The sequence below is a fragment of the Humulus lupulus genome, chromosome 5 (genome assembly GCF_963169125.1).
Source record: "Humulus lupulus chromosome 5, drHumLupu1.1, whole genome shotgun sequence".
Lineage (NCBI taxonomy): Eukaryota > Viridiplantae > Streptophyta > Magnoliopsida > Rosales > Cannabaceae > Humulus > Humulus lupulus.
This window is the reverse complement of record NC_084797.1, coordinates 142,337,148-142,399,987: the sequence shown is the minus strand read 5'-3', so window position 1 is coordinate 142,399,987 and position 62,840 is coordinate 142,337,148. Positions and strand designations below refer to the sequence as shown.

The window sequence follows — 62,840 nt, the reverse complement described above, 5'->3', positions numbered from 1 at the left end:
TATCTTAAGTTTAAATAATTATTTGAATTTGATTTTTTAATTATTTAAATTCAACTAAATTAAAATGATGACAAAATGGTTATTTAATTAAAAATTATTTTTAAATAAATAAATTAATTAGAAAGTTTGTTTCTAATTCATAGGATGGGCATAACAAAGTTCCTAAAGATTAGCAAGAAAGCCTAAAGGAGAGGAAAATCATTCTTGGAGAGTCTTGAAAGCTACATAGGCTTGGATTGCAATTTTATTTCTAATTTTTCCAAGGGTTGTAAATTTTAAAAATACCCAATAGTACTCTGTTCATAATTTATTGTTTATTTATTGTATTTATTGAAATAAATATTCATTGATGTTTGATTGATAACATGATCATGCATTAGTCAAGTACCTACCATTCATGAAACCCCACACAGTTTCTCATTAATCATGCATCTTTTAGAAACATGATTATTTAGAATTGTCCTATTTGTTTATATGAATTATTTTGGAGAAACCAATTGCATGTAAACTACTAAGTATTAAATTAGTTAAAACTTTGTAACTCACACCATAATAGATGCAATATATTTTATAGGCCTTTAAGATAACCAACATTATTTAAAAAGTGTCTAGTAAAGTTAGATGAATGTAATGGGTAATTATCTAAATCACATTAATTATAGAAATAGACTCTTTTATAATTTTAAATGTATTTTGTAATTAATTACATTCATATTGTTATAAATAAACTAGTAATTAATTTGGAATTAATTGATTAGTTTAATAAAACACATTTAATCTAAAATAGTAAGTGGGAGAAGGTGAACATCTCAATGTGACCTATGGTCTCCATTATTAGTACAACAACGTGAGATATGAAGAGGGTGTTGAGGCGGCTTTGTTTCGGTCCCCCTAAGGAAGGTTTCTAGACATATTAATACCAAGGTTGGCTTCTTACGAAGATAGGAAGGAGTAATGTATTTTAGGCTTGACAGACCCTAAGGTGTCACTCTCTAAGTTAAGTCATGAATTCCGAAATAATGAGTTACACTTACAAAGATGCTATAATGCCCTACTTCCTTAGAGTCGTTACTAAGTGAGTTTAGAATGTGCAATTAACTCGCTAATCGAGGTTTTAAGACAAAAGTGTAGCTAAACAATAAACAAAAGTCATACAATTTTAAAATATAATCATTCATTGAAAATTATAAAGCGATATACATTTGCGATCCCAAAATACTGTTTAGAAATGTTTACAACTCAAAATTATGATTAAAGTTGACTAAATGACAAAACTAGGTTTAATACAAACATCTCCCAAAAATACCCCTGGCTGTGGCAGCTAGGCAAGCCAAACATGTACATGTTGCTTCACGCTCTCCATACTCATGGTTGGTCGACTTTCCCTTTGCCCTTACCTGCACCATAGAGCACCCTTGAGCTGAAGCCCAGCAAGAAAATTCCACACAAGCAAATAACATATGCATAACCATCACTCAACACATAACAAAACCACCAACAGGATAAACACATATCGGCCATGCCGTCCCAAGCACTTTACCAGACCCTGGGTTCGCGGTTTACAACGTGAGGATATCCCAGGTTTCCTATAGGGGTCTCACCCTGGCAACTCTCACTCCGAGTGCTTAACGCTGCTCCTGGACCCTTGCCGTACTCGGTCTTGCCGCTCTCAGCCTTTGTCGTTCTCGGCCCTCGCCGTTCTTGGCCTTCGCCATTCCCGGCTCTTGCCGTTCATTCACATATATGCACACATAGCATAATTAAACAAATACTTAAACATGTATAAACATAATCAATGGGGCTACGCCCTACAACACAATCATATAGGGTCGAGCCCTGCAACACAAACTATAGGGCCTCGCCCTGCTCTACGGGTACAACAATTATCTTACATGTGTCCCGAGCTTATCAAGCACCGATATCCTGAGCATAGTCCCCTAGTCCGAGCCTCGCTGAAAACCTAGTCAAAAAAAGTCAACAACATCCATCCATCAAGTTCTAATCCATTAAATAACTTTGGGTTACAATTCTAGTCTCCGAGACCTTGAATTCTATCAATTCGAGTGACAAAATCCATCCCGAGCCTTAACTTTTGGATTCCCGAGCCTAAAACCTCCTTGGAGTCCAAAAACTCACTAAGCGTCACGGCCCCAAGATCTCATGCCGCGGCCCGCCTCAACCAGAAACCAACCCCCAAAAACATCCCATGCGCGCCGCGGCCCAATCTATGATGTGTCGCGGCCCGCCCTTCTTCTTGGCCACCTAAATGTTCTAGAGGGTCGTGTCTCAGCAAGAATAATGTCACGGCCCGACCCTTCGAACCCAGAAAATCCTCCATTTTCTCCACCAAATCCAAGCCAATTTACCTCAAAATCATTCCAACAACCCAACTTAATCACCACAGTAGCTCTACTATAGTCTCAACAACAAAACCTAACAAGAATTAACCCCAAACCTCATCTAGAAACTCAAGAATGATTCACCACCTAGCTCACATGCATAACCTTGAAACACCAACAAAACTTAGCATGATTCAGATAATTAGGTGCTAGAATCCTTACCTTAACTGATAGCTTTGCCCTGAGCTAATCCTCAATCTCCACCAGCCTCAATTCCCTTGATAGGCAAGCCAAAATTCTCCAATAGATCAAAGTCTTCAAGCTTCCAAAGAGAGAGAGAGAAAACTCCAAGATAAGGAGAGGGTCGGTTTATCAAGTTTCTGAATGTTTCCTTATGTTTGTCTTTCTTATCCTAAGTCACTTAAGTTACCTCCAAGGCTTGGGGTACCAAAAACGTCCCCGAGAACAAAATGGTAAATTTTCCCGATATTCCCTCCTAAACATTCTAACTTCAAATATATCTCCAAATATTTATTTTCATAACCCGATAACCTAATAAAATGTCTAATGCTCGAAATACCCCTCGACTCGCCCCGAGTCGGGTATTCGACCCCGTTGTGACTTTCTAGCTAAACTGCTCCCTAGGACTATCTCGGATCGTGCAACACAAATATATCACAATATTCACAATAATCATAAATATTGCATTTATGCCCTCAAGAGCTAAAATTACAAGCATGCCCCTAATAACCAAACGGGGCCCGCATGCATCTATAATTCACCTAAACATGCATTCCTAATTACATACTCAGCAAATTCACATATTAAGATAACAAATCACTTATTGCCCTCCAGGAACGCTAATCAAGGCCCTAAGCCCTATTAGCAAATTTGGGACGCTACAGATGCAATTAAGCTTTTGCGGTGGATAATTGTATCTTGACGAAACCAATAGTACTTTATATTTAAAAGAGTTATTTTAATGCTTTTGAACTTATATTTTTATCAAGAAAATAGTGGTTTAGGGTGTTTCGTAGTATTTTTATTATGGTTTTGTCAAATATTAATTTTATTTAGATATTATTAAATATTAATTAATGCTTGAAAAATATATCTTAAAATGTTGAATTTTGTCTTGACAGATGGTTGGTAGAGTTGTGGATATTTTGAGAAGAATTTAAAGCTTAAAGTGGAATCAGAATTTTGGGATGCTGCATCATCGTAGTAGCATCACGTTGTTACAGATATCTACTTGGGAGGTCCACGTGAGAAATTAAATAGGTGACTTATCCAACTTAACTTTTGGATTTGTTTGATTTGGGCTGAACAGTAATTAAAGTGGTATTGGGCCCTTAATTTCTTTTGGTCCATTGGTCTTAAAAGAGAAAACAAGAAAAGAATAGAAAATGATGGAAGGCCTACGTGAAAGAAAAAGAGAAATGGAATTAACCTAACATTTTTATCACATCAACCTTCCCTTTTTTTTTTTTGGTAGACGCACACGTACAGAGAGAAGAACCAGGACCAGCAGCCATCAAGTGAGAGAAAGGAGGAGAATTGAAGACAAAGAAAAAGAAAAGAAAGAAATAGAGAAGGAATACAAGGAAGGAAGGATAAATAAGAAGAAGGCAAATTTATCTATATACACAAGTGTTGACCCTCGAATTGGTCAACGACACGGAGTCAAGTAAAATGATAGAAAATGAGATGAGATCAAGACAACAAGATAAATGACACAAAAGATTTATAGTGGTTCGGCCCCAATAAGATGGTAATGAACTACGTCCACTTAGTGTTCTTATTGATGTAGAATTCCAAGAACTGTGATCAGTGAACTAGAGTTCACGAGTTTCACAAGCTTTCGGATGAATACCATTATGGTGGATAAAAACACTCTATTTCTCTCTGAGAATTCTGAAGTTCCAAAGTTAAGAGTCCAAAAAAGTCCCCTCTCTTGAGCCCTTTGATTCTTATTTATAGGCTCAAGGAATTCTACATGGGCCAATGGGCCTTAATTATATCTAATACAGACGTATCTAAATAATAATGGAAATTACATTTAATGCGTAATTGTGAGATTACATATCTGAAGGAAATAAATTAAAATATGTGACCAGACTGGTCGTCCATAATTATGATGTCTGATGAGCCAATTCTCTTCTAGTTGATGGTCGAACAAATTATACTTACTTAAACTGCCACGTGCATCCCATGTGTAGGTTAATTCTGCCATGTCATCAGGTAGTCCGTTTTTTGGTAAACATTTGTCCCCCAAGTTTATTTTACTACGACCAGCATAAAGTAAACTTAACCAACTGACCTTTCGTCTGGTCTGTCACATCTCTCAGCACCTTTTCGAAAAAGTAACTAATCATGTCGTTGCAGTTTCCCAAAAATGTTTTGATGGCTAACACATTTCCCCATGTTTTGAAACCTCAACCCCCATCATTACCTTTTTATACGTGCCTCGATCAATATAAATAACTCATTCTTTTCACTTTTCACTACTCTTCTTTTTCTCAAGAACTCCGAAGAACAATGTTAGAAGAACTCAGAAAGCTTTGGTGATCCGTGGTGTGTCTGTCCAGCCGTTTGAATCAACACTCGTGTCTTCACTTCAATCTTTCATTCAAGTAAGTCTCTCGATCAATTCATCTCTGCTATGCCATACAACGTCTACTTCTCTGGTTTTCTGATATTCGGTGCTTTGAGTTTTTGAATGTTCTTTAGGAAAAACAATTTTGGGGTAATCAGGTCGTAGGTAGTAGCATGATAGGATAGGAGTTTAATTTTAAAAAAAAACACTAAATGAGGCTTAGGAATTGGCTTGGGAAGTAGGAATACTGATTTAGGGTGCAAAATCAAAATAAAATTCGATTTTTATGCATTCGGAAAAATCTGGGTTTTTCCCGCCTATTTTCGGAGTCGAAAAGTTCCCTTAAAAAACTTTTCACTTCTGCTTTTTAATCCATTTTTTCAAACAGTTCGCATGTTTTTAGTGTTTATGTTAGAATGTTGTTGGTCGTATAAAAGCTTATCTTTTATACAAGAGCAACATTATCCCAGCGTTTCCACTTCTTCTATCTGTTGGTTGTAGATTCTCATCTCCCATTTTCTGTTCTCAGGTTTTCATGCACTATCCATGGGGAGGTGAGAGGCTGATTGACGATGAATTGCTCGCGCTACTATTCGAGGATCAAGAACAGTCGTCACTGCCATTTTCAGAAGTCCCACCTTCTCAACACAACCCAGCGACCAGATCCCAAACTAGTCAACTGAACATGGGTCGTGTAAAATATATTGCTCAAAGAAGGAAGAAGACAGCCAACCCTTCTTCTAACCATCCTTCCCCTCGCGCTGAGGACCCTTCCACAAATCCACAACCTGTAAATACTGTACCACCCAAAATCCAAACTAAAGCACAACCTTAGGCCAGAGGTCGAATGGTATGTAGCTCCTCCTACCATTATTTCGGCTAGGATGGTAAACAACTATCTGAGGAAGTACGGCCTTCCTAGGATAACCCTCATCAAACCTTCACCCAACCAGCGGGCGAACGTGCCTGGGGGCGCCTTCAGTGCCTGGTCGAGGTATCATATCGAGGCAGGGGAAATCTTGCCTCTGCACGAATTCTTTCAAGGGTTGGCCAATTATTTTGAGGTCGCCCCCTTCCAAATCACCCCCAACAGGTATAGAGTATTATCTGCTCTCTATATCCTTTATAACCATAAGAAGTGGCCAGTACCAACGCCACATGAGATCAACTACTTGTTCGATCTCAAATCCAACCTCAACCACAACAACATGGGGTTCTTCCACTTTTACCACCAAGAGGCTGCTCGCACCTTCCTGAGTGACATCACCCATAAGTCCAATGTAGGGAAGTATTTCAAGGGATACTTCCTTACAACAGACCTAGTCACTGACAACCTAACCTTCACCCAAGGAGGTAAATCTTTTGCTCACTAGTCGCTTCTTTTCTTCTAGCTTCTCTATACCATCTTTTGAATTTTTTGTGTTGTTTAGGTCCATGGTACTGACCAGTCCCTACTCCAGAGATGGAGATAAGGGCAGCTGCCTTGGCCAACATGACAGATATCAAAAAAAGCGTCAAAGAGCTGGTCAAGGAGAGTAACTTAAGGCTGGTCGGCCTTCTGGCGCCTCATTAGGATGTGAGGGAGTCCATAATAGGGAGTGCAACTGGAGGAGACCTCCCCGAGCAGCATCAGGATGTGTCACAGCCCTCAAGAAGGCGGGCTACAGGAGTGACCATCAGGGAACCCTCCAATATTCCACGAGCTACTACTGCTTTGACCCAACAGGGGAAGGGCAAGTAGAAACTTTCACAACACCTTGAGCCCATAATTGAGTCGGCTGATGAGAACGGTACTGACTATCACTCTTAGACAGTTTGCCCATTCCCTGTCATTTATTTGATGGCGACAACAACTTTAAATATGCGACTAACTTAAATTCAGACTTCTTCAAAGCAGAGAGTGAGTGTAGTTGTAATACCATAAATAATGTATCGACCAATTATAGTAGCTTGGGTATACTACTTAGAATTTTCTTACTCTTATTTCCTTGCTTTAGTAAATATCTCAATTTATATTGCCTAATAGTTTGTTTATATCATGCAGGCATGCCTTCCAACGACGCATTTGATCTGTACAGCCAACCCAAAACTACTGCTCCTGCGAGCAGGAAGAAGGAAAGCAAACAGCACCCTAGGGAAGGTAGCAGCAACCCTTCCAAAAAAAAGGGCAAGGACTGAGGACCCTCCTACACTTGCACCTTCCAAGGAAACCACTCCTCCTCCATCTCCCATCGACCAAACTCCTCCACCAGCTCCCGTCGACCCGACTCCTCCACCAGCTCCCGTCGACCAAAATCTTCCTGATCAGTCAAGAAATACTCAAGGAGAGGCTATCATGAACCTAGCCTTCAATTCAACCAACAACAAGCTGAAGAAGCTATCAAGGCATCGGCGCAACTGAGAGGCCATCAACAACACTAGCTCCATGAAGGTCGACCAGATTTTTAGCCTCGGGTTGAACGAAGTACTCATTGTAAGTTACCATTCTTTTGTTGTGCTTTAATTGTAACACCCCAAGTTGCTAATAAGGTTTAGGACCTTGATTAGCGTGCCTGGAGGGAAATAAGTGAATTAATATGATAATATATGAATTTAAATGAATATGTGAATAGAATGCATGTTTAGGTGGTATAAATAATCATGTGGGCCTCGTTTGCATGATAGGGGTAAATTGGTAATTTTAGCTCGTTGAGGGCATAAATGTGGTAATTATATTATGTGGTTTGTACCACGTGGGTGTGGTGATATTAATGTGATGCACGTGCCGAGACGGTCCTAGAGAGCTAGATAACTCAAAAGTCACAACGGGATTTTATACCCGGCTCGGGAGGAGCCTAGGGGTACTTTGGGGAATTTCATGAGTTGAGTTGTGAATTTGTGGTTAATGGTTACTGGTGATTGGGTAACCTGAGTAACCATTAGTAACCGCTGAGAGTAACAAATTTAGATGGAAAATGGTAGAATTGTAATATAGGTTAAAGGACAAGAGTGCCCTTGAGGTTTAGTTAGGAGAGGATAACCATGGGAGGATAGGATAGTAATTTGGTAGGGATTTAGATTACTTTAGCTGAAGGAAAAAGGGAATACGTTTTATACTTAGGCATTATCTTGTTCTTGCTGAAATTGAAAGGAAATCTAGAGGAGGAAAGGGAAAACTAAGGGCAAACCTCTTGGGATCAAGAAGAGAACTTAAGCTAAGGGAACATGGAGGATTACTCAGTGATTGAGGTAAGTAATATTCTGTGTATGTGTTGTGGGATTTAGCTAAGAGTATTATGGAATTGGAACTGAGTTATGTGCTTTGCTTGGAACTTTTGGGATAAATGAGGTTAGGTTCAGCAGGAGGTTGTGGTTTGAGCTTGGGACTTGATTGGGAAGAGCAGCTCAAAGTTAAACTCTTGATTGAGGTAAGGATTTTAAATATGTTTGAATTTTCATATCTAATAAGGTTTAGGAATTTGGAGGTCTGATTTACATCCTACTCAAATTCTGGTTTGAGTTTGGAGAGCTAATGTTAAATTTATGAAATCTTAAACTCAAGTATGGATTTTGAGTGTAAGTGAGTAATTGAGCTTGTTGTTGAGGTTTATAGTTTGTTGAATGGTTTGTTTGGGGTTTTAAACTGATTTTGGGGTTTGGGTATGTGTTGGGAGTGAATTGGGAGTGTTTTGGCTCGGGGAAATGCAGGGGAAAAACCCAAATTTCTGGGTTCGCGAAGGAGCATTGCGGCCTTGTTCTTGGGCGCCGCGGCGCGAGGCTGTTTCTGGGAAGGGGGAGTGCTCTCTGACTTGCTGGGCGTCGCGGCCCTCTAGGGCAGCGCCGCAGCGCTAGGCCATTTTCAGAACATGTAATTTTGTAATTTTGAGCTTTTGCTCCAAGGGTTCGGGGGATGTTTCTGGTGTATTGTTTTAGGAATTTGGGGATTCCGAGAGTGTGGGATTGGCCCTGGGAAGTGGTTTTGGATTGGTTAGCGTTAAAGGGTGTTTATATGTGTTGTGACTAGGTCTTTGGAGAGGCTCGAGTTAGAGGACCGTGCTCGTGGCCTTGGTGCATTGGAAAGCTCGGGATACACGTAAGAAAACTGTAGCACCCGTAGAGCAGGGCTTGGGCCCATAGTATTGTTGCAGTGCGCGGCCCTAGATTGTATCATTGCTAGGATGTAGTTTTTAATGAATGATATGTATATATATATTTGAATGTTACTTGAGAACGCTAAATGTGGTAATAGCAGAGTGAACGGCGAAGGGCCCGGAACGGCGAAGGGCCGAGAACGGCAGTGGGGCCGGGAATACCACTTGGCACATGGAGTGCTTGTGGTTAGGGTGAGACCCCAATGAATACATGGGATATCCTTACGGTGTAGACCGAGATCCCAGGCTTTGGTAACGCTTCTGGGATGGCATGGCCGTGGTTGTGTTTAAATCTTATGGATTGTTTGATTAGATATGAGTTATCTGCTATAGTGATTATATGATATGCATATGTTATGTACTGTGTGAGTTTTCTTGCTGGGCTTCGGCTCACGGGTGCTCTGTGTTGCAGGTAAGGGCAAAGAGAAAGTCAACCAGCCATGAGTAAGGAGAGCGTGGGGGCGGCGCGTACATGTTTGGCCTACCCGACTGCTTTGGTTGGGGGCATTTTTGAGAAATGGCTGTACTAAACTCTGTTTTTGATAATTTATCAACTGTGTATCTATTATGAGTTGTAAATAGTTTACAAACCTCGTTTTGGGATCCCAAATGTTAAACTACTGGAACTTTTAGTGAAATGAAGTACTTTTAAAGATTACAACCTTGTCTTTTTGTTTAATCACACTTTTGTTCTAAAAATCTCGATGAGTAAGTTAATTGCACATTTTAAACTCACTTAGTAACGGCTCTAAGGTAGTAGGGCGTTACAACTTGGTATCAGAGCGAGCCAAGGTTTATTGGTTCTAGAGATTGACCGAACATGTACGCACACTGCCACTGAAAAGCTCGACTCAGGGTTGATTGGTATGGTTGATTAGTATACTTGACTATGTGTTTGAATGCCTTGTTTGCCTGCTTAGTTTATAAAGAGCATGATGAGTGAAATGACATATGCATGAGGCCAGGGCAAGGCCCGTTGTGTTATATGCTATATGTATGTTATTTGGATTGTTGATCTTGGTTTGTTGTTGAAATTAGGAGGTGGAATTGGATTTTGTTATCTTGCCTGATAAGCAGTGTCACTGATTGCAGGCATATAGTTGTAATGCCTTGGCAATCGTCTAGACTCCGCGGCAGTCGGGCCGAGGATGACAATCAGGGTCAGGACCCTCTACCTGCCCCACAGAACTGGCAACAGATATTGGCTAAAATGGAGGCTAGACTGCAGAAAACAGAGGAAGAACTCCGTCAGATGAGGCAACAGGCCCCTTCATAGGTTATAGGGTTGCCAATATAGCAGAATGTGGCGCTAGTGCCGGTTCAGCCTGTGATTGAGAACAGGTGGGAACCCTTGTACGAAAGACTCAGGAAGCAACAACCTCCTACCTTTGAGGGTGGATCGGACCCACTGCGGGCAGAGCAGTGGATGAACATGATTTCTTTGATCTTGGACTTTATGAGGGTCGAAGGAAGTGAAAGGGTAGCTTGTGCTAGCTACATGCTTAGGGAGGATGCCCGCATCTGGTGGGATGTGGTGAGTCAGCGGAGGAATGTTGCAGTCATGACATGGGAAGAATTTAAGAGTATCTTCAATGAGAAATTCTACAGCATAGCAGTTCGAGCTGCGAAGGTTGATGAGTTTATCAACCTGACTCAGAACAGGTTATCAGTTACTGAGTATGCCCTGAGATTCGACAGACTGGCAAAGTTTGTGCCAGACCTAGTGCCGACAGATGCGGACAGGAGAGATAGATTCATACGTGTAACGTCCTACGTTTTCGGGTACCTTTAAACGACTCGGGTCGGGATTTCTCCCCCGGGTTAAGAATATTATTTTAAATAATATTATATTTTGTTTGGAAGTATTCCATGAGTTATTGCTAGCCAAAATATGAATTTTGTGATTTTAAAAGTCAGGATAAGACTTTCGGTCCTGGACCGACACAAAAACCCTGATCGGGTAAAAATCTCGGAAAATAAAATGAAAAAAATCATGGCAATTATATTTTGGGCATAAAATACATTCATAAAAGTTAAAGTTTGGTCAAAAATAATAAACCTAAAAGAAAATGGAAATTTTAAGGCATTTTGTGGTAAATGCCTAATTTTGCCGAAATTGAGAATTTTATTCCATGAATGGACCTTAGGTTAAATTTTATTATGTGATTAATTTAATTAAATTAAATGTGAGAGACATTAAATTTAATTAATTAATGTTAATTTTGGTGATTAAAACTTAATAAGAGTGAAAAAAGGTGTCAAAAGCCAATTTAGACTTTTCTTCTTATGAAACCTTTATTAACCTTTTATTAAAAAAAAATAAAAAATTAAAGATCACATATATGGCAAAGGGTGGCCGTCCATGTGGTCTTTTAGAGTTGTGTGAACCCAATTTGATAAAATTCAAATCCCATTTAATTAAGAAGTCAAGTGGGCAAGTGGGTAGAAAAGCACTCAAGTGTTTTGTGATATTTTTAAGAGTATTGTGAGCTATTCTAACCCCCAAACCGATCCCCACACTCTCTCATTCACTCTCATCTGATTTTTGGAGACTCTCTCAAGTGTTCTCTCCATTTTCAACCCCAAGAACACCAAAGAAACTTGGAAGCTAAGTCTTGGTCTAGGAAGGGTTTTCCCTAAGGTAAAGTCTCATTAATCTAGACTTTTGTCAAGTTTTAATCATAGAGTTTCAAATAGCTAATTACCTATGTTGTTGGGGGAAGTTGGTTAGGGTTTTTGAAAGGTTTTGGAGGAGCCAAAGCTAATAGGAAGGTCCAAACCTTAAGCAAGAACACCAAAGAGGTAAAAAGTTTACTTTTGATGATTTTGTTGTAGGGTTTTTAGTTTTAAGCATTATTTTGTATATCTAATGCTTAAAGTTTCTTGTTGGTGATGTAATAAGGTTATGGTAGTTGTTTAATAATTTTTATGATGCATGTGTATTGATTTTTGAAAATGGGAACCAAAACCCCCAAGGGTTTTGTAGGTTACCCTAAAACAAAACATGTTTTGAGCTGTGACTTCCAAGGGGTCAAGCAACCACTGTATATTGTTTTTGTAAAATTTAATTGTACTGTGATGTTGTTGAGATTGAGTACATAAAATTGAGCTTTTGAAATACAAAAAAATGTTTAGAAATGAGTAAGTTATGCTATTTCAAAGTTTAGGTAAAAAACAGTTTTTTCGTATTCTTATTTTGCAGAACCAAGTTTGGACAGCCACTGTATAGTGCAAATGAACCCAGTTTTTTCTAAAATTTTGTGGACATATTTCTGGCATAACCTATTAGTCCACTGTAAAATTTGGTGAGAAAATATTGAACGGTTTGAAAGTTATTAACTGTCAAAGTTTGGAAAAAATAAGAACTTGAAAATAAGGTCATTTTTACCTCATTGTTGGAAAATGATTTCACCAATCAAAAATGCTCATTTTGACCTAATTTTTTACAAAGACCTAAATGGCATACCAAAAATGGAATTGGGAAATTTTGGTAAGAATTGGGTAAGTAAATTTCAAGTTATAAACTAACGAAATATGTAGTTAAAAATGTAAAAAATAGGATTTTCACACTTAGTGTAAAAATGAGATTTTGGAACATAAGGTAAAAAGAAAAATTTTGCTTATTTCAATATATAAATTGGTAAGTCTTGAAAACATATTTTCACTAAAATTACCCCTTTGAGTTTAATGTGAATTATTTTTATTAAAGAGTTTTTATTCTTTTTTAAAAATTAAGAGATTTAATTTATTAATAGTTAATAAATTAAAAGAGGATTTAAAACCCTATATTTTGAGAAAATAATTTAATGAATTATTTTTCTAGTAAGTCAAATTGATTAATTGATTTTGGAAAATTAATTAGTCAAGATGGGAAATTTTTAACGGTTTTCCTAATTAAGACAAATTAGGCAATTTTCTTAAAACGGTTTTTAGATATTAAAAACCTTAAGAAAAATAAAAGGAAAATTTAAAGAGTTTATTTTCTTTAAAGAATAATTAAGGAATTTATTTGTATTTTCTGGATATAATACCGGCTAAAATCTTACATATTTTAACCGACTAGTCGAAAGTGCGGGTTAATAGCGATACCTTGAAAGAATAAGATTTTTAGCGGATTGTGGGAAATACCATTGTGATACCCGAGCCTAGGTATCAAGACCTTAGGATAGGTCTCCCCGAGACTTAGGGTTTAGTCTCGAATATTTTGTATGACTTTCCTTAATAGGTTTAAAACCAAATAAGGATTATAAATCCTTACAAATGACTTTTATTAAAATGACCAAACTGCCCAAAATAATAATAATGAATTATGAGTACCATAATTAATCCGAGTATACTGTATGGATAACTACAGTATTGGCTAAGCATAACTGGACTGAACGTTGGAGGGTGAAAACTTGCTGAGCGCTAAGGACTCCAAGTAAGTCAACTTATATTGTATGGCTGCAACATGAAATGATTATTGTCTTGTATGTTAGTATAGGGATACTTGCATATACATAGGCTGTCATAGAAAGTTGCTTAGAGACGTTAGTCTAGTGAGTGCTGAATTAGAAAATATGAACGGTAGAAGTCCGTCATATCCTAGACGGTTGATCCCCGTCACACTGCTTGATTTTATGTATGTCCGGTTCATTACCGCGACGAGTGGCCATGAGATGAGGATAAGCTGGTTAAACCTAGGGGCGCCAAGATAAATGGGACCTAGGGGCCCTCATGCTTACTTAATCATTGGACGGTTAGAATCCGAGCAAGTGCTCTGATAAGTTATTCCCGGATAGCAGCCGTGAATATTGGCCATTCCGTGAGAGTGCCTAGAGATACTAGGGGTTGCCAAGTTTGAGTGAGGCTGAACACCCTAGGGGCAGCTGCTCACCAGCACCACTGATTAACATAGAAGTCTCCGTGAAACCGTGTAAATTGGATTACACTCTCGAATAAGTAGCGATGCCCTAGGTAACACGATAGTTACCCTTGATGAGAATATTTATTGGCTAGATCTTAGTGTGGAGACTCGGTTCTCTTTTACAGATTAGCAATTATGTTGGAGGGCGCGTTACGCCTGAATTGTTGGAAATTGTCGAGCGTTGGTCTCGAATTATATTGTGATATAATATATCTGCTTGCTCTGGGATTTTCTGAGTGCAGGATTTTTATCTAGATGTGAATTAATTTATCCTTGGTTATCAGGCATGACCATAAGTTTGCCAGGATGCTTTAGCATTCTTGAAATTGATTGTGTAGGGTCCGGATGGGTCCGGATCCCTATTTCTCTATCTGCTTTGTTTAAAAGTTGATCTTACTAAGCGTTTTCGCTTACCTAGTTGTTTCATGTTGTAGGTAAGGGCAAGGGCAGGGCAGAGCAGTGAGCGCTGGAGTCTTCCTTGCAAATGTACATGTGGACCGACCTTTTGGGAAGCCTTTTTATTTTTGGAAATGTTGTGTAATTTTCCTAAACTAGGCTCACTCTAATCTTTATAAAACATGTTTGTAACTAAATGTTAAGTATGGCCATACGACTTTTTAAAAAGTTTTTTTTTCTATGGGTTTTTGAGACATTTTGTTAAATGAAAACATTTATATTTCCGCATTATCGAGTCTTGAAAATCTGGGTCGTTACAATACGGGGGTTGAATGTGATGATCGCCCGTGATGTGAATATTACATTGATTCCAGAGACTACTACTTATGCACAAGCAGTGGATAAGGCCCTTACTGCGGAGAGGGCTGAGGATCAGATATGGAAGGACAGCGGTGTTAGGCGCGATGCTAGGAGGACGGTGCCTCCTTTTGTTGGGTCTAGTCGGGACAGTGGCCCCAGTGAGCAGAAAAGAAGGGTTCCAGATTCATTTACTCCTCCTAGTTCTGATAGGAGAGTACGGGGTTCTGTTGGTGGCCGTCAGGGCAGTGGTGACAACTGGAGGAGTTTCCCAGTGTGTCCTCGATGCAAGTGATGACATCAGGGTGAGTGCCGGATTAGGGCATGTTTCATCTATGGGAGTGCCAACCATTTAAAGAAAGACTGCCTGCAAGCTAAGAAGGAAGAGCCAAAGCAGGGAGACAGTCTCGCTCCCGCCAGGGTATTCGCTTTGACTCAGACTGAGGCCAAGGCTAGTCCCTCGATTGTGACAGGTCAGATCTCTAGCGCTGGTTCTTTGTATACTGCATTGATTGATTCAGGGGCTACCCACTCATTTGTATCTGCTAGGGTGATAGACCAACTTTTTAGACCTTGTATTGTGTATGCTAGGAATTTTCAGACTTTGTTGCCAACAGGAGAACTGGTAGTCTCTAGGAGATGGGTTAGAGTAGTACCAGTAGAGATAGATGGTAGGGAACTATTTGTTGATCTTGTTGAATTAGATATGGATGATTTTGATATGATATTAGGGATGGATTGGTTAATGAGGTATGGAGAAACGATTGATTGTAAGCGGCATATGGTGACTTTTGAACCAGAAGGTGAGGTGCCTTTTGTATTTGTGGGGACAATGAATGGACCGCGAGTGCCTATGATTTCAGCACTGAAGGCTAGGGACCTGATGCAGGAAGGCTGCATAGGATTCCTAGTGAGTGTTGTAGATACTTCTAAGGTGGTGACAGTGGGACCGAATGAAACCAGATTGGTATGTGAGTTTCCAGACTTATTTCCAGCGGACTTGCCGGGGTTGCTGCCACAGCAAGAGATTGAGTTCGTCATAGAGTTGGCACCGGGGGTGGAGCCAGTTTCTAGGGCACCCTATAGAATGGCTCCAGCAGAGTTTAAGGAATTAAAGATTCAGTTACAGGAGTTATTGGATTTGGGGTTCATCAGACCGAGTTTCTCGCCATGGGGTGCTCCAGTGCTATTTGTTAAGAAGAAGGATGGGTCGCTTAGGATGTGCATTGATTACAGGGAGTTGAATAAGTTGACCATTAAGAACAAGTATCCACTGCCTAGGATTGATGATCTATTCGATCAGCTTCAGAGGAGTACGGTGTTTTCAAAGATCGATCTTCGGTCAGGCTATCATCAGTTAAGAATTAAAGAGGAGGACATACCGAAGACAACTTTTCGGACAAGGTACGGGCATTATGAATTTCTGGTTATGTCCTTTGGATTAACCAATGCCCCAACAGCTTTCATGGATATGATGAATAGAATTTTCAAGGACTACCTAGATAAGTTTGTGATTGTATTCATCGATGATATACTGGTGTACTCCCAGTCAGAGACAGAGCACGAGCATCATCTACGCCTGGTGTTACAGCGACTAAGAGAGCACAAGTTATATGCTAAGTTTAGCAAGTGTGAGTTCTGGTTACCGCAAGTTACATTTCTGGGCCATATCATTAGTAAGGAGGGGATACTGGTTGACCCAAGTAAGATAGAGGCAATGAGAGATTGGCCTAGACCGAGCAATGTTCCTGAGGTCAGAAGCTTTCTTGGATTAGCAGGGTACTACCAGCGACTTGTAAAGGGGTTCTCCAAAATTGCTACCCCATTAACAGAGTTGACAAGAAAGAAGACTAAGTATGTGTGGACAGATCGGTGTGAGAATAGCTTTAAGGAGTTGAAGCGGTGGTTGATTACTGCACCAGTGTTGAGCCTGCCGACAGACAATGAGAAGTTTGTGGTTTATTGTGATGCTTCTAGACAGGGTTTAGGATGTGTGTTGATGCAAGCTGGGAAAGTGATAGCTTATGCATCAAGACAGCTAAAGGAGTATGAATAGAGATATCCCACACATGACCTGGAGCTAGCTGCAGTGGTATTCACGCTTAAGGTGTGGAGGCATTATCTGTATGGTGAAAAGTGCGAGATATACACTGACCACAAGAGTTTAAAGTATTTCTTTACCCAAAAAGATCTGAATATGCACCAAAGGAGGTGGCTAGAGTTGGTAAAGGATTACGATTGTGACATCTTATATCATCCTGGGAAGGCTAATGTGGTGGCTGATGCATTGAGCCGGAAGGGCCCAGGACAGTTGTTTAGTTCGAGGCAGGTATCGGACAGGCTGGCTGAGGAGATGACCAGGGCAGGTATAGAGTTAGTGGTTGGTAGGTTAGCCAACATAACTCTTCAGTCAACGCTCCTTGAGAGGATTGAGGAAGCACAGGGAAAGGATCCCCAGTTAGTTGAGCGTAGGGAGAATGTCCTAGCTGGAACGATTAAGGACTTCTCTATCTCAAAGATGGGCCTATTAAGGTACAAAGGACGGATTTGTGTTCCGATTGATCCAGATATTTGACGAGAGATTATGGATGAGGCTTACACCACCCCCTACTCTTTACACCCGGGTACTACGAAGATGTACCAAGATTTGAAAGTTTTGTACTGGTGGTCAGGCATGAAGAGGGATGTGGTAGACTATGTGGCAAGGTGCCTAACTTGTCAGCAGATTAAGGCTGAGCATCAGCGGCCAGCAGGGTTGTTGCAGCCTCTAGGGATTCCTGAGTGGAAATGGGAGGATATTGCAATGGATTTTGTGGTTGGATTACCGAAGATCGTGGGTCAGCATGATTCGGTGTGGGTAATTGTAGACAGGTACACTAAGTCTGCCCACTTTTTACCTGTGAGAACAACTTAAACTGTGGAGCAGTATGCTGAGCTTTATGTGAAGGAAATTGTTCGACTTCATGGGGCTCCGAGGTTGATAGTATCCGACAGAGACCCCACCTTCACCTCCAAGTTTTGGGAGAGCCTGCAGAAGGCAATGGGCACACAGCTACGGTTTAGTACCGCTTACCATCCTCAGAAAGATGGGCAGTCTGAGAGGACAATTCAAATACTGGAAGACATGCTTCGAGCTTGTGTGTTAGATTTTGGGGGATCTTGGAGTAAGTATCTCCCATTGATTGAGTTCTCGTACAACAATAGCTATCAAGCAACTATCGGAGTGGCTCCGTATGAGATGTTATATGGGAGGAAGTGCAGGTCACTGATACACTGGGATGAGACAGGTGAGAGGAGATATTTAGGACCTGAGATGGTTCAGTGGACCAATGAGGCAATTGAAAAGATTAGAGCTCGTATGCTCGCCTCCCAGAGTTGTCAGAAGAGTTACTCAGATCTGAGACGCAGGAATGTGGAGTTTCAGGTCGGCGAACATGTGTTCCTCAGAGTTTCACCCCTGAGAGGAGTGAAACGATTCGGTGTTCGGGGCAAGCTGAGTCACAGGTTTGTTGGCCCCTTTGAGGTTTTGGAGCGAGTTGGTGAGGTAGCTTATAGATTAGCAATGCCTCCAGCTCTATCAGGGGTTCATGACGTGTTTCATGTATCCATGCTTCGGAAATATGTATCAGATACTACTCATGTCTTTAGCTATGAGAACTTGGAGTTGGATTAGGATTTATCATACGAGGAGAAGCCTGTTCAGATCCTTGATAGGAAGGACAAAGTCTTGCGAAGCAAGACCATCGCCTTGGTTAAAGTTCTGTGGAGGAACAACAAGGTTTAGGAGGCGACGTGGGAGCTTGAGTCCGATATGCGGGAGCGGCATCCCGAGTTGTTCAGGTAATTTCGAGGACGAAATTCTTGTAAGGAGGGGATAATTGTAACACCCCAAGTTGCTAATAAGGTTTAGGACCTTGATTAGCGTGCCTGGAGGGAAATAAGTGAATTAATATGATAATATATGAATTTAAATGAATATGTGAATAGAATGCATGTTTAGGTGGTATAAATATGCATGTGGGCCCCGTTTGCATGATAGGGGTAAACTGGTAATTTTAGCCCGTTGAGGGCATAAATGTGATAATTGTATTATGTGGTTTGTACCACGTGGGTGTGGTGATATTAATGTGATGCACGTGCCGAGACGATCCTAGAGAGCTAGATAACTCAAAAGTCACAACGGGATTTTATACCCGGCTCGGGAGGAGCCTAGGGGTACTTTGGGGAATTTCATGAGTTGAGTTGTGAATTTGTGGTTAATGGTTACTGGTGATTGGGTAACCTGAGTAACCATTAGTAACCGCTGAGAGTAACAAATTTAGATGGAAAATGGTAGAATTGTAATATAGGTGAAAGGACAAGAGTGCCCTTGAGGTTCAGTTAGGAGAGGATAACCATGGGAGGATAGGATAGTAATTTGGCAGGGATTTAGATTACTTTAGCTGAAGGAAAAGGGAATATGTTTTATACTTAGGCATTATCTTGTTCTTGCTGAAATTGAAAGGAAATCTAGAGGAGGAAAGGGAAAACTAAGGGCAAACCTCTTGGGATCAAGAAGAGAACTTAAGCTAAGGGAACTTGGAGGATTACTCAGTGATTGAGGTAAGTAAAATTCTGTGTATGTGTTGTGGGATTTAGCTAAGAGTATTATGGAATTGGAACAGAGTTATGTGCTTTGCTTGGAACTTTTGGGATAAATGAGGTTAGGTTCAGCAGGAGGTTGTGGTTTGAGCTTGGGACTTGATTGGGAAGAGCAGCTCAAAGTTAAACTCTTGATTGAGGTAAGGATTTTAAATATGTTTGAATTTTCATATCTAATAAGGTTTAGGAATTTGGAGGTCTGATTTACATCCTACTCAAATTCTGGTTTGAGTTTGGAGAGCTAATGTTAAATTTATGAAATCTTAAACTCAAGTATGGATTTTGAGTGTAAGTGAGTAATTGAGCTTGTTGTTGAGGTTTATAGTTTGTTGAATGGTTTGTTTGGGGTTTAAAATTGATTTTGGGGTTTGGGTATGTGTTGGGAGTGAATTAGGAGTGTTTTGGCTTAGGGAAATGCAGGGGAAAAATCCAGATTTCTGGGTTCGCGAAGGTGCGCCGCGGCCCTGTTCTTTGGCGCCGTGGCGTGAGGCTGTTTCTGGGAAGGAGGAGTGCTCTCTGACTTGCTGGGCGCCGCGGCGCTAGGCCATTTTCAGAACATGGAATTTTGCAATTTTGAGCTTTTGCTCCGGGGGTTCGGGGGATGTTTCCGATGTATTGTTTTAGGAATTTGGGGATTCCGAGAGTGTGGGATTGGCCCTGGGAAGTGGTTTTTGGATTGGTTAGCGTTAAAGGGTGTTTATATGTGTTGTGACTAGGTCTTTGGAGAGGCTCGAGTTAGAGGACCGTGCTCGCGGCCTTGGTGCATCGGAAAGCTCGGGATACAGGTAAGAAAACTGTAGCACCCGTAGAGCAGGGCTTAGGCCCATAGTATTGTTGCAGGGCACGGCCCTAGATTGTATCATTGCTAGGATGTAGTTTTTAATGAATGATATATATATTTGAATGTTACTTGAGAATGCTAAATGTGGTAATAGCAAAGTGAACGACGAAGGGCCGGGAACGGCGAAGGGCCAAGAACGGCAATGGGGCCGGGAATACCACTTGGCACATGGAGTGCTTGTGGTTAGGGTGAGACCCCAATGGATACATGGGATATCCTTACGGTGTAGACCGAGATCCCAAGCTTTGGTAACGCTTCTGGGACGGCATGGCCGTGGTTGTGTTTAAATCTTATGGATTGTCTGATTAAATATGAGTTATCTGCTATAGTGATTATATGATATGCATATGTTATGTATTGTGTGAGTTTTCTTGCTGGGCTTCGGCTCACGGGTGTTCTGTGTTGCAGGTAAGGGCAAAGAGAAAGTCAACCAGCCATGAGTAAGGAGAGCGTGGGGGCGACGCGTACATGTTTGGCCTACCCGACTGCTTTGGTTGGGGGCATTTTTGAGAAATGGCTGTACTAAACTCTGTTTTTGAAAATTGTCAACTGTGTATCTATTATGAGTTATAAATAGTTTACAAACCTCATTTCGGGATCCCAAATGTTAAACTACTGGAACTTTTAGTGAAATGAAGTACTTTTAAAGATTACAGCCTTGTCTTTTTGTTTAATCACACTTTTGTTCTAAAAATCTCGCTGAGCGAGTTAATTGCACATTTTAAACTCACTTAGTAACGGCTCTAAGGTAGTAGGGCGTTATATTAATTGTTTATTTTGTCCTTTTATTTCTACTAACAACTTCATCTTTTCTCTGATCGCAGGGAGTTCTAACCTTGAGTACTGGCTGGCATCGGTCGAAGGCGAAGGCTACCGAATGCGCTAAAGAGACTAAAGTTGTTGAGGAGAGGCTTGGCAAACAACTCCAAATGGCCGAGGCCAAACATGCCGAGCAGCTCAAGGCGGTTGAGGAGAAAAATGTCGAACAACTAAGAACTGTTGAGGAGAAGATTGCCAAGCTGGGTGAGGAGCTGAAACAACATAAGGAGACCCTGGTCAAAGTCACGGAGTCTAAAGAGAGGTACAAGGATTCTTCATTGTTGAACTACAAAGAGGCCTCCAAACTCCAAGACGAACTGGTTATCAGCAGGAAAGAAACTACTGAGTTGGAGGAGCGAGTTAAATTGCTCGAAGAAACCAACGCCAGTGACTTGGAGAGATTCAGGGGAGCAACACTTAACTGCTTTTATATGTTATGGAAAAATAACCGCGAGGCGAACTTTGATTACTTACCAGAGCGTATGAAGTAGGCTGAGTTGGCAAAGTGCGTTGCTCACTTTAAAGAGGAGACAACTCAGGGATCCCCTGAGATTTCTTTGGCCACAGGTATTAAAGGCGTTGACGAGAGTGTTGATACCACAGTCGACCAGTAGCCTCAACAAGATCCTCCAGCTGCTCCTGCTGCTTCTTAACTTTATTTATTTAATTTGTAACTAGGACACACGAACCACGGTTTGTGATGTCAAGACAATTTTTTGCTGTGTAGGCAGCTTTCCTTTTAATTAACAATTACATCCGAGTAAAAACTGCTCGCGGTGTAAAACATTTTACTTTTGATATTATAATATTTGCATTTTATTATAACATCTGTTCGCATGACCGAACTTAGCATAGTACATTGTTTTTATTTAACAAAATTTTGAAAAATACTCTACCGTAGTATGCTTTCCCTTATTTTGCTTGTGTTTACATATGCCTGTTGATATGCTTTGCTTGCTTAGTACCTTATATGCCCCCCAAGTGATTGAGGAGCTTAAGGTCCTTGGTCACTTGCCAAGACCAAGACCTGTTCGAACATTACTACTCGTAAAAATACTTATAAAAAGTGATTATATAGCAAAATAACACACGTAATGAGCAAATATTGGTAATAAATACAATAATTGGCAAGAATAACTGGCTGCGCACAGTTCCTTTTATTTCTCATAGTAAATGGACAATCGTGTCTGTACGAGTGATAAAAAAACAATTGATCTTACAGTTATAAGCGATTAGTCATATGATTGACTAACCCTTGTTCATAAACTTGTAAAAAGTGAAATTAATACAAGTCAATTCTTTAAAAAGAACTGTTTTATTGATAATACTTGCATAGGTGTTATCTTTTCCAATAGCGAGGAATGAGATCTCCATTTAAGCGAGCAATTTTATAGGTGCCTGGTTGGAGGACTTCTTCAATTTGGTAAGGATCTTACCACTTAGGTCCAAGAACGCCAACATCTTGATCGCGGGTGTTGAGAAAAACTCTTCTAAATACTAATTCTCCCACGTTAAATTTTCTTTCGCGTACTTTAGAGTTGAAATATCGAGCGACCTTTTGCTGGTAAGCTGCTACTTGGAGTTGAGCTTGCTCGCGCCTTTCATCGACCAAATCCAAAGATTCCATTAATAACTGACTATTAACACTCTGATTGTAGGCCAACCTTCTATGCGATGGTGTATCTAATTCAACATGCAACATAGCTTTATATCCATAGGCCAAGGAAAAGGAGTATGGCATGTTGCTGTTCGATGGGGCGTTCTATACGACCAAAGGACTTCAGGTAATTGTTCTGGCCATGCCTCCTTTGCTTCTTCAAGCCTTTTCTTCAAGGTATCCTTTAGTGTCTTGTTGACAGCTTCAACTTGTCTGTTTGCTTGCAGATGGGCTATTGCAGAAAAACTCTTGATAATCCCGTGCCTTTCACAAAAATATGTGAATAGATCGCTGTCAAATTGCGTGCCATTATCTCGAATTTATTCACATGAGAAACTGGGTCTCCGAATCCATTGAAGTTGGGTAAGATCGGCATCTTAAATTTGTTTGGGATTTCGGCCATTGCTATTCTTTGTATGAACGGAGTGCCTCTTCTCCGATCATATTCAATGTGGGATGTTTGACTTCTCACTAACTATTGGACGACCTGATTCAACGCATCAAGTTGGGCCTGTACAGTGTCTGGTACTATTGGGCGACTGGTGCTGGAGGGGCATACTCATCATGCCTTTCCCACTTGTCATTGAGTACGTCCCTCAAATCATCATCCCTATGCCTTTGCTCGCTAGCGCCCAGTCGATCAAAGACGTTAGGCTGCTCCCTAGCATTCTAGCTCGTTGGCCGATTTTCTCTTGGTGGGGGATTCCGTTCCTCACCCCTCTCTCCTTGCCTTTGACCAACATTTCCTCTGCCAGAATCAGCTTCATTGTAGTCATGCCCATCCCTGAAACGTGACCGACTATGGTGCGACCTGTTGATCGCACTATTTCCCCTCCCCTTGCTGGCACGTCTCGTCCGTCAGGTGGAGGCCTGCGTTGGTCGATGGGTCCCCAGGCATTATTATGTCGTGGGGGGCCCCTGACTACAGAGCCTGACTCGACCTGTCTCCTGCCAGCAAAAGGACGTTGTCTCCTGCTTGGTGGATTTGGCTCCTCAGCAATTTGGCGTCTAGGGCTTCGGGGAGGTTGCCCGGCCCTATTCTGCCTTTGCTGTTGAGGATTATCTCGACCAGCGGTAGAGGGAGGTTGCTGGTCAAGATGTTGGAATGGAATATCCTGTTGAGCAGCAGGAGGCTGCCCCAGCCTCTGAGGGCTTGTTGGTGGAGGCAGAGTGTGGTGATGTTGTGGACAATTTGAATGTAGATCTTGTTGTGGCAGTACACTGGGTGGCTGATCCGGCTGAGAAGCTGGCGCGGGCTGTCCTCGAGCCAACTGAATGGCTGCCTCCAGGGCGGTAGTGGCGTCCCTCTGTCGGTGATCCATGTCGGCCTGCCTCTCATTCAGTTCTTGGCGTTGCCTATCAATTTATCTCTGCTGCAACGCCATCGTTTTAGCCACATTTTCCTTATTTGCCCTCAGATTGGCTGACTCTTCTTGCAACACAATCAATGTCGTCCTCAAGGTCTCAGAATCCATTTCCTCCTCTTCAAACTCCACTTGTGGCTCATCCTCAACCACATTTTGTGGACGAGGCTGAGATGGTGCAGCACCAGAGGTTTGTCCAGTCTTTCTAGCCGTTTTCGCCATTTGATCTTTTTGAACGTCTTGAATTCAGCTCTCAACGAGAACACCAAAATGTGGCTGAGGATGAGCCACAAGTAGAGTTTTTGTCTTCTATTTCATATTTTCTAAAGCCATGGATATATTTTTTTTTTTGTTATTTTTATATTATTGGGTATGAGCTAATTTTCTTTGTAGCTAGAATAATTGTTGAACCCTAATATGTGAATTTGGTACGTTGTTATTGATGCTAAATGTTATTTGCGTTTTATTCATTCAAGTATTTTTCATGCTTAATAGGTTTGTTATTGCTTGATCACCTTTAGTGAGTAATTGAATTAATTGTGGCTGCTGACACTACTACAAAACTGGTCTTTCCTGACACCCAACCACGAAAGCCAACGTAATTACTTAGCGGGACTCTACACCGACAGTTAAAAATTGTAGGCATAGAAACCAACGCCGACATTTAATAACTGTCACCATTGCTTTTGACTGTCGGTATTAACCCCAACGCCGACATTTAACTCGAGACCAATGCCGACAGTTAAAAATTATCGCTATTGACCCCAACGCCCATAGTTAATTCAAGACCAATGCAGACAGTTAAAAACTGTCGTTATTGACCCTGACACCGACAGTTAATTCAAGACTAATGCCGATAGTTAAAAATTGTCGCTATTGACCTCAACCCCAACAGTTAATAAAAGCCCAATGATGATAATTATAAAATGTCGCCAAAATTTAAATAAAAAAATGTAAAATATAATTAATGAATAATAAAATTTTAAAAATAAACTAAATTATGTAAATATGTATTTATCAAAATTAGTCCCCATTCACTTATTCTTTTCAGATTTGGTTCTTTTCATATTTGGAGGTTAGGGCTCAATTATTTTCTAATTTTTTCTCAGCAGCACTTAAGAAGCCCAGCCCAAAGCCTATTCATTTCCCTTAAGAAGCAGCACTTAACATTTTCCCTCTCACGTTCTCTCAGCCGCTCACTCTTTTTCCCTCTCCCTCTCTCTTCTATCTTCGTTTCCCTCTCGGCACTCTCACCCTCACTCTTACAGGTGGATTGATGGGGAGGTCGGAAGGGTGTAGTGATGGCTTGGCGACGTGACGACGGGCTACTGCGGGGAGGCACCGCAAAGTGATGAACGTCTGCTTAGAGGCTCGGTGACGGGACAATGGATGATGGGCTTCTATAAACGGCAGCAACGACTTCGGTGATGATGGCATTGGCTTCGACGACAACAACTTCGACGGAGGGCATGAACGACACCAAGGTTTTTTTTTTTTTTTTTTTCTTCTGATTTTAATTTGTTTCTTTGTAGATTTGTTCAAGTTCGGTTTCAATGCAGACAAAAAAGGTTGTTAATGAACTTTTCTTTGAGTTAAATATTTCTTTGACATATCAGTTTGTGTGCTTAAATATATTAGGTTTCTAAGTATTTTGTTTGTGTTTAAAGTATATCAATTGAATGAGATGAGCTTCAGTATATATAAGCTTAAAAATAGAAATCGAAATCAATGTAATGTTCTGATTCACTTTTCTATGATGTTGCTTGTAAATTAGTCATATAACTTGTTTTATTATACTAATGTATTAACAATGTCTACGTTCATATTCATTACGATTTTGGCCTACTTTCATAAGTTTAGGCAAACAAATAGTTTTAAGTTTATATACACAACTAGGTTTAAATTTTAAGAGAAAGTTAGTCTTATTATTCTGGTTGCACTTGCTTCACTGTAGTCTCAATGATATTACTTTGGTTCTTCCATTTTTAACTCAATTGCTTTGTTTTGACTTGTTTGGGGCATCTCTTGTTCAAATTTTGTATTGACCTGGGCCTCATTTCTATATTCCTTTAATGAACTTATAAATATTTAGTTTATCTTTTCAAGTAACTAGAAATGCTTTTATTTTATTATTTTAATTAAATACAATTTTATGTTCGTAATTATTTTACAAAATAGAATTGATGAAAATTTAAGCAACTATATATATACACACATATGCTTATATTAAGAATATATGTAATCATATATATACTCATAGTAATTTCACAAATAATCATTGTCGTTTATATATACTTTATTTGGCTTTTTCACTACTTTGTGAATTAAATAGATGCCTTTAAAATAGATTACTGTTTGAATGAATGGTCAATCAAAATTTTCCACATCTTATTTTGTATTACTCTTTAAGATTTTTAAAGAGGTATGAATATTGAGAAGAAATAAATTTATAATAGTGACAATTAGTTTAAGAATGTATGCATTTTTTTTATTTGATTTGTTGTTACTTTGATGTTGTTTTACCCTTATTATTTTTTCCTTCTAGTTGTATGTGTCTTGTTTTGGACTTTTTGGGTGTTGTATCCTATATTATATTTAAAAATTTACTTCTGGAGATTTTGTCTACGTCCCACCTCCCTAGTTGTGAGAATAATTTACTTAGCATTTCAGTTTTTTACAACAAAAAAAAATTATTCTGATCATAGGTAGTTATTTCTCTGTGAATGTCAGTTACATAACATATCTTTATAGATTTATGCGGGCACATGTCGATGACTTTATAGGTTTCACATTTGCTAAATGCTTTGTTGTATTATTTATAATTAATATTTATGTATTTGTTCAAAAGTGACCCATCTTCAAGAAAGATGAACACACAATAAGATGGAAACACATTGAGTTTAGAATTGGGCCTTTTATTGTTTGTTAGCTTGAATTAGTATGTGGTATCTTGTTTCTTGGTTTGCTTTGCTATACTCGATGGGTGTCTTGTTTTTCTTTCATTGTTTAGTGAGTGGCTTTGTTTATTGAGTTAATGAGTTTTGTTTCTATTTAATGTGCTTCTTAGCTCACCCTTAGGTGTGGTATGCCCTTTATTATTTGACAATTGTTTTCCTATTGATTTGTTTGTGTTGATTGTGATAGATGGCTAGGCTATTAAATTAGGAGATATGTTGTCCGATTTTCTGTTTGATTTACTTTTATACTTCAATGTTTTCTCTTCAAAATTTTAATGACAATACTCCTATAAATGATGTCGCAATGAATAAGTTGTCACACTTGGACAGAGACATTGGTGGCAAGAGAGATGTGTAACAATTGTGAGTAAACTTATTTATTTACACTACAATAAAAATTTAGTTATAATTTTTCATGTTTGGTGTATTATAATGTGATTATTCATGTTTCGGGGATGATTTTATAAATAAATTCATGGCAGTCAATTTTTACTTTGAAAAGACTATTGGTGACGAGGGTGAGTACAAGTACAAGAAGAAGAAAGATATGTTGTTTGACAATGAATTTAGTGTTTTATTTTATTTGTAATTTTTATTAGAGTAAATGATTCTTTTTTTAGTGGTTAATTATTTACTTTGTAAATCTAGTTATATATTGTTTAAGGTCAAGACGATTATGTTTATAGACAATGCTACTTTTTGAATCAAGTAGCAGTGTTATATTTGTTCCAAAATTTGTTTTATTAGATTTGTAAGTGCTTTTTATAAGTTTTGTTATTTTAATATATAATTTTTTAGATTTGTTTAAATCATAATTTTTAATTTTAAATAAAAATAAATCATTTTTTTGCAAGCAACGGCGACACCTAATAACTGTCGGTGTAGCTAACAACAACAGCACCTAATAATTGTCGGCGTTGCCCCACAACAGCGACAGTTTTTAACTATCGGCACTGCCAGCAATAGTGACACCTAATAACTGTCGGCGTTGCCTGCAATGGAGACAGATGTTAACTGTCGGCGTAGCTACTCTTGCGCTGGCAAAGGCAAATACGACAGTTAGTTGATTGTCGTCGTTGCTTAATAGCGACAGTTAAAAATTGTCGGAAAAGCCAATTTTTGTAGTAGTGTGAAAATGGTTATATTTAATAGACATAAGACTTGAATGGTGCAAGATTAATTTCTTTTTATTTTAATTTTGTAACAATATAGACATATATTGTTACCTTGCATAATCTTTTGGAATTGGTGCTTGGGAATGTATTCTTGTAATTAGATTGGACATATGCTAGTTAAATTATATAATTGATATCATAGTGATTTTGATAGAGGGCTATGAACTAAATTAGAATTCTAGATTAATTATTCTCAATTGTCACAATATTACTACAACATTAGCATCATATTTACATTTTAGGAGGAATTAATTATTCTAGTTCATCATCATTGTCTTGCTCTCTCGTTCATTTGTTTATTTTATCTACTTTCTTGTTTAGTTTTTTGTAGATTTAATCAAATCTTTATCATATGCTTTATTCCAATTTGTTAAGTGTTGATTTTACACAATTTATTGTTAACACAATCCCTGTGGAGGCGATATTCACTTATCACTTTATTACTTATGTTGCTGAGTGTGTATACTTGCACACTTATATTTGCTTAAATTTACGCAACAGTATACTAAAGTTACTTTTGAGGACTACGAGCCCGTGAATCAACAGTAAGTGGTTAAAGGCGTCAAAGAACTAGGTGGATTGTCAAGACTCGAGTCGCTAGGACTCAAGCACAAGTCCCTAGTTGCACTAACTAGGACCTGAAACTCACAACTGAGGCCCACATATAGTAGACAAATTAAGGTTAAAATAAAATATCCTTGTGACGACAAGTTACGTTGAGAATTGAAAAAAAACCTAATGAAATTTAAGACCAATTTGCAAAATTAATAAGCACCAATTAATGTGTTTAAGTGATAAGGCAAGAAGGAAAGTAAATAGTGCAAGCAATGGTTATTCTTGAAAGCTAAAATTATATACAATTATGCTTGGGGGCTCGAGCTTTAGATTGTTTATACCCTAATAAAAGAAGTTGCATGTAGGCCTATTTACATAACAAAAATAAAAAGGAAAAATTACAAGGGCTTGAATCTCGCCCGAAGGAACCTCCACAATAAGGTCAATCATAAGATTAATCTCGGGAGCCTGACCCACTTTCGTTGCCGCATGAGCCTGTGCAGCCGCAGCATCATCCGCCTAGAGACGCTCCTCAAAGAGCATTCTCATGTTGGGGTCGTCAGCAAAGGCCAATTCCATCTCTTTGTTGCTTTGCCATGCAACAAAGAGGGTGTCCTCTACTAGTTAATCAACCTTATTCTTGAGGGCGGAACATAGTCATTCAGCTCCTTGACTTGACGCTTCAAGTCCTCCACTTCAACATCACCTGCGTACACCCTTGAAGATGCATGTATAACTTCTCCTTAAGCCCTGGTGGCGTCCTCAGCATGCTGTGAGGCCTCCCCCACAGCCTTGGCAGCCTCCTCTCTGGAAACCTGGGTCTCTTCTCGTGCCTCCCAGGTGTCCTCCATGGCCTTGTGCACGACCTCCTCTGCGACCTTGGAACGGTCCATGGCTTCCTCCAATTTTAAGGAAGTGTTCTCAAGGGTTTGAAGCCTATACTGCTCCACCGCTAGGCAGGTCTCTAACTCGGAGGCACGAGTCTTCTAGTCCTGAAGAGCCTTTTGGAGCTTGGAATGCTCCTCGAGGGAGACCGACGCCTCCCTGAGTTCCTTCAACTTAAAGGACTTGATTTATGAATTTGAGCTCAATAACCTTTATTACAAAAATACGGTTAGACATATATTTTAACTTTTTTACTATTTGGTATTTGCTTATATACTATTTATTAAGTTTTATATTTATATAAATACTATTTGCTTTACTGACACCTATCAATCACTTTTTCTCTTTCTTCTTCTTCCTCCATCTCCTTCTCTCTCTTCTTCTTCCTCCTCCAACACGTTTTCTCTTTTCTTCTTCTTCTTCCTCTTTGCCCAAGCTTCACCTTCTTTTCATCATCACTTTGGTCTCCTCGTCACCGCACTCCAGTAGCTTCCAGCCCCTTTTCTCCATCACTGCCAGCTTCCGGCCACTTTTCTCCATCGTTGGCGTTACCCACTATGTTTTTGTATTTTTTTCATTTTGTTGATTTTATGTTTTTACTCCTTAAGTTGTTATGTATATTATTATCTTGTTTCTTTTTATTTTTTTGTTACCTTGTTTTTTGGTTTATTTTGTTCTATTTTGGTATATGTTAGTGCCTTTTTTTCACAATGCATGCAATGTGTTTGATGTAATGCTTGAATGATTGAGATTTGGTTTTTTAGTGCTAGTCTTTATAATTCTTTTGGTGTGCTTGTTTATTTTTATTTTTATTAAGTGTTATTTTAATGCTTGAATGATTGAGATTTGGTTGTTTAGTGCTAGTCTTTATAATTCTTTTGGTGTGTTTTTATTTTTTATTTTTATTAAGTGTTATTTTAGGGTTTTGTGTTGGGTTTTTTTAGTGTTTAGGTTGTGTTTGGCTCTTTTAGGAATTGTTTGAGCAAGAAAATAAGCAAGTATCTATTGCATATTTGTTATGTTTAAATGTTTATTCTGTTTTGTTGGTTTTTTTTTTATTAGTAATATGTTGTTTTTCTGTTGTTTTGTAATTATTGTGGTGTTTTTGTAGCGTCATTTGCTGAGTACTTTGTCAATGAAGAAATTGGAAATATGGACAGTAATGGTGAAGCTTCAATCAAACCCAAAGGTAAATAAAGGGCTTTGAAGTGGGAAAAATTATCATGCATATCAAAGTAATCAAAGCTATAACAACAAGAAAGCAACATAAGAGTTGTTGCTTTTATGTTTTTGACATATGTTCATTCATTTCAAATTATAGACATCTTTATTTTTATATTTAGTTTACTTCGTTGTTATATTACAATTCTCGATTATTGTCAAATTTTTTTTTTAGTTTGTATCAATGTTGGACATCACATTTCATCCAAAATTAAGGATTCGCTCGAGCTTTTGTTTTGGCAAAATGTTGCTTGTAATTTATGATATCCCCAGTTGTAATTTTAAAGCTTTCATACCAATTTTAGTTTTGCCAACATTACATCAACACCAAAGCAACACAGCATAAACTGGTAAAAGAAAAAAATCATTACTAACAATTTTACAACAACACAATAGCAACACAAATTTGATGCATTGTTGATTCTCTATAGTAGAAAAAGAGAATGAGTGACTGTTGTTTTTGTATCCATTATAGTCACACAAGGGATACCTTGAATCAATTTATTTTATTTTCAACTGCAAGTAAATAATGAGACTATTATCATCAATTATTTTTAGGAATGAGTAGCGTTATTTTGACTTGATATTGTAGTTGAAGTTTTGTTGTTTTCATGTTGCTTTATAGTAGTTGATGTTGCTTTTGTAGGACGTCTTTGTATTTGCAGTGTTTCAGGATCAATTTTCCATTATCTTCAAAGTTGGTATCGATTTCATTATTTGAGATGTGCATAAATTAAAGTTTTTTAGAATGTCAACATTGTCATTTTCACGTTTATATAAATTTAAGTGACAACAATGTTAGGACAACAAGCGAACAACTGAACAACAACATAATTTTAAAATACCTTCCTTGTTCTTAATATACTGCCTAGATTTTTCAATTCAATGTTTTCCCTTCTAGATCTGCAAAATCAACGAGAAACACAACTACACTATAAGGAGAAATACCCGAATCAAACAAAGAGCAACCAAATTTGATGAATAAATTAAACTAACCACACACTAATCAACCTCATAATTTTTTTTAATGATTTTACTTCGAAATGTTTGGGTAACTCTAGATCAACGATTTTTCTGTTCACGTAAATAACTCTTCTGTGGATCTTCTCTCGCTGGCGTTAATGGAGGTCTTCTATTGATCTTCTCTCGCTGCCATTCATGGAGATCTCCCCTCGTTGCTTGCTTCCATGGCCTATTAATGAAGAAAACTACTCGCCGACATTCATGGAGTTCTCTCCTTGTCGGGTTTGCGGTGGCTGTTTATGAAAGCTAAAGCTTGCCGACGCCGTGGGTCGCTTGAGAAGGTGGGGTTCTTGCCGCTTGCGAAGAAGAGAGCAATAGTAGTATTTTTGAAAAAAAAATTGTGACGTACAAAAGTTGTTTTTGCCGGGTAAGAGTAAAAATGTTGTTTTTTTAATGATATTTTGTTATTTTAGAAAAAATCCATTTTTTTTAATAAACTGGAACAATGACAATTGGTTACTTTGATGTTTTTTTCAAAGTAAAAAAGGAATCACTTTTAGATTTATAAAATAACCAAGTAACCAATTACTTGGGACCTATTTCAAAAAAAAAAAACCAATTACTTGGTTCATTGAGTGCTAGGAAAATGGGTGACCATAACTTTCCACACAATAATATGATATTTTTCTTTATAAAAAGCAATTGGTTATTTTTGGAAAAATCTCATTTTCTGTGTTATACGTGACCAGTTCAAGGGAAAAGTTGACAACTACCCATTTTTAGGAGTAGTTAACTAAAATTAGACACTAAATATATTTAGTTGAATTTTACCTATTATTATCATGAGATTTCCCAAATTACTTTTATTTGAGTACATGATTCTAAGTGTTGTTGTAATTTGTATTATATGTGTCATATTATAGTTAAATTAGAAATACATTCTAATTGTAGTGTGTTTAAGGAGAAAAAAAAACATGTAATTGAAGGAGTATAATGGGTATATTAATTGAAAATTTGGGTACTAAAATAAGAGTTAAAAATAATGAGTAAAAATTAAAATGGATACGGGATCTAATTTCGAGACATGTTCAAAGAGTCCAAGTACACCCCCAACAATGGATCCATCAAGCCCAATAAATAAAAATTTTTTGCTCAAGACGAGCCCAATAAGTATAATTGAAGTGAAAGTAAGCCACTGCTCCATCGACGCTGCTAAATCTAAAGACGACTTACATACGAAAGCAGAGGAACTGAAACGAGCTTCCTTGGCAGCCATGGAAGATTACCCAGAAGAAATGCGGAGTCCACCGGTGAGTCTGGTCGCGGTCGCTGGATGCCCTGACCTTCACCAAACCATATCCACACACCTCCACTCTCTTCAGCCCCCAATCAACTCTCTTGCATTGCCGGACCTTTCCAAGATCTCTCTTCTCATAGCCCCCAAGCCCAAAGATGACCAATCCTTCAATCCTGATTCCGCCGTCTCGTCTGGGATTTTGAAGCGAGATTGGCTGCTGAAGCATCGCACTAAGATTCCTGCCGTCGTTGCTGCTCTCTTCTCCTCTGATTGCGTTTCTGGCGATCCTGCTCAGTGGCTTCAGCTTTGCTCCGATCTTGATAATCTCAAGTATGGTTTCTTTCACCTAATTCGCCGTTACTTCTGAAAGAGAAGTGCTTACGAGCTTTCTGTGTTTGTTTCAGAACGGTGATTCGTGCGCGGAACATTAGATTGGTACTTGTGGTTGTTCATTCTCATTCAAAAGGTAGGTAGATGTAGTTTCATGTATTCTCTTGTATTTTTCGTTTTTGTGTTTGTATATTTGTACACATTTTGTATATGCTTGGGAAAGAGGAGACTTTGATGAAATGGGAATTGTATTTGATACAGATGACATAACTGAAGATCGAATGCTCGCTCTACGGAAGCGAGCTGAAATCGATTCGAAGTACTTTGTTACCTTTTCACAAAATGATGAAACTGAATTGAAACAATCTCTTCAGAGGTATGCATTTTTCATGTTATGCAAATTTATATATATATATATTTATATGAATTTTCTTATTTAGGGGCATATCTAAGGGGCATTTTCTATTTTCAGCCCACCCAACTTTTTTTTTTATCATCACTTACATTATAGTTAAACATGTATCCGGTCAATTCCGAATAATTTAATGTGCCGAAATTAGATTTCAAAAAGTCAAGTCGTAAGTGTGCTTGATTTTTTTTATGGGCGTAGAAAATAAACTATATAACCTTTCAAGGATGATTATTATAACTATCATGTATTTAGTCATATAAAAAAAATTGGATTATGATTTCTTCAAGTGCTGAAAATAGAAAATGCACCTATGATAGGGGCAAAAGTGATACACTACCTAAGAAGCTCGTATATGTATATATATGTGTGTATATACTTATCCTCTTTAGAAAAATAAGGAAAAGAAAGAAAGAGAATAGATTTTATTGGTTTGAATTGTATATTGGTGCAGATTGGGCAGCATATTTGGAGAACTAGCAAACATATATTATAGAGACGAAGGGCGAAGGATTAAAACGCGAATTGAGAAGAAAAGTTGTAGTTCAATTGAGTTCCAAGTTCGCTATTGTTTCAAGGCAAGCCTCTTTGACTTGGATCTTGGTCAAAATTGTGGTAACAGTTTAGAATCTATGAATCATATATTTTAGTGAATTACTTATTATTTCTTTTTTTAGTTTGTGTTGTTGACTGTCCTGATTCTTAAAAATCATGTTTTTTCTTTGACTCAATGTATAGAACTATCTGAAAAGGATTATGGCCAATTTTCCTTGATTTGTTTGCACTAGTAACATCTGATGCAAACAGCAGTATAGTTTTGTTGGTGCAAACGCTCTTACTTCGCTTGCTCATTAAAAGATTTAAACACTGATGAGATGCGAGACTGCTTTCTTCATTAATGATTCTTGGAATGTGAAAAACTGCATTTTTTATTCTTTATTATTAGTCAAAACATTGACTCAAAACTAAGACACTGCAATCTTGGTCGTTTGATAATTGTGTAACCTTTATGGCAGTATTGGAATTGTAATTTGGACATTTCCAGAATTAATTTGTCACTTCCTTCTTTTTGGTTCTAATTTTCAATCATACCTTGAAAATATAGGTTGCTGTGTATGCTGAATTTCGTAGGGATTGGGTTGAAGCTATTAGATTCTATGAGGATGCTTATCACACACTGCGAGAGGTATATCATGATTTCTTTACTTCCTTTTGACTCCTTCATCCTTAAGACTAGTCACAGACTGTTGATACTATCAGTGAGTAATTTTTTTGAGTTAAAAGATTTGTAGGGCTTTCTGTTTTTTGATTTTACAAAGGATTGAAGTCTTGTTTTGTGATTTTCTTTCTTCTTGGTTGGATTACTCGTTCACTCAGTAACTTATATTCTTTCTTTATTCATACAAGTTCCATTTCTTAAAAGCGTCTTTTTTTTCTTTCACTTTTGGGTTTTGGAAGTTAGCTTGCCAAGTTCCTAGCTAAAAAGATAACAGACCTTTTTGCTGAGAAGTTGTTCAGCAGTCTTGTTTTATCAGATTGTATAAGGCTATGTCAGCATCAGAAAATGTTCCACCAACCGTGACCTATAGGCGGTTGGAGAACTCTTCCATGTACTTGATTTAGTCTTGAAACAATTCTTATAAGATACTCGGCATTTTATCTGTGCAATTGAAGAGTCTCCAAACTCCAAACCCTTTAATTATGCTTGGCAAATGATTCTATCTTCAATGTGATTTCAAGAATAATGAAGTATTCGTGGGGGACTTACAGATTGCAATCCTTGTTAATCCCTGAATTGTTGTGAATCAACTACTATTTTCTGTGTGAAATTTCAAATATGTAGAAACTTAATCTTGTCAAAAATAATTCTATTTTTCATTTTTGATTATGTCAAATATTGTATGCAGATGATTGGAACATCGACTAGGTTACCGGCTATACAACGGCTAATTGAGATAAAAACTGTTGCAGAGCAAGTGCACTTCAAAATATCAACCTTGTTATTGCACGGTGGAAAGATTATAGAAGCCGTTACATGGTTTCGTCTGCACAATGCTTCATACAGAAAGCTCATAGGAGCACCAGAAGCTGTTTTTCTTCATTGGGAGTGGATGAGTAGACAATTCCTGGTATTTGCTGAATTGCTAGAGACAAGTTCAGGAGCCATTCAGAGCATCTCATCTCTCACTGCAGGCACCATAGAGAAATCTTTGACTGAGTGGGAATTACGTCCAGCTAACTATTATCAAGTAAGCGGTTCTCTTTACCTTGAACTTAAAGCTTTAATGGCACATTTACTAAACCATGAATAGAATGGGAATAAAATATAAAGGAATGGGAATCATGATCTGTATTATGTTATTTGCTTAAAATGAGTGAAAAGTGAATCGTAACCATTTATCTTATTTACAATCCAATTTGCCCTTATTATTAAATATAATATTAAAAGTGAATAAGAAAATTTTCATGATAGTAGATATTATGGGTGACATATTTTCTAAAGTTAATAATATTATAATTACAAATATTATTGTCTGAAGGCGAAAAACGTGTTTGGAATAAAAAAAATTGCAATGAAGATTAGAATGAAAATTGTGCATTTTTATAGACTTTGCAAAGAGAGACATAATGAAAGTAATAAATAAGAGGAAGGCAATAAAAGAAAAAGAATAAAAAAGTGATATTTTACGTTATATGAGATAACATAACTATTTTAAGGATAAAAATGTTTTTTAATTTTTAAATATTAAAATAAAATAAAACAAGAAAATAATCATAACGGGCAATGACATTCTTTAGGAAGGTGGGAGGAATTGCATTCCTTTCCTTTTCTTTTCTTCTTAATTTATATGGGTCCCCCAATAAAACAAGAAAATAATCAATACGGGTAATAGCATTCCTTAGGAAGGTGGGTGGTATTGCATTCCTTTCTTTTCTTCTTAATTTATGTGGGTCCCACCATATTTTTCCATTACTAATTTTTAATAAACATGTAAATGGGAATCAATACCATACTAATGATTCCCATTTACCTCTTGTAAAACACGCCAAAAAATGTAACATCAAGAGAGGAATGGCAAATCTGCCCCCTTGCATGCAACGTCTTTAGTATGTAAATCATTTATGAAAAAGTTTCATTTGTGCATTTATATATATATATATATATATAATCTTTTGAGAATTCTGGTACCTATTTTGAGGAACTTTTAAGTTTATACACATACATCATCATGCATAGCTCTGATGTCTTAACTGAGTATAGATGTATTGTCTAATAGAAATGTAGTGGATAAGTGGTGATCAGTTAACCTGTAACAGATGATGTTCTCACTTCTCATTTTAAAATGTGAATTTGGAGTGGCATGACTTCAGATCTCGTGCATTTTGTTTGGGAAAATCATTTAATGGCTAAGTATGTTATGCCCTTTCATGACATACTTTTTAGTTATTATTAACAAAAGATATACTCTGAAAGGTACTATAATTAAGCGAATAGTTAACCTAAACCCTTTTAAACCTTTTCAATAGATTATCCACAAAACATTTGATTATACAACTCAAATTAGTCTTGTTTTTTAAATACGAAACAAGATTACTTTTAATGAGTAAGGTGAATTACAGAAAATAATAAGCGATCATCTTAAATTACAACCATAGATTCCAATCTCAGAGTAGATTAGAGAAAGAAAAGACACGAAAACCCTTAGAACTAAAAATTTGCAAAACTACCCAAAATTTACTATATATATATTAATAACATATATTTAATTATGATTTTTTTTCTCCAAGCGATTTTGTCCATTGCTTAGTTTTTTTCTATCGCACTTTTTATGGGAAATGCTCGCCTTTGCACTTGTCCTCCCATTATTAATGTCTTGATTTTCTATTAAAAATAGAATAGTTATGGGCAGTTTTAATTTTACTAGATGGCTCCCACAGTCAGATTTAATTTGGTTGGTTATTATCCAGTTGCTGGAAAGTTTAGTTAATTAGAAATTCAGCTACTTGTTTTAGTTATTGATGTTTATGACATAGTTGAATGAAAACATTTCCCTGAAACAGTTGGCTGCTAAGTACTTGAAGGAGAAGAGATCTTATTTGGAAAGTGCTGTCTCATTGTCAGAAACTTTTAATGAGAGTGATAATAGTACTGACTCTGTGGTACCTTCACTATTCGTGGGTCAGTTTGCTCGATTAATTGAGCAAGGAAATGCATTTCTAATGCAACTGTAAGTCATGCTTTATTAATGTACACCCATCTTTCTCTTTAAATATTGCCTTTGATTTGGCATAGGTTTTCTATTAAAGGCTTGATATTCTTTTCTTCACTTTCAGACTCACCGATGATGAATATATTCACTATGCCATTTCTGAAGGAAAAAGGCTTCAAGATTCCGTTGAAATTATTGCTCTGCTTAAAAAATCGTATGAATCATTTAGTAATTTCAAAGTCCAGAGAATGGGCGCTCTTTGTGGATTCCAGATGGCAACAGAATACTATGTTGTGGGAGATTTTAGCAGTGCAAAACAACTTTTTGATGGTATTGCAAATCTATACAGACAAGAAGGATGGGTCTCCTTGTTGTGGGAAGTATTGGGTTATTTGCGAGAATGCTCTAGGAAACAAGGTCAGCTTAAGGATTTTATAGAGTACTCTCTTGAAATGGCTGCACTCCCTGTATTATCTGATACTGACGGTGTCCAGTATTCCAGAAAGGAATGTAATCCAGCTGGGCCTGCAAGTATTGAACAAAAGGAATTAATACACAAGGAAGTGTTTGGGGTTATTAGTAGAGAGTCGGGTTTGACTTCAATTGAAAGTGATGCTGATCTCAGAGTAACTGGAGTTAATCAACTTCATCTTGAGATTGATCTCGTCAGTCCCCTCAGAGTGGTTCTTCTTGCTTCAGTTGCTTTCCATGAACATATAATCAAGCCTGGTTCCTCCACTTTGATTACATTGTCACTTCTATCGCAACTACCTCTTACTGTTGAGGTTGACCAATTAGAAGTCCAGTTCAATCAGTCTGCTTGCAATTTCATTGTTGTGAATTCTCAAAGAACTCAGTTAGATTCAGCAAATGACTATCAGCAGAGTCAACGAGTAGAGACTGCTCCTTCTCTGTCACTTTCTTCAAACAGGTGGCTGCGTCTAACATATGACATCAAATCTGGTAAATCAATTATTATCTCTTGTTCTTTCATATAGACAAGGATAACTGACATGTACTAATAGGACCTATCTACAATCTCTGTAGAACCCAGAAAACAGAATAGTAGAAACCAGAAAATAGAATAGCAAGCAATAAAACAGTAAACCAATAATGAATAATCTGAAGCTTTGTTGGATGAAAAATATGCTATGAGTCTCATACAAACAGAGAGGAAAATATCCCCATGATGCCTAGAATCATCTCAATTCTTGCATAACTAATTACTAGCTTCCTTTTCCCACTAATAGGCTACTCAGTACCCAATTTGCCCTTCTAACCAACTAACACAAAATGACCCAGTTACCCTTGACCTTTCTGACCCGACCCCCTCCTAGTATAGGTGAACCGGATACTAGGCTTATCAAGCCTAACATTACTCCCGCCCAAGTTGTGAACCTTGTCCTCAAGGTTGAATGCCGGAAACTGACGTCGTATAGCTTCAAATTTCTCCCACGTAGCTTCGAAATCTGGCAGATCCTTCCAGCGGATAAGCACTTCAACACATTGGTCTGGAGAGGCTGGGTTCTGTCGGATATTCAGCACTTCAGCAGGTTCTACAATAAGTTCCAGGTCTGAAGTTAAAGTGGATGGGAGCGTGGTGGAAGAATGAGCAGTCCCGACAGCAGCGCGGAGTTGCGAAACATGAAAAACCGGATGGATGGCTGACGAAGGAGGCAAGTCGAGGCGGTAAGCGACTTTTCCAATGCGTTTCAGAACTGCGAACGGGCCGTAATATCTTGCTGCCAGCTTCTCATTCTTTCTGGTAGCCAATGATTTCTGTCGGTAGGGCCGCAATTTCACAAATACTTTGTCTCCCACAGCGAACTCCACCATTCGCCGCGACCCGTCCGCTCTTTCTTTTATTTTCTGTTGTGCTCGCAGCAGGTGCATTTTCAAGTCATCCAAGAATGCATCGCGCTCTTCCAGTAACTGGTCAACAGCCATCACATGAGTGGTACCTGCTGCGTACCGAATCAACGGTGGGGGGTCACGCCCGTATAAGACCTTGAATGGAGTGCAACCCAAGGAGGAGTGAAAAGTGGTGTTGTACCAATACTCAGCCCACGCTAACCATTTAGCCCAAGCTTTTGGACGGTTCGAAGCGAAACAACGAAGATAGGTCTCTAGGTACCTATTCACAACCTCGGATTGGCCATCCGTTTGGGGGTGATAAGAAGTACTATGGCGAAGTTCCGTCCCTTGTAGTTTAAACAATTCTGACCAAAAATGGCTGAGAAAAATTCTGTCACGATCAGACACAATAGACAGCAGGATTCCATGCAACTTGACTACATGTGTAACAAACGCTTCAGCCACCATTTTAGCATTAAAGGGGTGCCGAAGGCCTATAAAGTGGCTGTATTTACTCAGCCTGTCCACCACCACGAATATAGTGTCTACACCTTCCGACTTAGGCAGCCCTTCTATAAAATCCATAGTCAACTCCTCCCAAACTTGTGCTGGCAGCGATAAAGGCTGCAATAAACCCCCTGGTGACATGGCTAAATATTTGTTTCGCTGGCAAATCTCACAAGAACGCACGAACTCCAAGATCCTAGCCTTCATTCCTACCCAATAAACATCTCCTTTTAGTCGTTGGTAAGTTCGCAGCTCCCCCGAATGGCCCCCTATGGGCGAACTGTGATACTCACGCAAAAGATGGGGTAACAAAGCTGAAGTGCTGGACAAAACTAAGCGGCCCTTGTACAGTATCCGTTGCTGGGATATTGAAAACCCAGCAATGACTTTTCCTTGCTCCAAATCTGCCTTAACCCGAGACAAAAAAGGGTCCGCTGCCACCTCACAATCAACTAGCTCCCAATCCAGCCATGTAGTAGATGTCAGTAAAGAACATTCCACATGACCGACCCGAGACAAAGCATCAGCCGCCCTATTTGTTTCCCCTGAGCGATATTGAATATCAAAATCAAATCCCAACAATTTGACTAACCACTTCTGATGTTCCGGAGTAACCAGCCGCTGTTCTAACAGAAATTTGAGACTTTTCTGGTCTGTTCGCACAATAAATCGTCGTCCTAGGAGGTAAGGTCGCCATTTGAGTACCGCTAGAACAATAGCCATGAGTTCTTTTTCATATATGGATTTCAGCCTCGCTTTGGGCTTCAATACCTGACTGAAATACGCTAGTGGCCGTCCCTCCTGCATCAAAACAGCTCCTACGCCAAACCCCGAAGCATCAGTTTCAACCACAAACGGCTTGGTAAAATCTGGAAGTGCTAAGACAGGTACTGTGGTCAGCGCTTTCTTCAGTGCTTCAAATGCAGCAGAAGCTTCTTCGGTCCAGCCATATTGGTCTTTTTTGAGTTGGTCAGTAAGAGGTCTAGCAATGGCCCCATAGTTCTTGACAAACTTCCTATAATACCCTGTGAGCCCAAGGAATCCCCGCAGCTCTTTAATTGTTTTGGGCAGCGGCCAATCCAGCATAGATTGGATCTTAGAAGGGTCCACCGCCACCCCCTTGCCTGAAATAATGTGACCCAAATACTCAACTTGCCGCTGTCCAAAACAGCACTTCTTGAAATTAGCAAAAAACTGGTGGTGAGACAATGTTTGCAACACGATTTCAAGATCTTTGACATGAGTTTCCTCATCCGGGCTATAAACGAGGATGTCGTCGAAAAAGACCAATACTCTTTTTCGAAGATGGGGCTGGAAAATGTCGTTCATCTGAGATTGAAAGGAGGCGGGGGCGTTGGTCAGTCCAAATGGCATCACTACAAACTCATAGTGGCCTTCATGAGTCCTAAAGGCCGTTTTATGGATATCTTCCGGCCGCACCCGAATTTGATGGTACCCCGAGCGCAAGTCAAGCTTCGAAAATACATGAGCCCCATGCAACTCGTCTATCAACTCATCAATAACTGGAATGGGGAATTTATCGGGTACCGTGGCTCTATTAAGGGCCCTATAATCCACACAAAACCTCCATCCGCCATCCTTTTTTCGAACCAAAAGAATAGGGCTCGAGTAGGGACTGTTACTTGGCTGGATCACCCCTGATTTCAGCATCTCTTGAACAATTTTCTCGACCTCATCCTTGATGCCATGTGGGTACCGATAGGGGCGAATACTCACTGGAGTGGTGCCGGGCTGAAGGACAATGGCGTGATCATGTCGTCTCGGCGGCGGTAGCGAAGTTGGTGTGTCAAAAACATGTTTGTACCGCTGTAAAAGTTGCTGTATCTCATCCGAATATGCTGCCAAGCCCGGAATAACTGAAGCGCAACCCAACTCGACCCAAACGCCTTGCCGCTCATGTTGGAGCAGCCGTACCATTTATTTCAACGAAATGCAAGTCTTGTGAAGCAGAGGGTCTCCATGTAAAACCACGGGCTGATCCTGGATTCGAAGTTTCATCGTATGGTTCCTCCAATGGTGAGTGGTTTCCCCTAAAGTTTGCAGCCATTGGACGCCCAAGATAACATCAGTACTGCCTAGTTGCAACGGTAGGAAATCTTCGATTATTTCCAGTCCTTGCAAATGTAACGGCACCGAGCGACATATGCCTTCCCCCTTCACTGCTTGACCACTGCCCAGTTGCACTCCATAAGCATCAGTCGTGGATAATGGCAATGCCAATTTCTGGGCTAATTCCGTGGTGATGAAATTGTGTGTCGCCCCGCTATCCACCAAAACCACCACTTCGTGGCCCAAGATAGAACCCAAAATCTTCATAGTTTTGGGGGACGTCAACCCGACCACTGCATTGAGAGAAACTTCCACCATGTGCGCCTCAGCCGCCTCCGTAGCTGCTGCAATGCCCAGAACCTCCCCAATCGGATCAGTGGCCGGTGCATCCACGGCCTCATCTTGAATAATCACCACCTGAACCTCCGCCTGCGAGCATTCGTGCCCTCGAGTCCAACGCCCGTCACATTTAAAGCAAACTCCCCTGCGTTTCTTCTCCTGGAGTTCGGTTTCAGACAGGCGGCGATACGCCGTGGACGTCGCCGGAGCCGCCGCTGGTTTAGGGCTAGAAGAGGAAGAAGATGATGGAGAGATGACAAAAGTGCCCTTACTGTGTTCAGGTAGGGAGAGGCTGGTCAAAGGTGGTCGTGGATGTGCCCTAATGGGCCCACTAGGCCCAGTCCGAAAGCTTTTAGTGAAAGCTTGATTGGCTTCAATTTGCTCAGCCAATTCCATCATGTGTAACAGCCCATTGGGCTCCAAAATTCTCAAAGGGGCCTGGATCTCTACTTTAAGGCCCTTCAAAAAAGCAGCCTGCAATGCAGCCTCCCCCATTGTCTCTACCGAAGCAGCAAGAGCTTCAAATCGTCGACGATATTCTTGAACCGAAGTGACCTGTTGGAGGACAAAGAACCGATCATAAACGGACCCCTCATGGGTGGGACGAAATCGCCGGAGGAGTAGAAGTTTCAACTCCTCCCACGTAGGAATGGGTCGCCACTGATTTTCCCAGCGAAACCAAGACAGAGCCGCTCCTTCAAGGCACAAGACCGCCGCTTCCAGTTGCTCGGCCGGAGACAATCGCTGTAAATTAAAGTAGCGCTCCGCACGATAAGTCCAATCATCTGGGTCATCTCCCGTATAAACTGGCAATTCGATCTTCCGAGCCCGAAATTCAGATCGTCTATCCCCACCATCCACCACACGGCCGGAGGAAGCGCCCCCGCCAGTCGCCACAGACCCCTCGCCGGAAAGACGACGCCCCGAACCAGGAATACCGTGAGACCCTTCGCGAAGAGAAGCAAGCTCATCTGCCACCCTGCCTTGGGCAGTAACCAAACGATCCAACACGTCCTTCAGAGAGCCCAGCTCCAACGCATGATCCTTAAGCAGCAATCCATGATCGTTGAGCTGGTTTTGGACACTGGATAAGGCCGATTCAACACCCACAACACGAGTCTCCATTCTCGTCGATACCGGCATACACCGAACGCCGGTCCTGGCTGCTGATACCAATTAATAGGACCTATCTACGATCTCTGTAGAACCCAGAAAACAGAATAGTAGAAACCAGAAAATAGAATAGCAAGCAATAAAACAGTAAACCAATAATGAATAATCTGAAGCTTTGTTGAATGAAAAATATGCTATGAGTCTCATACAAACAGAGAGGAAAATATCCCCATGATGCCTAGAATCATCTCAATTCTTGCATAACTAATTACTAGCTTCCTTTTCCCACTAATAGGCTACTCAGTACCCAATTTGCCCTTCTAACCAACTAACACAAAATGACCCAGTTACCCTTGACCCTTCTGACCCGACCCCCTCCTAGTATAGGTGAACCGGATACTAGGCTTATCAAGCCTAACATGTACTTGCTCTTCAAAGTTTTGTACACCTGCCCTTCCATATAAGATTATATTATTAGTTGCAGTTCGGATTAACAAATGTGTGTAAGTGATTTCTCTAGGAGGCTTAGTGTTTGCTAGAACCTAATCAAAGGGAATAAATATTAAAATGGTGTTGATTTCGTAAGCTAGTCACATCAGTTGGTCAAGTTATTTAAATAGCGTGCAATTTTAAGTTCATATGATTACATGACGTGTTTTTTTAACTTTAATTTCATAAATGGAAAGCTTACTAATTATATTTAGAAGTGTAGTAAGTTCTTTTTTTAAAAAAAAAACCAAAACTAACCCCTGCAATGGTTTTTAACTTTAACCAGTAGGTTGAAAAAACTAAATTAGTTGTATATAAGACTCAACTATTAGGTGAAAAGGTATGGTCAAATATGGAATTTAATATAGAAACAGCTATCAAGTCCTTAAATTAAAACGGTACTCAAGGGTAAACTTAGACCTTTGAAATGCTACTGAGTTTGTTTTCCTTGTGATTTGAAAATATCAGACCACTTGTTCCAGCAATTGGATTAGGTTGATATTAAGGATTTAGAAATTTTATTAGTGCTAGTAATTTACATTAGAAGGGGTTCTCTTCTTATTTTGAGATTTCGTCACTTTACCTTTAGCTATTTTGTCTTCTCTGCTTTCTCATTTTTCCCCTCATTTTACCGTTAGTAATTTGTGTTATTTCCATGTTCCCATTTTTTAATAATAAAGTGAGCTTGTTGACTGATTCCAGATCAAAGCGGAAAGCTTGAATGCATATCTGTTATTGCAAAAATGGGTCCCCACTTCACAATCTGTTGTAGAGCTGAGAGTCCTGCTTCAATGGGTGATTTGCCTCTTTGGAAGTTTGAAGAGCGTGTGGAAGCTTATCCAACCAAGGATCGTGCTCTGGCATTTACTGGACAGAAAGCAACCCAGGTTGAGGAACCAGACCCACAAGTTGATCTTAATTTAGGTGCTTCTGGCCCCGCATTTGTTGGAGAGAGCTTTGTGATACCTGTTACTGTGACCTCTAAGGGACATGCTGTTCATTCTGGTGAATTAAAGATCAATCTGGTGGATGTAAGGGGTGGTGGTTTGTTCAGTCCAAGGGAAACTGAACCTATCACTCTGGATAGTCATCACGTGCAACTTCTTGGCATATCCGGACCAGAAGGGGAAGATGAATCTAATCAGGGTGGTGAAAACATCAAGAAAATTCAAGAATCATTTGGTTTGGTTTCTGTTCCATTTCTAAATTGTGGAGACTCATGGTCTTGCAAATTGGAAATTAAGTGGCACAGACCCAAACCTGTTATGCTCTATGCATCCCTGGGTTATTCTCCTGATAGCAATGATTCAACTGCCCATAAAGTTAACATCCACAAGAGCTTACAGATTGAAGGAAAGACAGCAATCTTAATAAACCATCAATTTATGCTGCCATACAGGCATGACCCTTTGTTACCCTCAAGGATCAAGCCAGTTCCTGACTCTGATCAGCTGGTAACACTACCTCTAAATGAAACAAGTATACTTGTTGTTAGTGCTAAAAATTGCTCTGATGTACCATTGCAGTTGATATCCATTTCAGTTGATTCAGATGATGGCATTGGAAAGTTATGCTCTGTGCAAAACAGTGGTGACCACTTGGCCCCTGCGCCCCTTGTACCAGGAGAAGAGTTTAAGAAGGTTTTTAGTGTCATTCCAAAGATGAATATTAAAAAACTCATGTTAGGAAATGTACGTATCAAATGGACCAGATGTTCTGGGACTGAAGATCAACCTGTCTCAGCAGTATCTTTGGTTTTGACTGAACAAAGACTTCCTGATGCGACTCTCGAGTTGTCACCGTTAGTCGTGAGTTTGGAATGTCCTCCTTATGCTGTTCTGGGAGATCCCTTTACATACTATATTAAAGTGTGGAACCAAACACAGTTGCTTCAAGAACTCAAGTTGTCATTGGCTGACGCTCAAAGTTTTGTTTTGTCTGGGTCACACAATGACGCCATCTATGTTCTTCCGAAATCTGAGCAAATCATTGGTTACAAGCTTGTACCACTTGCCTCTGGCATGCAACAATTGCCTAGATTTACAGTAACTTCAGTCAGATACTCGTCTGCTTTTCAACCGTCAAGTGAAGAGTCTACTATTTTTGTGTTTCCTTCTAAGCCTCATTTCAACATGATTGATTGGGGAGACAGAGGGATAGAGTCACTGGCAGCTGAATGATTCATGCTCGTACTCTGGCATGTTGAGAAATATTGTAATTATGAAAAGGTGGTTTGAGTACAGGTTCAACATTCATGTTTGTGACTGAATCTGTGCACCATGTAGTTGAGGAAGTTGAAAAAAGAAGTTCCAAGTTCCTATGAAGGAAAGGAATGGGAGTATTGTATGTTTTGGTTAGATGGTGGTTTTGCATCTCTACCAGATAATTAGGTTCTTGATGGGACTGTTTGCTCCAATTTTTTTTTTTTAATATCTAACATATGTAAATGAAGGGAAAATGTCATAGGAGAAGAATCATCACATGCTGAATATTACTATTTTTTACAGCAACATCAGTAATAAGTATGTGGTGATGGATTGACTAGGACATTGTTTTATGGAGGAACAGACAGATTGTGGTGAGATATAACAGTGCAGCTATATGATTGATTGCAATTGTACTAACTAGAAGGACCAGGAGAGGCTTGGCTTAAGGCGATGACAGAACAGTAGAGAGGACTGTTCATCTTCTTCAAGGATTGACTATGGGGCTAGAGAGGGCTTTGCAGTGATTGATATTGTTTCATGTGTTGCGATAGCTAAGTCGAGATGAATGGTGTTGGAAACCATTGAAAAGTAGATCCTAGAGCTCTGGTACTGCAACTTCGTTTATATATTTTAATGTTCTGTTATATATAGATTTGAAACAGTAAAACAAAATGGTTGTATCTGATGGTAATGTATATTGTTTTGTTGTTATAATTATTGGTGACAACATGGTTGAAATTTATCATTTATGTATTATTCATTCTTCTGAAAACAGGAGACTCTAATCTACATTTCTTTTCATTTTTATGTTTTAGATGGAGTTTCTAACGTCCAACGAGATGTTAAAAAAAGAAAAAAAAAACAGGGGGCATTCTAATTCATTTTCTTCCAAGTGGAAAAAAGGGCAAATGTTTAGAACTCGTCGAGTGATCCAGGTGATTTACATAAAAGAACTTTCACTAAAGTATACAAAGCTGTATTAAAAAATTATTTTCAAATTAATTCAGCGCATCTAAAATATCATTGGATCACAATCTAATGATTAGTTTAGTTTTTTTCTTTTTCTTTTAATGTAAGTCCCACTGATTCATTCAAGAAAATTACGAGGACTGAGTCCATCAATAAGCCACAATGGCAAATCTTTTCCCAAAGGGCGAGCAAACACCAACCAGATTTATGGACCGATAGGCATACCCTCCTGTCGTAGTCTTTTAACGAATACCTTACTATCGTAGAAAGTAGGCAATGAAACACAAAAACAGGGGCACTTGCACCCACACCCCACACATAGGAATACATCATTAAAACAAACAAAAACTGAACATTTAGAAGAAAAAAAAAGGTACCAAAATTGGCTAATTTTTTTCAGCCTATATCTATCCATAAAATCAACGGCACCGAGAGGGCCAAGGCTCGTGAAGTATAGCACAAATCCGACACTGAAGACGAAGCCTCTCAACCCTCCCTCACCAGTCTTTGCCATACCCCTCAAGTAGGGAAATGTCGCCGCACTAGCCCAACGAAAAATGTCGTCATGCGCCAAGTGTCACAGGCTCACCTTTTCAGGCAGCGGAACGCCCATGCAGCACCTTGACTCCTCGCCAACACCTAGTTGACGTGACAACACCTCTCATCATGCCCCATTCGATATTGCCGAATAGCTCCCGTCACCGTCCAAGGACTCGCATACGTCCATGGTTCAATTCTCAAGGCACCATGCCTTCACCCATGTTGGTAGGCCCTTGAGACTAGTTGCCAGACTAGTAGCACACACTAGAGCTTTGTCCTTCTCAAGTATAGTTCACCCTCCAATGCCTATATGCTAACAAGTCCCACGAATCACTACCTGTGCCATCTCATGTCAAGACTCATGGCCATGGCACTCCATGACGTCTCTCGGGAGTTTGGGCCATGTTCCATGCAAGCGGCATACCAGAAAGCCAAGGGAACCGTACCCATAAATCTCTGGCAGCACACTTGAACGCAATAGCAAGGTGACCCGGTAATATCCATTAGTACTCCTACTCATAGAGATTTATGAGTCCCCTCGTGGTCCCATATGCCCGCCCTACTAGTCCTTTTAACTAGTAGTAACTCACTCAGCGCACCTGCGCTAGGGGGTGGTGGAGAGCTGACACCAGGTGTTCAAAGAGCCTTCTGAGCTTTTAGCCCTCTACCAGGAACATATATGATTTTTTCTTGGGAGACATATTTGGCTCTCAGCTTGCCAATTCTCTGAATCTCCCAAATCTGATCACACCATTGCGTCCACTGACCCTTCAATATGAGAACTACCAAGTCTTGTCCATTTCCGGGCAATATTGAAGATACTTACGAAAATGCCATTGCCGAACAAACTAGGCAACAACATGCCCACCACCTTGCACCCTCGCATGAGCATCTGACCGAGCACCAACCTAGCTTGTAACACGCCCTCAAGGCCGGCATGTTATACTCTCCCACACTTCAATTGTCAATGCCCTCATTGATGGACCGCTGGCCAGTATTTATACCTCGACTCCTAAGCTCACTCCATGCTTAGAACCACCCACTTGGTGACGATCTCCTATGTCCACTCTTGGACTCGATCAAAGACCCTGTGCCATTGTCGCTACTCAAACTCACTCCATGAAGAAATGCCACTGCACTCGAACACTCCTTGAACACATGAACTCTTCTGATTCCATCACAACGTCCCTCCAATCAACCAAGTAGCCCTCGTAACACTGACCCCAAAGCAAACACATCCTTTGATTGTAGCTTCCACGCCAATCTTCCAACACATACTTCTATTGACAATGAAAAAGTAAGGAGCACCCCTCAGGGTGAGGCTTGCAAACCAACCGTTCCCAACGACACCTACGAAAGATTCTTTAATTGAAGCCATGTCACTCTTGTACAAATCCCTTTGGAAATTTCATAAGCCAAATCCATGGTGAAATCAGCCCCAACACTCTTGTTTTAGGTCAAAAATTAGTATGTGTCCCTCTCGAACGCGGCACTCGTGCCAATTGTAAGCCTTATGCAGATCTAGTGCACACTTGCACACAGACTTCGCAAAATAGTCTCTCAGACTTTTGGCCCTCCGGTCTTACTGCATACCCACAACTTAATGCAAACGGCTACTCACGAGCCTAGTCAATATTGCTCCTTTGAGCTTTCTCTCCCTTAGCTCCAACAATATGGCCAATCATCTGTCCATCATTTGAAAACACATAGTCAAACTCTGGCTCCTATCAAGGATAGCTCTCTAGCATCATGCTCCAAGTTCTATACTCCTGAATCAAACCTTCATCCCTATGAATGACTTGCTAAATTTTGAAGGTAGTTGAGAAATTCATAGTTGTTCCAAAAAGCTAGGGCAAAATCGAAACCCAAAGCTAGAACATCACAGGTAAAAAAATTGTGATTTTGTGTTTAGAGAAATGTATAAGAAATAAACTGAGTTACATGTATATTTGTTAGAGTTTAATCTCTCTATTATGATGTAATAATGTAGATTATTATGTTTGATGATGCATGCATGTTGGTTGTGATGATTTTAGTTGAGGAATCCAAAGTTCCTCTAGGGTTTGTACAAAACATTTGTTGCTAATATTTTACTCATGACTTCCAAAGAGTTAAGAAAATCCTTGAACGTGCCATTTCTGAAATTTGTTGTTACCGTGGTATTTTTTAGGAAGAGTAGATGATTTTAGACTCTTATAACATTCAAAACTATTTTGTATTTACAAAGTTATGTTCATTTTGAAAAGGTGATGTGATATGGAAAATTTGGTACTGTTAGTTTTAGGTTGAATTTTTGAACAATAAGTTCTGTTGACCCTCGATTTGGTCAACTGACACGGAGTCAAATGCTTGATGTGAATAAAGGTGTTGAAATAGATCTAATGGAAAAAACAGTAAACGACACAACAAATTATAGTGGTTCAGCCCCACGAAATGGTAATGACCTACGTCCACTTAAGCTATTATTGATGTTAGTTCTCAAAGGAGTGATTAAAGAACTAGGGTTCTCTGAGTTTCACAGGCTTGAGAGAGATGAATAATACAATTGTAAGATAATAGCTCTAATTCTCTTGTAAGTATAAACTTTAATCAGCCAAAAGTCCTTTCCATGAGCTATTTCTCTCTATTTATAGGCTCAAGGAGGATTATATGAATTAGTTACAGATACTCTTTCCTAAATAATCGGATCATCATGGATCATGGGAGATAATCCCGGATATGATTACAATTGTACAAAATTATCTCAAAATATATGGAGTATACGACCATGCTGGTCGTATAGAAACTTCAATTGTTATGTCAGGGGAATCTCACTGGTCGATGGTCGAACAGAACTTCTGCCAAATGTCAGCCACGTGTTAAAAACGTCTGCCACGTCACCCATGCTTGCTTTTTGGATAACATTTGCCCCCCAAGTTTATTTATTACGACCAGCAATAAATGAACTTTAAGGAAAATGACTCTTCGATTACCCCACCAAATCTGTTAGAGTAGTTCGTGCCTTCTTGGAAAAAGCAACCTACCCCTGTCTAATCATGGCTTTTCGGTTCCCAAGCAATCCATTGACGGCTATCACTCTTCCCCATGCTTTGAAAAGAGGAAACTGATGATTACCTCTTTTTTCATGCCACAGATAAAAAATATATAGCCTCCCCAGAGCTTCATTTTTCTTTTTACGCAAACTATTTCTCTATCAAGAAACCCTAAGTCAGAACCTCTACTTTCTCTGAAGATCATCTTTTGAATTTCTGGGAACCAGCCGTTCGTTTGCCTACGCTCGGAATTTCTTCAAAGCTTCATAATCTTCGCTTCGGTAAGTTTCAGAACTTTTCTACTCTTTATTTTTGTTAAGCATGCTGATGTAAGTTAACTGTTTAAGTTCTGATATTGTCTGCGTTCTTAGGTAGAAATGCATGAAAATAGGGCATTTATCGAGTGAGGCTAAATAGGATGGTGTATCTTTGCCATTTAGGAGTTATGAATCAGTTTGATAGTCGAGATCATAAATTTAGGACGTAAAATCGAAGTAAAAATTCGATTTTTATGCTAGTTGAAAAACTGAGTTTTTCCCACCCTTACTGGAGTTGAAAAAGCTTTTTTAGAAAAAACTTTTTACTTTCACTTTTTGATCTATTTTTCAAACTGTTCGTGTGAAAAAATTAGTTTTTCGCTAGAATGCTGTTGTATAAAAGTTTGACTTTTATACACGACCAGCGTTATTCTAACCAACTTTCTAGACTCTCCATCCTCACCTCCCCATTTTTCTGTTCGCAGATTTTAATGCCAGATTTGTGGAGAGGTGAGAGGCCGATCGAAGACGATCTTCTTGCGCAACTGCTTGAAGGTGAAGAACAGCCTGCTCAACGCGCTCATGAGATTCCGTTCTCTAGACCCTCTCCTTCCAGACCTCAACCATCTTCAGCCAGAATGGGTCGTGTCAAATCCACTGCCCAAAATAAAAAGCTTGAACACACTTCAAACCCTTCAACTCAGCCTGATTCGCAGGCTGGGGTTCCCTCGACTAGTGGTCGAGAAAACATTGTCCCAGACCCCCTTATCCAGGTTAGGGCTCGCCCTCGGCATTCAACTCTTCTTGATGTCGAGTGGTATCTTTCTCCACTTAGCCAAGTAACCTCCAGGATGCTTGCCAATTACCTCAGGAAGTATCCCCTCAATGGGGTGACTCTCAAGTTCCCCACTGCAGACCAGAGGGCTAATTTTCCTGGAGGCGTTTACAGCGCCTGGTCGAGGTATCACATAGAGGCGGGGGCTATCCTTCCTCTTCATCCATTCTTTCAGGGGGTGGCAAACTACTTCGGTGTCGCCCCTTTCCAAATCACACCCAACGGATATAGAATGCTTGCTACACTCTATATCCTTTATAAACTTAAAAAATGGCCGGAGCCTACCCCTCATGAGGTCAATTGTCTTTTTGACCTTAAGTCCAACCCCCAATAGTCCGGGATGGGGTTTTTTCATTTTTGTCACCAAGAGACGAACCGAACATTCCTGAGTGACACCACCCATATCTCCAACGTGGGGAAATACAGTCAGGAGTATTTCCTCACGCCTGACATGGTTGCGAATCATCTGTCCTTCGCTCGAGGAGGTAAATGTCTTTTTCCACTGGTCGCTGTTTTTACTCAGCAATTCTCCTTGTATTTTTCTGAAATATCTTGTGCTTTTCAGGACCATGGTTACGCCCAGACCCAACACCAGACATGGTGTCGAGGTCTGCCACGTTGGCCAGAATGACGGATGCTGAGAAGAGCGTCAAGTCTCTGGTCACCGAGGATAACTTGAGGCTGTCTGGCCTCCTGGCCCCTCAACAAGATATGAGGGAACCCGTGGAAGTTAGTACCACTGCCGAGGGGAATCTCGAGCAGCAACCTCCAGCGTCTCCTCCTCGACGAAGACCGACTGGGGTTACAATTAGGGAACCCACTGGCACTCCCTCAGCAGAAAGGCCTTTTGCCCATCAGGGGAAGGGAAAACAAAAGGCAGTCGAAACTGTCGTAGACTTTGACGAGTCTTCCGACGAAAACGGTATTGTTATTTCACTTTTAGATAACTTTTCAATTCCCTGTCATTTATTTGACGGGGATGAAAATTTTACATATACTCCAAATCTAGGGCCAGACTTCTTCATGCCAGAGAGTGAGTGTATGACTAGTAGAGTCAATAGTGTAGCGACAAGTAGTAATAGCTCGGGTATTGGACTTTGTAATTTTCTTTATCTCTTTTCTGATGTGCCATAACTTGTCATCTATTTTTAGCTTACTGTCTGCATATTTGTTTCTTTTGCAGATATGGCCTCAGCAAACGTTTTCGACTTGTACAACACCCAGGAAGAAGAAGAGGTTCCTTTGGTCCGAAGGAGGAAATCGGCCAGGAAACACGACGGTGAGTCCAACCAAGTACCTTCGGCCAAGAAGAATCGAGCAACCAATCCTCCAAAGGATGGGCCCTCTGGCCAACCATCTGCCTAACCATCTACTCCTGTTGAAAAGGAAATCCCTCCTCCTGCTGCTGCCACAAATCCTTCACCTATGGCTCCAACCGAACAGGCCCAGCAAGCTGATCTCCCTGGGGCCAAACTATCGAGCCGCTCCCTGCGGTCAGCTAAGGATCGCCTCGCCCATATCCTTAAGCATGACCGCTGCAGAGAGGCCATGGTTGAAGCTGAAACCATGGGGGTCGACCAGATCCTCAACAGGGCCCTTAATGAAGTGGCCAGTGCAAGAACTCCTTTTCCTCTTTTGTGATTATGGTCTTGACTTTTTCTTCTTTGAAGTTATCATAACTCTTATTCTTTGATTGCAGGCCATGCTGACCATGACTGCTGCTCGTGCCCGCGTGGGTGCAAGCATCGAGCAGTCCCAAGCGAAGCTTATTGAGGAGCTTCAAGCCGCGGAGGCTAGGCACGCTGGGGAACTGGAGGTGGTGACCCAGCAGAAGGATTCCTTGGCCATGGAGCTGGCAGAAAAGCAAGCCTCTATGGAAAATACCAGAAAGCAAAGGGATGATTACCAAGATGCTAGCCAAACCCACTGGCGTGAAGTCAAAAGACTTCAGGAGGAGAATCTTGCTAAGGACAAGAGCATTGCTGTCCTTAAGAGCCAAGTGGAGCAGCTCAAGCTTACAAATGCCAAGGACCTGGAAAGGTACAAGAACGCGACACTTTGGTGTTTCTATGACTTCTGGAAACACAATCAAAGTGCCAACTTTGGCTACCTTCCAGAGGACGCCAGGAAGGCTGAGCTGGCTCGCTGTACTGCTCGGTTGGCTGCTGAAGAAAGAGCCAGGATTCCTGCCTCCCCAGACATTCCGCTGGCCGTTGGAGTGGAGGGAGGGGAAGCTGCAGGAGTGATCGCTCCTTTCCTGCCTCTCAATGAAAGCACCAGAATGTTGACCCTCGATTTGGTCAACTAACACGGAGTCAAATGCTTGATGTGAATAAAGGCGTTGAAATAAATCTAATGGAAAAAACAGTAAACGACACAACAAATTATAGTGGTTCGGCCCTACGAAATGGTAATGACCTACGTCCACTTAAGCTATTATTGATGTTAGTTCTCAAAGGAGTGATTAAAGAACTAGGGTTCTCTGAGTTTCACAGGCCTGAGAGAGATGAATAATACAATCGTAAGATAATAGCTCTAATTCTCTTGTAAGTATAAACTCTAATCAGCCAAAAGTCCCTTCCTTGAGCTATTTCTCTCTATTTATAGGCTCAAGGAGGGTTACATGAATTAGTTACAGATATTCTTTCCTAAATAATCGGATCATCATGGATCATGGGAGATAATCCCGGATATGATTACAATTGTACAAAATTATCTCAAAATATATGGAGTATACGACCAGGCTGGTCGTATAGAAACTTCAATTGTTACGTCAGGGGAATCTCACTGGTCGATGGTCGAACAGAACTTCTGCCAAGTGTCAGCCACGTGTTAAAAATGTCTGCCACGTCACCCATGCCTGTTTTTTGGATAACAAGTTCATTAAGAAAAACAACTCATTTTTACCTAAAATTTTGCAAGAACATTAATAATATACCCAAGATTGAATCTGGAAAATTTAAAAAAAAAATAACAAGGGGTTAGTATAATATTATGAAAACTTGAAAAATCCATTATTTGAGGATATGGATTTTCATTTTCTTGTTTTTTTATTCACAGGTACGTCAATTTGTTTAATGACCTTTCATTTTATCCATCTACTTTACTGGATTTAATTGATCGTGAAAGTTAGTTAACTACTGTTACTCATTTATCGATTTAATTAATTAAAAAAAATCAGATTTGGTTCAAGTTTAAGTGCAAGAAAAAAAAGATTGACATGGTTAGCCATGATTTCTCACAACCTACTCCATGGGACCTAGTCCAGAGGTGAAGCAAATCCACTAAATAATCAGAGTTATTACAAGCACACACAACAGTAAAATAAATTAAAACTCCTTTCTAATTTGCTTTACAAATAAGCAATCAACTCTCTATTTGTGAAAATCCTCAAGCAACTAGCCTCCCACTTGTTTTGTATGTTGCTGGACTCCCTCCAACTACTGCTCAAGCTCCCCTTGAGACTTAGCTTGAACTCCCTTCAAGCTTTGCATAAAAAATTGCAAGAAGAATGGTGAAGAATCACCAAAACACCATGGACAATGAACATTGAAGCACTAAATGCTTCAGACCTTTTGCAGATAATGTTTCTTGGAGAAGACACTTTTTAGCTGCTAAAAAAGGTAAGGGAAACATGCACAAAATGAATATATATGCTAGGGCTCAAAATAGAAAAGCCAACTAAGCAAGTCATGTGCTGAAATAGAAATCTCGTGCTACTAGGCTTTCAGTGTTATAACATGAAAACAATGTTTAAACATGAAAAACAATACATGACAAAAATAACACTTGCAAACTCCCCCTTTGGCATGCATATGAACAGTGAACTTGATTTATACTTTTAGCACACTAAGCTGACAAAAATAATAACAGACAGATTTAATAACAACAACTAACTAAATTAGATAAAGTTCCATATCAGTGATACTAATAACAAATCCACCTGCTCGAAATACAATCAGATACCAACAGAGAATATTCAAAAGCAGCAGGTAGTAAGATTAGTTCAAACACAACTAAAAAGATGACAGGCAAAGATAGATAACAAAATAGGATCTAAAGAAACACCCCCTCAATGTTCACAGGACATGCCGAAGCTAAACCACAACTACTTGGAGGAATAAGGTTGCTTCTTCTTCTTGTGACGCTTGAAGGTGCTCGGAGGCACAACATACTCCCTTTGAGGGGCAGTGACAGGAGGCACGGACTGGAGTCAGCAGGCAGGGAACCAGTGGCAGCAGGGCTAGAGACTTGCTCCCCCTGTGATGGTGGTGCTTCCTTAAAGGAGTCATCAATAGAGGAGTACAGAACAAAGAGAGGAGGAAGAACAAGGTGGCTAAGAACTGCTGATCGAAAGGCTTGATTCTGACCTTGAGCCAATCTAAACTCAGATTTGAAGGACCGAAACTTAGTGCTGAGAGAATGAATCCACTCAAAAAATCTATACTTCCATAAGGATTGTTTGACACCCAAGGAAGAGGAAACCATAGGATCTTTAACTGAGGGACCTTTCTTTTTAGCTTTGGACCTAGTGGATGCCAATTTTATGGCCTTGAGTGAGATTTAGGTGTCCAAGCTTTTGGATGGGACAGCTGAGAAACAGTGAGCTATGCTCTAAATCAGACAAGAAAGGGGGAAAATCCTAGATACCACAAGGCAGCATCCAATATAACATGAAATAGGCAGTGAGGTAAACTAACACTCTGGTGGGTACCCACTGCAAAGAGAAAGCAAGCCAGATTAGCTCCAACCGTGGACTTGTGAGATGTGGGCTGTTAATTGAAGATAGCAATGATGTGCAAAATGTGGTAGAGAGGGGTAATTTAGTAGCAAGAATTGCATTGGAAGCGGGCCAAGTCGAAGAAGGGTTGCTAGTGAGAGTGCAAGCAACCTCATCCATGTCTAGACTAAAGTCAGCAGAGAACACATGCTCATCAATCAGGGGCAGGTGTAAACATTATGCAATAACTTCTAGAGTAAATGGAATCCAATTGCCACGCAAAAAATCTTTCCCAAAATTTTCATGGACCGGGTCAATGACATCAGCAGACATATTAGAGTAAAATTCATGCACCAAAGATTGACAAGGGACACGCAGAGCAGACATAGAATCTTTCCACCCATGAAAAGCAATAAGATCACACAAACCCAAAGAACCAAACTCCTTGAAATCTAATAGACGTTCAGGCAGTAATTTTCTCAAAGAGATAAACCCATTAAAATGATCCTTACATGAGTTATTCAGAAACAGGGTATCTCGAGAGGAAGAGGAGGCAGCATCCTTGCCTTTGGTGAGTTGAGAAGAGGTCAGAGCCTTTGGGGCAGGAGAGGGCATGATCTTGGGCTTCTTGGCAGGGTGAGACAGATGCAGGGAGTTCTGGGTCGGGTTGGACTCAACGACAGGAGCTGGCTTGCGTTTTTGAGCTAGTGTCTTGACATGACCAGAATATTTGGGCGGTGTAGAGGGAAAGGTGGAGGGTTGGGTACAGTGCCTGGTGCGGATGGCGATACCACTTGGTTTGGGTGGGGGGATGGAGGAGGTGGAAGGGAGAGAGACCTGGGATGGAGAAATGGCAGGGCTAGGGTCACGAAGAGGTGAGGAGGGTGCGTGAGGTGGTGGTGGGGGGAAGGTTCACGGGGTGGTGAGGGAGGCAGATAGGGGTCTCAGAGAGGTGGGTGTGGAAGGATGAGTTTGGGGGTTTAATGGGTTCAAGTTCATGAGGGGGGTCAAGAGGGTGGTCGGAAGATGGTGGTGCAGAGGAGTCAGAGGATTCAGGGGACGGGGTGGGGAGGAGATTGCAATGGTGAAGGGTGTAGAGGCGGTTGGCATTGGGTATCGGCATTGGAGAAGAAATGGTAGGCTTGGGGAGAGAGAAAGAGGGAAATGAGAGAAAAAAAACTTAAAAAAAAAGATTTGAATAAGCTTTTTGTGTTTTTTGTTTTCTAAGAAAGGATGCAAACGACAAATAAAAAAGAAAAGAGAAAAAAATGACAATAAAAGCGAAAAACGACAAAGAAAAAAAATGCTAACTTGAATTTTTAATTTTTTTGATTAAATTTTGAAGTTCAATTTTAACTTTATGAACATAGAAGAATACAACAAATAGCATGAAACTAAACACAATATAGATAAAGATAAACATCAAACTAAAAGACACAAAGAAAAATGAAAGACTTTCTACACATTGTTGAAATAGACATATAACATGTTGTAACATAAACCTGACAGATGCAAAGACGAGGCTTAACAAGGCACACGATAAAACTCAACAAGGCAAAAGCAAAGAAAGTCAATATCCCATTAGAATGTGATGTGTCCTTATGAGATGCCTGCCATAGAAGAACCTGGAAAACTCTCCCTCAAAATTACTCATTTTTTTGTTTTTTTATTATTTATTATTTTTTTTAAAAAAAAGAGAAGAAAACCCCTCAGCAATTACCAATTAGAGAGCCAAGCACATATGTAGCCCTCTCCATGGGCACACAGTCCTAAGTGAAGGAGAAAACTACACAAAGCAAAGGGACCCAGTGGTAGCTTTCACACTAAATCATAAGGCTTCTCTAATAGGGGAGGCAATTCAACACAATTACCAAGAATGAGAAATCAAGCATCAAGTAAGACGAAAAGCACAATTACCAAGAATGAGAAATCAAAGCTTCAAGTAAGGCGAAAAGAAGCATAAGCAAGCCTACATCACTTCAAGACATATGACTGTGAAAAACAAGTTGCAGAAAGACTCGCATAAGCAAATAGTCAAGTTAGAAGAGAAATGTCAAACTATATTGCTTATTTTTGAATGCCACATGTTATTACTCAAACATACAAAATCCTATTGAATTTCTCAAGTGAACAAAGGTTTGTGAACTCAAAACCTTAATAAACAAATCAGCTAGTTGACTTTCAGATGCAACATGAGATAATACAATGGTTTTAGACTCAACTAACTCACAAAGAAAGTGGTGGCGGATGTCGACGTGTTTGGTGCGAGAATGTTAGACAGGGTTTTTGAAGAGATCGATGGCACTGGTATTGTCACAATAGATGGTCAGAGTGTCAAGACAAATGCCATAATCACGCAACATTTTTTTCATCCAAAGAAGTTGAGTGCAACAACTTCCTGCAGCATTCTACTCCACTTTAGCAGTGGAGAGCGAGATGGAGTTTTGCTTTTTAGTGTGCCAAGAAACCAGGTTGTTCCCCACATAAAAACAACCACCTAAAGTGATTTTTCTATCATCAAGATTACTTGTCCAATCAAAGTTACTAAAACCAACTAAGGAAAGATTAGTGTCACAAGTGTACCAAAGACCAAAGTCAGTGGTACCAGCCAGGTATTTTAGAATTCTTTTCACAGCAGTAAGATGCAATTCAGTGGGGGCAGATTGATATCTAGCACAAACTCCAACATTGAAACAAATATCAAGATGACTTGCAGTAATGTAAAGTAAACTGTCTATAATACTTCTATACAATGTTGCATCAACCTTGTTATCCATAAAATTAGCATGGGTGACGTGGCAAGTGATCCCTGGACACGTGGCTGACACCTGGAAACGTTCTGCTAGAGTATCGACTAGAGGACACATTAGAAGCAGTGTAAGCCTGCCTTACCCGCGACCAGCCTGGTCGATAGTTCCGTGTACAAGGCGACATTTATGGGAAGATCTTTATGAATCCCGAATTTATCTCACACAATCTCCTGAGTATCCGATTATTCAGGAAAGAATATCTGTGACAATCTTTTGTAATCCCCCTTGAGCCTATAAATAGCAAGAGATAGCTCAAGGGAGAGGACTTTTTGGCTTTTGATACGTGAGAGATTACAGTGATTAACCTAGGAATACTGTATTGTTCTTGAGAAAGTGGTGAAACTCATTGAACCCTAGTTCTTTGATCACTCTTCTGGTTTTTATATCAATATCATTCTAAGTGGACGTAGGTCATTACCAGATCCTGGGGCCGAACCACTATAAAATACCGTGTCTTATTTACTTTTGTCATTACATTCTTTTCATCTCTTTCATTCATATCAAGCATATTTTGACTCTGTGTCAGTTGGCCAAATCTTGGGTCAACATTCTGGTGCTTTCATTGAGAGCTTGAATTATCGTTGTTGAGAAAACTAATGGCGAAAGCTGGACAGGCGGCCGTCGCTGCACCGTCAAACCCGCCACCTCCTCCTCCTCCTGCAAGCATGGCGGAGGATGAGCCACAACTGGACTTCGAGGAGGAGGAAATGGATGATGCAACGCTGAAGTGTACCCTGGGCGCGTTGCAGGAAGAGCTGGCTAGTCTGAGAGCCAGTCAGGAGACTGCCGCTGAAGTTATGGCGCGGCAGCAGCAGGAGATTGAACGGCAGCGCGCGGAATTGAACGAAAGGCAGGCGGAGGTGGACCGCCGCTAGAATGAAGCCATGGCAGCCTTGCTATTGTCCAGAAATCAGACTGCACCTGTCTCGCAGCCTGACCAACCAGTGAATGGGCCACCCCAGAGGGGTCCTAATCCGAGCCCACCGATCCAGCCTTCGAGTCCGCAAAGGCCCGATCAGCCTCAGATGCCCCATGACGATGTCCCACAGGATCCTGAGGCACAGCCACCATCCCAAGCTGCTCGGGGTAATCCCCTGCAACAGAGGCAGAATAGGGCCGAGCATCAGCCTCGCAGCCCTAGACGCCGTAGGGATGATGGGCCGAACCTACCGAACAAAGGTCAGTACCCTCCTGGCAACAGGAGAGACTCAGAGTTAGGCTCTGCGGTCCGGGGCCCCCCACGGTACGATGATGCATGGAGACACCACGACCAGCGCAGGCCACCCTCTAACACTCGGGATGGTTCAGCCAGGAACGGACATCGAGGGAACAGTCGATCTCACCATAGCCAGTCGAGGTTCAGAGATGGCCACGGATACAATGAGGCCGACTCAGGCAAGGGGAATGCCGGTGGGAGGAATGGAGAAAGAGGTAAAAGCAGGAGCCAGGTACCTCAAGATGACCAACCAAATAGACAGGATGCTGGGGGGCAGCCCAGACAAAATAATGTCTTCAACCGGCTCGGGGGTAGCGAGCAGCGGAGAAGAGAAGAGGACCTGAGAGATGTACTCAATGATCGCCGCGAGAGGCACAGCGAGAACGTCCCCCCAGAAACAGAGGCCACCGCGATTCCTACCGCAGTGCAGGCCTAGATAGACGCACTCAACCAGGCTGGGCAGGAGCTGGTCGGAGGAAGGACTTCATACACCGACCACGATAGGAGGAAAGGCACTCCTTTCGTACAAAGGATAGCTAACGCCGAAACTCCCAGAAAATTCAAGATGCCTACGCTTCCAAACTTTGACGGGTATGGAGACCCAGTCTCGCACGTCAATAAGTTTGAAATTCAGATGGACATTCAGAAAGTGTCCGAAGACGCTCGGTGCAGGATCTTCCCTGCAACACTTTCTGAAGATGCACAGGAGTGGTTCTTCAAGTTCCCTCCCGCGAGAATTGTTTTTTGGGAAATTTTCGTACGGGAGTTCTATGGACAATTCTATGCTGGTCGCGTGCACCCAACCGAAGCAAACCAGCTAGTCGAAATTCGCCAGCAGGACGGGGAGTCAGTGAAGGATTACGTCCAGCGCTTTATGCGAGCGGCGGCTGGAGCAAAAACAGTAGGAGACGAAGGCAAGATGATGGCCATTACCGCAGGGGTTAAACATTGCTCTCCCCTCTGGAAAAGTCTCCGAAAAGAAGGAGTAAGAACTACCCAAGAATTCTTAGATCGAGCTGACCGCTACATCAAGCTCGAAGAAGCCATTGCTGATGATGGAAAACCCTCGAACAAGGGTAAGAAGGTTGCTGAACCCGCCAACGGTTCCAAACCTAATGGCAATGACAAAGGCAACGGGAATGGCAGCGGTAATGGCAAGAATGGTGGAAAACGACCGTATAACGAGCCTTCCACCTTCGACAACAAACGAGCAAAGGGTAATCGTTATGAACCACGGTTCACTAACTACACTGCCCTCGTTGAGTCTCGGGGAGAGGTTTACCAGGCCACAAGCTCCAGTGTGCCTTACAAGAAACCTGGACCCATTCGAAAGGACATCTCAAAAAGAGACACCACCAAGTTCTGTCGTTACCATAATGACTACGGACATGACACTAATGAATGCAACCAGTTAAAAGACGAAATCGAGTTCCTTATTAGACAAGGACACTTGAGAAGATACGTACGGGCCTCGGGAAATTCCCAATGAGAAGCTCCAGGTGGCAACGAGCAGGCGTCCACACGCCAACGTTCGCCACCATTACAGCCTGCCCTCGTGGTTGGAACACTCTTAACCATCTGTGGAGGCCCGCACCTCGCGGGAAATAGCGGAAAGGCCAGAGAATGATATGCTCGGACTCTGCGCCACGACCAGGACATCGAGATGATGACTGTGGAGGACCGTGCACCAAAAAAGGCTTGGTCAGAGGAAGGTGAGATAACCTTCTCTGATGGCGATGCTCAACACGTCCGGTTCCCACATTCCGATCCGCTGGTCGTGGATATCCAGATGGCCAATATGATGGTGAAGAGAGTACTGGTCGATACAGGAAG

General features: G+C 40.3%; 1 protein-coding gene and 1 long non-coding RNA gene across 2 annotated transcripts; both read left to right on the top strand.

Moving 5' to 3' along the window:
* The first annotated feature begins 25,136 nt into the window (after positions 1–25,136).
* On the top strand, positions 25,137–27,739 carry LOC133777709 (uncharacterized). The gene is made up of 2 exons (XR_009868781.1): positions 25,137–27,366; positions 27,486–27,739. It is a non-coding gene; the product is annotated as an uncharacterized LOC133777709 (long non-coding RNA).
* A 5,257-nt stretch (positions 27,740–32,996) lies between these two features.
* Positions 32,997–47,370, top strand: LOC133777707 (uncharacterized). Its single transcript, XM_062217417.1, has 9 exons — positions 32,997–33,429; positions 33,504–33,565; positions 33,691–33,805; positions 34,293–34,416; positions 34,944–35,024; positions 35,746–36,087; positions 37,901–38,067; positions 38,174–39,012; positions 45,124–47,370. Exons 1-9 carry the CDS (start codon positions 33,077–33,079, stop codon positions 46,599–46,601), a joined length of 3,561 nt encoding a protein of 1,186 aa, XP_062073401.1. The 5' UTR covers positions 32,997–33,076; the 3' UTR covers positions 46,602–47,370.
* Positions 47,371–62,840: the final 15,470 nt, after the last annotated feature.

Bases quoted from the DNA above. Each gene is read 5' to 3' on its own strand.
- LOC133777707 (XM_062217417.1), top strand. From the start codon at position 33,077: ATGGAAGATTACCCAGAAGAAATGCGGAGTCCACCGGTGAGTCTGGTC. The intron at 34,417-34,943 runs GCAAGCCTCTTT...TTGAAAATATAG, and splicing joins AAGTTCGCTATTGTTTCAAG to GTTGCTGTGTATGCTGAATT. The intron at 38,068-38,173 runs GTAAGTCATGCT...CTTCACTTTCAG, and splicing joins AATGCATTTCTAATGCAACT to ACTCACCGATGATGAATATA.